General features: G+C 38.9%; 3 protein-coding genes and 1 long non-coding RNA gene across 4 annotated transcripts; 3 read left to right on the top strand and 1 right to left on the bottom strand.

Annotated features, from left to right (window-relative positions):
• Nucleotides 1-2675: 2675 nt before the first annotated feature.
• Nucleotides 2676-6877, top strand: LOC127507995 (uncharacterized). Its single transcript, XM_051885421.1, has 4 exons — nucleotides 2676-3272; nucleotides 3371-3424; nucleotides 3704-3907; nucleotides 4235-6877. Exon 4 carries the CDS (start codon nucleotides 5846-5848, stop codon nucleotides 6875-6877), a length of 1032 nt encoding a protein of 343 aa, XP_051741381.1. The 5' UTR covers nucleotides 2676-3272; nucleotides 3371-3424; nucleotides 3704-3907; nucleotides 4235-5845.
• Nucleotides 6878-29819: 22942 nt separating this feature from the next.
• LOC127508974 (uncharacterized) lies at nucleotides 29820-49569 on the bottom strand. Its single transcript, XR_007929053.1, has 5 exons — nucleotides 49427-49569; nucleotides 49295-49345; nucleotides 47696-47847; nucleotides 45607-46182; nucleotides 29820-31128 (listed from the first exon to the last, which is right to left on the bottom strand). It is a non-coding gene; the product is annotated as an uncharacterized LOC127508974 (long non-coding RNA).
• LOC127508887 (uncharacterized) lies at nucleotides 40034-45321 on the top strand. The gene has a single exon (XM_051887359.1). The coding sequence runs from the start codon at nucleotides 40603-40605 to the stop codon at nucleotides 41467-41469; it is 867 nt and encodes a 288-aa protein (XP_051743319.1). The 5' UTR covers nucleotides 40034-40602; the 3' UTR covers nucleotides 41470-45321.
• A 19353-nt stretch (nucleotides 49570-68922) lies between the features above and the next one.
• On the top strand, nucleotides 68923-71458 carry LOC127508897 (gastrula zinc finger protein XlCGF8.2DB-like). Its single transcript, XM_051887387.1, has 2 exons — nucleotides 68923-69327; nucleotides 69475-71458. Exon 2 carries the CDS (start codon nucleotides 69956-69958, stop codon nucleotides 70724-70726), a length of 771 nt encoding a protein of 256 aa, XP_051743347.1. The 5' UTR covers nucleotides 68923-69327; nucleotides 69475-69955; the 3' UTR covers nucleotides 70727-71458.
• The last annotated feature ends 631 nt before the right edge of the window (nucleotides 71459-72089 follow it).

Below are 72089 nucleotides of genomic sequence, written 5' to 3'. Positions count from 1 at the left end.
CACTATACTTTATATTATATTATATTATATTATATTAATATACAGTGACCTGTTTAAGTAACTCCACTATCTGTTACTGTTAAAACTAAACATTAACCATATAAAGAAAACATATCGAACAAAACAATGAAAAGATCAAAGATGCAAACCAAACTATAACAAAAGAAAGACTAAACGCCCCAAGAAAGTGATGAGAGCGGATGATGCGATCTCAAAAGAAACCACAGCGAGGGGAAATGCAGAGCGAGAGACCAGCCCAGCGAGAGAGACTCCATTGTCGCCATCCACGCCATTTATCCCGGAAACTCGGTGACATCATGCTGCATCCGCCAATCAAGGACCTCAATGCCACCTATGGGTCTTTAAAATAAACAACTATACACAGCCACGTAACACCATAATAAGCCATATATTGCCGAAAGGCGCATGTTCTGTCAGGAGCAATTTGAATTATTTTAATTTCTTGAAGCGTTACGATGTGACATTTAAGTCCACTGAAGACAAGTTGATGAACCCATGTGCAGTTTATTTGTCATCCAAAAGTGAGCCAACAAATAAAGTAACTACTTGACTTGAACATAAGCAGACTTGACAATGACACTCACCAACAGCAGGGTTACATTAATCCAATACACGACAAAGTAACATGGAAAACAAGAGTCTTTAAATACATGAACTTAGGGAACACATGACTAAGACAACCAATGGGCAAGTGACACAAGGAACAAAGGAACCAACGAACAAACAGAACTCAGAAACACATGACCTTAAACAACCAATCAGCACATGACACACTGACTAAGGGAGCACATAAGGGAAGCATGACACAAACAAGCAACATGAATAAAACTACAAAATAAAAGACATGAATCATGAACATGAAACAAAACTATACATTCATGACGTGACTTGACTCTGGCATAACATTTATGCTCTGGCGTGGATGCATGTGTGGCCCATACACACAGGATATCTGTGGCCACAATTGTAAGTGCTGCACACTCTAGAGACACTGGCGTGGCGGCCATCTCGTGAAGAGACTCAGGTGTGGCAGCCATCTTGGTTGAGGACTCAGGCATGGCATCCATCCTGTGAAGAGACTCAGGCATGAGAGAGAATATAGGGGGGCTACTATGTCAAAATGATTGATGATGACAGGTCAAGAGGTCAAATAAATCATATTTATCGTCCGGCGTATGAATATTCCTATGGGGTTGGATTTGCAGAATGATTGATATTAAAGTGTCACGTTGTATTTAAATAGTTGTTATTTGAACTCTCTCTAACCCAACTGATCTGTTGTCCACATGTGTGAAAAATCGATAATTTATAAATCAGGAAGATCACAATATGACAAACAATAATCATTATTATTAGTGCAGAGGTAGACAGTCACTCTCACTCACTCACACACACATACACAGAGAGACACAGCCAGCCATCCCACCCCCCATGCACAGTCTCAGATTTCACACCTCTGGTTGTAAGAAGAGAAACAGAGAGAGAGTAAAATCAATGATCTATAAAATGGTTTAAAAATAAAACTATGTGACTGTAAAACTACAGTCGAAATAAAACAGCGCAAAAGATTTTCCCTAAAAGAATGTATAAAACTCTCTTACATTTTTCTCATGGATGAAGGAGACAAAATGAGTTCCACTGAGTCAAGGAAATTGTTTAAAATAATAAAAAACATGCTTAAAGTTTAAAAAAGTCTCAAAACATGGTTCTCTTAGCTCTTCTCACAACTTGCTGAAACTGGTTCAGAGAAGAGGAATGAGGAAAACACGTGTGTATTTTAATAGTTACAAATATTTCAACCATGAACCTTTATATCTTAAATCATTATTGAGATCCAATCAATGTTTGATTATCTATGACACAAGTGATTATGCTTAAGTGTAACTCAAAGTATGCGTTTATTCAACGGTCTGATCTTTAATCTACATATAGCTTAGCTCTACATTTTAATGATACAAACATCTAGTTTACATAAATGAGAACGGGTATTATATATTTAATTCTCTATTAAAATAAACTAGTTTAAACAGTTTAATCAACCGTCAATGCGTTTGATCAGATATCACACACATAAAGAAAATCTCAGAGAGAGAGAGAACATTCGTGGTTATTTACCTTAGAATATCCGATTTCCACGGCATACCTTTCTGCACTGTTTTTAAAAAATAAATTATCCACGCAAAAACAAGATTGTCACTGCTTTACTCCGGTCGTAAATAAAAAACCGGGGTTTTGTCAATATACTGTTTTCAGTAGGAAAAAACACGTTTTCACGCGAGCAAAAGGATAAAATTACCCCCTGGGGAGAAATTTCACAAATGAAACTGTGTTTTTTTGACAAGCGTATATGATCAGCGGAGCAGAAGTTGTTCTCTGTCACACAAGAGCGGAACTCGGAGGACATCTAGCGGTCACTGATTAAAATTGTATCATGTGAAAAAATGAAAATTAATGAACAAAAAAAAAAGATTAAAACGGATAACAAATGTGTAATAAAAACAAATATATTAATAAAACAAGTATTTTTAAACATTGTTTAACTGTAAAATATCTTTTCACTCACAATCAATTTCACAATTATGACTGAATCATATAATGTGATATTTCTTCTCTTTAAACGGTTGAAATTAAGAAATAATATATGAATAAGAAAATATTTTTATTTAAAAAGATTATATTCATCTATTTTAAATCGTATACTCTATTGAATAATCAAAAATAATATTCATAATCTAAAAATAATGTAAATAAATGTTCATACTTTTATATTTTATTCCCTTCTCGGTTCAAAACATATTTTTATCACATGGAATGTTTTTTCCCTTAAAACGTGTGATTATTTCAATGAAATTTCTAATAAATATAAGTAGAAATTCGAGAATCATCAGAGGGCAGGGTGAAAAAGTCCAGGAGATAAAAACACCATGAGAGGGTCGTTTCATCACAAAGTTTTTTTCGACTCTTCGAAACTTCATCTCATCTTAAGCTGATTTTTCCTGTCTCGCCATGGCCCAGAAACAAAGTAAGTTAAACTCTATCTTTTAAAAATACTTGTCTAGATAAAATGTTTTGCTTTCTATTTTGAATGTCTTGTTGTAAACAATGTTTTATAGATTTTTAAGTATAAGATTGTTATATTAACTAATTGAGCATATTATTATTTTTTAGAAAGTATTTTTCACCTAACAAGCTTTCCGTTTTAGTCACAAACGCTTTGGAATTGATTGCGTTTCAAGAATTAGATCGAATCAGTAAGTCTTCTCAGTCAATGTTTTTTCAAAAATTGAATGACTATTTTTCGTATTAAATATTTATGATTTTTGTATGTCTGTGTTTTTTCATAAAATAGGCGCTGAACAACTCAGAATCCAGAATTCGGATGCTGTCTCCGATCCTATTCAAGGTGATTTTTACCTTTTAAAAAAATCTCGGTTTAACTGGGGCGCGAACCCACAATTTCTGGAATCGAAAACGAGCGTGCTAATAACAGCGCTATCGATCATGTTTGAAAAGACGTCTATATCTTTTCATTTGAGTTTTTTTCTCAGATTACTGATTACTACATGTGTCTTGCGTGTTTTCACAGATATACTGTTAATGTGACAGGAAAACGTGGAATAAACTAACGAAAAAAAAACTTTTTTTTTTTTTGTTTTTGTTTTGTTTTTTGTTTTTTGTTTAGACATCCAACAGTTTTTGACTCAGCCGGGTTTTGTCGATTTAACCCAATCATCCGAATTGACTGGAGAAGAATCTTCAATTGAACAGCTTGCAACGCCAGAGACCACCACCAGTGATCGCTATGATGATTCTGAACTTCCGTCAGGACAACGTGTGATTCCGGTCGATGGTAGTAGACAGAGAAATAACAGAGAGTCGGTTGAAGGTATGTCTTATTTTTTATTCACTATCTGGATATTTTTGATAGATTTAGTTAAATGATTTGTCTTAATTTAACAAATTATTTTAGTTTCTAAATTTAAATGTTATTTTAGTTTCGTTATTTCGTTATTTTAGTTATTTAGTTTAAATGTTTTTCATAATGTGATATTTTATCTTAATTTATTTTTATCATAATTTAATTTTTAAAATTGTTATTTCTTATTAGTATATTTTACCTTAGTTATTTTAGATTATAATTAAAATGTTTTCAGTTTTAAATGATCTCAATTTCACTTCAGTATGCTTATATTATTCTTTATATATTTTACAGACACCAACTTAAACGATGTAACCAGATGGACATCTACACAGCTGAACGCTTGGGAGCAATTGTCTTGGAGCAGTGATTGTGAAGTGCCCACGAGAGGTCGTCAGACACCGTTTGCTTTTCAGGAAGAAGCAATAGATTCTGTGAATAATGGTCAAGGTTGTATTGAAAACTTATTTGTGGATATGATAAATCGTCTTAGTAGACAACGTGAAGAAATTCTCACCAAATTGCATCAACAGCATAATGAGATTTGCAACAGACTAGCCATTTACGACACTTACTTCGATGAGATTCGCGATCGTCTGAATAGACAAGATGACAGAATTCGCGAGCTGATAGACAGCTGTGCCCGCTCTTCCCGCGGAATGTTTGAAAATTTTGCAATCATTCACGATGTGTTACGTGAACACTTACGAGAGCGTCGTTTGATTGTGGATCTCCTCGGTGCTATACATCACCAATTATTTCGTAGATAGATATCATCCTGTTTAGCTTTGCTACATCTCTTACATAGCATGTTTTCATTATATTTTTAAAAAATGTATCCATGATTTTCACACTATGATTTAAAAACATGTATCACTGTTTAATCACTGTTTTCAGCACTGATTTTTAAAACATTTATCCAATAACTTGTATCTTTTCAGTCTGTTTTTAAAAATTGTATCTTTTCAAAATTGTATTCAACATAATTCAATCTTGTCTTTTCACACTGTTCTAAAACATTTATCCACAAATAACTTGTATCTTTTTACATCATATTAAAAACATGTATCCATGAGTAATCTTTTCAATCTGTTTTTTAAAATTGTATCTTTTCAAAAATTGTATTCAACATATTTCAATTCTTGTCTTTTCACACTGTTTTAAAACATTTATCAACAAATAACTTGTATCTTTTTACACCATATTAAAAACATGTATCCATGAGTAATCTTTTCATTTTGTTTTTAAAATTGTCTTTTCAAAAATTGTATTCAACATATTTCAATCTTGTATTGTTTTCACACTATGTTTTACTATATCATTATCTTTTTAAATGTAGTGTATGTTTTGAACAAAGTTATTATGTGATTTGTTCTAGACTCTGTACAACACAACCTGTTTTAATAATTGTCACAAACATGCTACTATGTGATTTCCTTCTGTACGACATAACCTGTTTTCACACTATATCATTTTTAAGTGTACTGTATGTTTTGAACAAAGATATTATGTGAATTGTTCTAGACTCTGTACAACACAACCTGATTTAATAATTGTCACAAACATGCTACTATGTGATTTGCTTCTGTACGACGCGATCTGTTTTCACACTATATCTTTTTAAGTGTACTGTATGTTTTGAACAAAGTTATTATGTGATTTGTTTCTGTATCTGTACTACACAACCTGTTTTAATGTTTCATTTCATGTCATTTTCACTGTTTTACATTGTATGTTAATGATTTAGTCACTGTTTTACACTGATTTGTATGCTGATGTTTTAGCCTCTGTTTTACATTGATTTGTTTTTTACAAATCAATAGGTTGTACCTATTCCATTTTGTTTTATGCTGTGCTATATATTAATTTGTAATTGTTCGCCTCTGTAAAGGTTAGGAAAAAAAAATGGAAGTAGAAGAAAAATGTTCAGACGGTGGCTATGGGTGTCAAACTCTCACATACCTGTTACTGAGCGCGATCGAAAATAATGAAGCGGGCATACAAAATATTTCTCTTTCCGATAGATTACAACATCTAAAAAATACGTATCCAAATTCTGCAGATTTGACAAATATGTTTACGTTGCATCAAATTTCTAATTTGGATCAGTTGGAAATAACAGTAGATCAAAGCCTAAATCATAATCTGTGCAATCGTTTACAGGAAATAATAAACAGTCACAATGCGCAGGTAATACAATACGGTAGTGGTTTACGTAATACATCCGATCAGACTTCCAATGTTGCACCTACCTCTTCAGAAAATGATGATTTCACACAACCATCGACTAGTCACGCAACGCTTGATACAAATAATGCAGACCGATCCAACGACGCAGGATCATCTTCAGGTACTTCACTACCGAGTCGTGCCGATATCGCAGCATTGTTAGATCGGGGTGGAACTGTAAACGGATATCGTGTTTTGCCTAGACCCAGATTCAATAGTGTGGAACTGCAAAGATCCATGAATCTGAGGGAGATTAACTCTACCGATTTGGCCGCATATCACATTTTCTTTCACGACACCATGGCTGAAGTAGTATCCTTAGCCCGGCATATCGGTGGGGATGGTAGTGTTATCAACTTGACCTTGAAAGGTCCAAATTTAAAATCGGATGTTACAGGTGTTTTAACACCCAGTAATAATTATGACGTTAACATCTTCATCGATCAAATCAGTAGGATTTTACAAAGTGATGATCAGCTTATGTCGGACGACCAGATTGAAATTCAAGCTAACATAGCCATGAATAGACAAGGCGGCGGCACTCGCCGTAAACTTGTAGATTTGTCTCTCAATGAGGTGATTAAAAGAAAAAAGATGAGTTTATTTTGTCCGATGAATGTTTCGAACAAATTATGCTTCTCTATCTGTCTTGCACGTTTTTTGAATTCTCAGTTACCGGAGAGAGCGAATTGGAATCGTGTGCACTGAGCATCCACAACAACGCTGGTTTCTCAATCAATGACCCGATTGCTCTTCATCACATAGGTACGTTTGAAAAACTGTTAGACATCAAAATTGTTGTTTTTTACAGGACAAGCAGTGGTGGGTTAGAAACATACAAAAACCATGATGAACCTCACCCTAGAACCGTCTTCCTATATTTACACGACGAACACTTTTACATGATTCTTAATCTGACTGCTTTCATCGGTAGTGATTATGTATGCGAATTTTGTTACAAAGGGTACAATCACCCTAGAAATCATCATTGCAAGTATGTCTGCAATGTGTGTTTCAATGCGAATTGTTACAAATACCCAAAAAGAACCGTACACTGCACCGACTGTCTGAGGTATTGTAATTCTACCTACTGTTATGACATGCACAAGAAAGCTCCGCCGGGTGAAGAAAAGCCCCCCTGCGACAAAATAAAATATTGCAACTTGTGCAATAGGCGATATGAGGTTACAGGTACCACCGCAAAACATAAATGTCCTGACATTCGATGTACTCATTGTAGAGAAGATCTGTCGGGTCAAGGGAAACATCGTTGTTTTATTCAACCTGTATCGCACAAGGAACCTAGCACAAAATATATTTTCTATGATTTTGAAACTCGTTATGATGGTGCAAAGCACACTGCGAATTTCATTTGCGCGATCACTTTTAAAGGGACACGATTTGTGGCCGAAGGTTCCGACTGTATAGCTCGACTAATCAGTCGTTTCAGACAACCCCGATACAAAGGGTACACCTTCATAGCTCATTGCGCTTCCAGATTTGACTCATTTCTGATTTTGGAGTATTTTTGCAAAGCAGGGCTCGATGTAGATATCATAATGCAAGGATGTAAATTGATCTTCATGTACGACGATGCTTTTGACCAGCGATACATCGATAGCTACAGTTTCATACCGATGGCCCTTGCTAAGATGCCTGCGGCGCTCAATTTGACCACGACTGAAAAAGGTTATTTTCCCCACCTTTTCAATAGGGTCGAAAATGAGAATTATGTCGGAAATTATCCAGACAAAACATACTACGGGTATGAAAACCTCTCCGATAAAGATCAGGTTAAGTTCGATGCGTGGTACACCACGGTCTCGGATAAACTTTTCAACTTCAAGAAGGAGTTGTACGAGTACGGTGTCAACGATGTGGTCTTGTTACGCGAAGCCTGTATGAAATACAGAGACTCATTTATAAACTGCACTAAACTTGATCCGTTCACGTACGTCACGTTACCGAGCTGTTGTATGGGGATTTTTAAAACGCAATATCTCAAAAGAGATACATTGGCTCTGACGCATAATAATGCGTACATCCAAAAGAGTAAGACCTACTCAAGTGTGTCGATCCAATGGCTCGAGTATGTCAAAAAGACTCGAAACGTGGACATTCATCATGCCCTGAACCATGGTGAAGTGTCGATTGGTAACTACTATTTAGATGGTTACTTTGAAGAGTCCGGATCAAGGTACGGTCTAGAATTTAACGGTTGCGTGCATCATGGCCACGAATGCCGCTTTGAACCCCATGATACACATCCCTTGTCACACGTCCCCTATGGCGATCTCAGAATTCAATTTGATGACAAAATTGAAATCCTGCAGAACGCATACGGTTTGAAAATGGAGGTTGTTTGGGAGTGCGAATGGGAAAAAATGAAAAAACTGACCCCTCTGTGATAGAATTTATGAGTACTTATTCGGCGCCAGAGAGACTGAAACCTAGAGAAGCACTCTTTGGTGGTCGTACCAACGCTTATAAACTCTACCACAAAACGGGGGGTGATGAAAAAATAAGCTACCTGGATTTTACAAGCTTATATCCTTTTTGTCAGTCTAGGAAGAGCTATCCGATCGGTCACCCCGAAATTATTTTCCATGACTTTGAACCGATCGAAAATTATTACGGTCTTATTAAAGCTACCGTGTATCCTCCTCGCAAATTACTACACCCGGTTCTCCCTTTCAGATGCTCTGGAAAACTTATGTTTCCGTTATGCGGAACATGTGCTCAGTCTGAAAACCAAACAACAAGCTGTAACCACACTGATGAAGAGAGGTCACTCACAGGTTGTTGGGTCAGTATTGAGCTTTTAAAAGCCATCGAGAAGGGTTACGTGGTACATAAGATCTATGAAGTTTGACATTTTCCGCAACAATCGGATACATTGTTCTGCGATTATGTAAAGACTTTTTTACGTTTGAAACAGCAGGCCTCCGGTTACCCGTCAAACGTTGTCACGGATAGTGACAAAGCGACTTACATTCAGGAATATTTTGAAAAAGAGGGGATTCGTCTTGACCCCGAAAAGATCAGCCACAACCCGGCTCAGAGGTCAATAAACAAGTTAATCTTGAACAGTCTTTGGGGTCGGTTCTCGATGAGAGAGAATCTTCCCCAGACTTATCTGGTGAGAGACCCTGAAGAGTTTACCAAAGTTGTTTTTGGTAAAACCGAGGGTCTGAAATTTTTCACATTCGTCTCAGACGATGTTGCACTTGTCCAGTATAATACCGCAGAAGGTGATGAGCGCGAGACTCGTGACATTAATGTGTTTGTTGGTGCATTTACAACAGCACACGCCCGTCTGGAATTGTACGAACTCATGGATAAACTCGGCGATCGCTTGTTATACTCTGACACAGACAGCGTTATTTTTGTATCAAGGGAGGGGGACTGGGTACCGCCTCTGGGTGATCATTTGGGGGAGCTGACGAATGAAATAGATGACGATGATTATATCACAGAGTTTTGTTCTAGCGGACCAAAATCTTATGGTTATCGCACGGCCAAAGGAAAAGTGGTCATGAAGGCAAAGGGTATAACGCTGAACGCTAAAAATTCGCAAGTTATACGATTAGATTCTCTGATCGACTTGGTTGATGGGTATGTGACATCATGTGACACTACACAATGCATCCTGGCCCACACTGAAAACATTGTGAGGAATAAAAGGACTCTCACATTGCACAACAAATCAGTCGTTAAAAGGTTTAAGGTGGTGTATAATAAACGCAGACTTTTGTCTGATTTCACGACTCTACCTTATGGCTACTGATTCGATGTTGCACAGAGGGTCGCGGGATGCCTCTGATTTCGATTTCAGACTTCAACATCCATTCTCAGCAGTGATAAGCGGACCTTCTAATTCTGGAAAGAGCTATTTTGTAAAAAGTCTGCTAGAAAATGGGCTAAATATGATTTCTAAAAAAATTGAAAACATTGTTTTTTTGTATGATTGTTGGCAACCTCTGTATGATGAATTACTTAAATTGTATGACATTAAATTTGTGGAAGGAATACCCGAGAGTCTGAATAGTGATGATTTACTACCTGTGAACAGAACTAATCTTCTAATTATCGATGATATGATGCAAGAAGCAAGCGGTAACAAAGAAGTCGAACGGGTCTTCACAAAATACGTTCATCATCGTAATCCTAGCGTAATTTATATCGTCCAAAATTTATTTGTGCAAGGTAAATCCAGCAGAACCATTAGTTTAAACACCAATTACTTGATTCTGTTTAAAAACCCTCGGGATGCCAATCAAGTCTCGGTGCTAGGTCGACAAATGTATCCTGGAAATGCAAAATACTTTATGGAGTGTTATCAAGACGCTACAAGCCGACCTTTTGGATATTTAATGATAGACTATAAAGCAAAAACTCCTGAACAATACCGCCTCAGAACCGGTTTGCTTTCCGACCGCCAAGTGGTTTACCTCCCGAAAAAAAGAAGAACGTGATCAGATTGTCATGTCTGCCAGACTTTGTAAACATCTACCATTGTTAAAACTGATACATAAAGCTACACCTAAACAACGACGACTTATTTTACAATCAGCGTCCGACGAACTCATTTTAACATTGTGCGAAGTGGCCCTTAACATTCTCTATGGTACGATTCCTATCAACAGACAGCAGTACCAAAAACTTAAAAGAAGAAAAAAGGAAATTTCATTTGTCACCAATAAAAAAATTGGCATATCTGCCAAGAAGCGAGTCTTCAATCAGACTGGAGGATTTCTTTTACCGCTCCTTAGCGTCGCAGTACCCTTTATTTCCAGCTTAATATCTTCTAGAAGGGGTTGAGGATGGAGTATGCAGAGAAAATGTATTTAGTACCCCAGCATCAGCTGGAAAAGCTGAAAAATGAAAATGTTCGCGAGAATATTCAACAGGTCGTAGAGAACGATCTGGATGCATCCATAAGAAATATCTTACTCAGGTCTGATTTGAATCAGTACGAAAAAGCCAAACTCTACACAAACATCCTGAGCAGGTTTTTGACAATCGTTAAACAAGGTGATCGGGAGAGTAACGTTTTAACGCTATCGCTACCATATTCTGAACACGATCATAAAGACGAACAACCACCAACTATACCTGAAGACAACGACAGTGTGGATGACGTTGTGAGTGAAGTTCTGAAGAATGTACCGTCAAGAAGTGTGAAAAACAGCAGATACATATTAGACAAAATGTCTAAAGCTAAAGGACTCAGTGCATGGAACGAGTCAGGGGAGTTTGTGTTCAGGGGAAAAGCTATACCTGGTTCACACATGCTCGACTTGTTAAAGAATGTTACAGCATCACAAAAGGTTCGGGATGACAGAAGACCGCTAGGATGGTCAGAGTTTCTACAGTCATTTGCAGAGTTAAACATTCCGTTTTCTACAGTACCTAATTATCATGTTAGACAGATGATTAATTCTTTAAAAAGTAAACCTGGTATGACTACACCTGAACATGATCGTTCTTCTAAAAAAGCAAAAAGAAAAAAAGTACGTCGGTCAGTTGTTTCAGAAGATACTGTGTTTAAATCACCGACTATCGATCAAAGGGTATGGTTAGAATTTTAACATGTTTTGTTTGTTAATATTTATTCATGAAATGATGTGTATATGTATTGAATAAATTTGAAATAAAAACACAATGAAAAAAGATTTTTTTTTTAGCTGAAGAAAGTCTTTATTTATAATCAAAATACAATGTAGATTGATTACTCAATTATGGTTCATATAAGTATTACACGTTTGCACACACTGAATACATGAAAAATTTTCAATACAAACATTCGGTTTTAATCTTTTCACAAAGCACGATACCATTTTATCATTTTTAATATTATCGTCGCTATACAGTTTCATCACATCGTTATAGTCATGACCCCTGGTCAAATGATACAGAAAAAAAACACAGTGCTGTCCGCAAGTGTCCGATTCAAAATCCTGGACACATCTGTCAGAATATATAGTGTCAACAGCGTTGGTTAGCAGAAAGTTTTTGATGGTGGCTGGAAAGCGGTCGCTGTCGGGGGGATTGCCAAAACTGTCGAAAAAATACCCGGTACCATCAGTTTGTAAATAAACATTGCACGAAATTTTGTCTATGATGGCCGTGAGCTGTACAGTGTTCATTTCAATAGTAATCGACCAGAACCTGTCTGCGGTTAGAGACTTCAATGATACTGTCAAAAACAGCATACACAATTAAGTTAATAGTATGCGGTAACGGCTGTCTGAAGCGGGCCTCAAGTCTGATGTTACCGGACTTGATGAGTGATATGTGCTGACCGCAGTCTTCGTCAGGTGTGAGATTAAAGGCATAAAGGGTGTATCCATTCAGAAAATCATTTCTGTCAATAGAGAGCGGTTGATTTTTAAGATGTCTTCCTGACGCCATCGCCAGCTGATAAAATTCTCGTACCGCTGACCCTGATTCAAAATTTGGTTGTAGTGGCTTGGTGGGGAATTGCTGACCGTCGACGTAGACTGCAAGGAACTCCAAATTGTAATGTTTGAATGCAAATGGGTTTTTATCGTAGGTACCTGTGAATGCGTCATTATCGACCATACCCAGGATGATAGATTTTGGTAGTGTTCCTAAAAACAAATTTTCTTGATTTGAAACACGAGACCCAGCCGGTATGGAGAAATTTTTTAAGCAAACTCGATCTATCGGATACTTGGCTGTACTCGAGAGTAATGCCTGGGCATGTCCCAGTCTCACAGGCGGTGATACAGTGACTTTCTTGACGAATAGGCTCGCTGACTGAATATTTAATTTGTACGCCACATCACCGTCCCTCATCAGACAGAATTCGTCTTTGGCTCTGATCATATCCAGATCATCGTATTTTAATGTCCACACCATTTTAATGTCCACACCATTCAACATTAATTTTTCCTGAAAGAAGATATCGCTGTGTATAGGTGCCAGCAGTTCCACCACTCGGCTGTTCGCTGTGTAAGAAGCCCTCTTTGTCAAACCCTGGTTATTACCAGCAGGGTCGGTTGCATCCATATGACCGGCTGTGTCTTTGTAAAACAGCCCTGCAGAGAAAAGCGATTCCAGCGCATCTTTACTGTAGTTGATGAGACTCTCGATGATACATCGATAAGCGTATGTGCTCGAACTCTGAGATATCAATCGATCACCGAGACTCACATCAACTTGTGAAAATATAGTAGCCCCAGGGTAATTTATCAGTCCGACCTTTGCATCATTTGCTAAATCTGCACCATTAGGTCTCGTGATTTTAAGACGTAGATACAACAATGTGTTATTTAGATCGACATAATCTTCTCCAGTTCCAGCTATAAAAAACTCCAAAGGTGAAGAATCAGATATAGCCGATAAAGGGGGTACTTCTAAATAGCCGTTTTTCTCAATAACTGTTTGCGTCAGAGGAACCGTAAATAAATCCAACTCAGACTTGATACATTCTGCTGACATGCGGTGAAGTAATGCCATGTTAGAATATGGTTCTCTTAATTGATACGTTTCGCTTCACAGTCTTCTTATGCTTTCTGTGCACGACTGAGTGCTTCTTAGGTCTACGCTTTGTTTTCTTTATTGAATGACCACGCCTCCTTATACCCGGTGGTTTAGACATTCTCTTACGGGTCATGACCATTAGACCAGAGCCGTCTTGAGGTTTGGTGTTATCATTATATGATCTTGACAACGCGTTTGAGACGACATCGGTTACTATATTTTTAGCAGCCGATTTTAGGTGGGGTTTAGCAATACTGAACCCCCTTTTCAACAAAGGTATGGCCATCCTAAACAATCCTCTGAAAAGTCCTCCTAGCCCTGCCCCATACATAACACCCCCGCCTGCGTATCCGGGTAGCCCCGCTCCAGCCTGATTTTGGTAATAGTTAACATATTCCGTAGCATCCACCCCGCGTGGGTTATAATATGACATTTTTGTTCTTTTTAAAAAATAGATTGCTTGACCGGTTTAAAGTGAAGTTTTACGATGACTTTCCCGTAAGAAAATGGTATTTCACGGTTTTGGTCGTCCTTCAGTTCTATGGTAATGTCTGTGATGAACTCCTTGTTGATCGATGCGTAATGGGGTTTGTCGTATCTAACACTGACAATATCGTTGTTTTCACCCGTTATATGTACGCATCTCAAAAGGGGGACATACGAATCACCGACCGATTGATATTGGATAATATCAGTGTATACGTACATCGTATAGAAACCAGCTCTGATATCGGTTTGATGAGGAGCGTATGTAATTTGACTCGTTGTAAAATCAGCATCTTGATGGTAGGCAGAACGTCCGAAAGGATCATCCGGTTTCATTCCTAAAATAGTGGCGAGTTTCCCAAAGAAGGATAATGCGATGTTAGGTCTCGCAAGCAGATACACTTTGTTTTTTAAAGCATCGTGAGTCAATACAGCCGATGGTGTGAGAGCATTATTTATTGTACGGGTCAGCTCACGAAGGTTATTGTAGTATCCGCCATCTATTTGTATCTTCCTTGATACAGTAAACCCTGATAACTCTTTAAACAGCTTTTCACCGGGTTTGTTTGCGTGTGCCTGTGATGGTGTGGGAGCGGTGTGTAGGATGAAAAGTCCATCATTGTCACTAAAGGAGTACCAACTTCTAGGATATTCAATTTCAACGAGAGCGACTTCCCATTTACCTTTCAAGTTGATAGGGCTCGCTAACCTTGTTTTGTAACTAGATATACGGTTTTCAGGATAAACTGACAAAGAAGCGTTGCATGGTAGCGTAACGTAGAAACCATTGTCGTCCATGGTAACCCCACTTTTACTAAAATGATCTTATCGTGTGTGGGTTGCTGTGTTTTAAGGCGTTTGCAAGTCCACCAGAGCTTTTTTGTCTATATAGCTATTAAATTTTGAAGGCCATCCTAACCATTTCACTAAAACAAGCGTGGATCTCCCCTGTTTTTTCTCCCCTAAAATCTTTTCCACCTTAAACGCTTTGTTTTCACTCACGATTATTTTTTGTAACTCTTTTTCATAAAAAACTCCGTCGATGACCTCCCCGTCATAATCAGACAGTCTGTATACGGGTGGTTGACGCGGGATACATGAGGCAATAGTGAAAAATTCTTCTGTGTAGTTCTGTTCATATCCTTTGGCAAATGGACCTCTCACTTTAGAAATTCGAACAACGTCTCCGACTTTATATTTAAATACAGCTTTTTCATTCTTCTTTATATCTCCGTACAGATTTTGAAACACCAGAGCCTCATTTTCTTTGTTGACGTCCACCGGTCTCATCCTAATACTTCGGTGATAACTGGTGTTGTATCCCTGCATAATATCTTGTAAAACATCTATATATCGCCGAGAATTTGTAGCTGTTAAAAATCTCCACATTCGACTTTTTAGCGTTCTATTAAACCGTTCCACAACGCTGGCTTTCAAATCAGTAGCAGTTGAGAAATGATTAATGTCATGCTTTTTTATTACATTTTGAAAATGTTTGTTGAAAAATTCCTTTCCCTGATCCGTCTGCAGTTTCTGCGGTACGCGTCCCTCTTCGAGTATAGAGTTAAACGCTTTAGTAACCTCAAGTCCACTTTTATTTTTTAGCACACGAGCCCAGGCGTACTTGCTAAAAACATCGATACATGTTAACATATATTTATTATCATCATTTTCCTTGGAATATGCTGACATGTCAACGAGATCCGCTTGGAACTGGGTATCCACTCCGTACACTACAACTCTATTGCGTATGTATTTTATAGGAGCGGTTCTGTGTAATGTGTAAGCATCCTCCCCGGCCAACCAATCTGAAACCTGCTTATCGCTTAGACGCACTCCGCATTCTTTTAAGACGGCATCTTTTAATCGTTTTTTACCTCCTAAAGAACCGGGGTTGGACGGCGTGTAATAAACTTTTTTCATAAGCTCCGACATGTTGTTGTTTCAACCTATGCAAAGAATAAGACATACAACTGGAGTGAATCAATCATTTATTAAAATTCAATGTAATGACGTTACAGATGATAAAAGAAAAATATTTAAAACAAGATATATGATGACCGTATGATCTAAATATGAATAAATTGAAATGGGGTACATAATGATCGTATGATCTAAATAATAAGTAAATAAAAGAATAAAATGAAATGTAATTACATAAGGACTGCATGCTCTAAATAAGAATACATTGAAATGGGGATACACACTAAGTAAAGCGTTATAATGATATTAGATGTAATCTACCCAGAAAGATAGATAATGAATACATTGAAATGGGAGTACACACTAAGTAAGTCTAGCCAGAAAAGTCTAGCCAGAAAAGAAAATCTCGGCATGTCTTCAAATCACGGTCTAGGGCGTAGTTGACCGTTGTTTCAATAATATCAGAGATGGTGAAACCATCAACATCACGTTTTCTAACCAATTCCACACAAACATCTGTTACATATGTATAGATACAGAGGATGTCGGCGTGGCGAAAGTCTTCGCTACATTGAGTCATCACATCCAGAACATTTCGTATCATCTCACAATGTGGTTGGGTCCCTTTAACACATATGTTTGTCAAATCTTCCCATGAATCTGCCAGTCCTCTTATATGACACATGTATTTCTTGAGATTTGATTCACGGATAGTATCTTCCTCACAATTATCATCATCATCATCATCATCATCATCCGAATCAGGTGCATCTTGGATCATCTTTTCCAGTAATGCAGTCATTTGTCTTTTGTAATGACCTTTAAACAGAAATTCTATGATGCTCCTTTGGCTACATACAGCACCCATGGTGGTGGCGGAGTCTGGCTCACTCTCCATTCACAAGTGAGAAACCTTGCCAGAGATCGACGGTGTCATGCACCACTTTCTCACAGGATTTGTCCAGAAGTTTGTCTCTGATTTCTTGTAGCTTTGCAGCTATGAATGGTTCGTCTTTTAATTCGTGCAGAATAGCTCCGGCTGCTCCTTGAATTCGCTGAGGATGAGACTTTAAGCCAGACCGGTGAAGGGCGTAGGCTATGATGGTTCGTAGATCAGGTTTAAACAGCTTGCGGGTCAGCTCGTCAAAGTGGGTGTCGAAAAAGTATGTGGGTGGTTCAAACAGGCATGAATGTTGCAGTTGGCTGGGATGATTTATCGCACAGCCTTCACAGTCCTCCTTTAGCTTTTCATCGATGAGATGTTGCAGGAGTACAGCAATCAGTGCTTTAATGATTTTGAATCCGAGGTCGGTGAAGCATCCGTCTGGGAAATCAACCCCCTTGTCGGTTGAGGTAGAGGGAGTGTCAGACAGACCAGATAGGAAACTCAGGTTGTGATATCCAAGTTCTTTGCAGAATTTATCTAACCATTTTTTACTGACAGCAGATGTCCCGGGTTCGTCTGACAGAATATTATCAGTAGCGTTGTCATCTGGCGGGTCAGGATCGTGGTTGAAAGAGAGACCGTAGCTGCCGTGAACCAGCTCTGAAGCATCATCTCGAGACATGGTTTATAAAGATGTTGTGTGTGGTGGGACTGGCTTACAGCACTTCTTATGGCTGTAGTGAATGGGCGGGGACGGAAAAGAGTATGTGCTGCTGCGTGCGCATCTCTCAGGGTGGAACAGCTGCACTTTAACTTTATTGTACCCATCACGCATGTCACACCATTTGAACATTTTGTTTATGATTGAAAAAAGACAACTCAGCAGATCCCGATCACACCACTTGAACAAAAATTGCATTTCGTACATGTCGAAATGATCATTTTGTTTGATGACTCCTGAGAGATCGCTGAGCTTCGTCTTGTCTTTACAGCAGAATATGTAAATGCACTCATCCGGATTCTTATTGGAGTGATCACCGACCACTCGGTACCGAAGATTCTGTGTTACTCCGTCCCACTCTGCGATGTACAAAGGCCTTTCTCCATAGTCATCCAGATCTTTCCACACACGTGTGTAGAATAAAGTCCAGTCCTTATCAGGAAATACCAGACAGGGGTCTCTTCCTGGTATAAATTCACCGGCGCTGTCTGCGGTGTAGAGTGTGACAACTCGAGACGGTTTATGAAATATGTAACCGAATACACGCTTACTATTCATCGTAAATTCGTCTCTCACATACTCCTTATTCTCGTGGAGAAAATTTGTCAAATAGACATGCCAGCGCTCTTTTCTCGGAGCCAGAGTCAGACTTTTCATCATCTCTTCATCCCATTCCGTCTCGGGTGTTTTAGGTGAGTATAAACTAGCCATGTTTCACAGCTCTTTTTCTGTTTCCTCAGAACACCACGCTCACTATTTATACAAACATGAAATGGAATGTGGATGCTGTCACATCTGCTACACACGTTACCCACCCAAGACTTCAAATACCGCCTGTCAAGTTTATAAACGACCCATCTACAATTTATTCACCCAGAAGAGAACCAAACCCACACAGGACAACATCGTTATTCAAATATACGCTGTCAGTTATATCGCCTGAGGATATCTCCAGTGTCAAAGGTCAAGGGTGATAGAACGGTCAACGTGAAGGGGTGGGGTAACATCATGGGTGGCCCCCGTGGGGGTGTAGGTCAAAAGGTCATCATCAATCATTTTGACATAGTAGCCCCCCTATATTCTCTCTGGCATGGCAGGCATAACGTGAACAGGCTCAGACTTGGCAGGCATGATGTGAATAGCCTTTGGCTGGGCAGGCATAACATAAACAGTCTCTGGCTGGGCAGGCATGACGTGAGCAGTCTCTAGCCTAGCAGGCATGACATTAAGAAACTCTGGCTTGGCAGACATCTCGGCTGAAGACTCTGTTATGGCGGCCATCTTGACAGAAGACACAGGTGTAGCAGCCATCTTGTCCAAAGACACAGGCACAGCGGTGTAAGGACCACCCATCAGCCCAACGACGGATTCTAATGGCCTGGGCGAAGGTATACTGCGTGTATGTCTTTTCAGTGTCCCTGTGAAGTTCACTTAATTTTTTAGAATTTAGTTTCAATTTTACTTTAGCTGCTTGTTTAATCTGACTCCAATTTCAAATGACTATTACTCTTATATAGTGTTTTCAATTAGAAATTAATCATGGGTTATGTATTAATTTAGATCTTTGATTATTCTGATTACCTGATATTTTAAATTATTCGTTCATTATGGACTCGGTATCGCACAGGAAGTTACATCAGCTGACTATGCACTTCTCACAATCACAAACATGCCAGTTGCTTCTTAGACAGAGGATGGAGGATAAATATCTACTTTTAAGTCGGTTGCGCTCTGTTTACTCGTAACAAAAAGCATAGTTTTGTATATTTACGGAAACTGCTACTTTAAAAGGCGCCAATAGTCTGAAATCGAAAAGGTTTTAAATGATGTGCCCCATGCTCCATTCATTGAGCCTTCCCGTATGATCTATTCTGGACACTGATTTGCGGTAATACCAACCTGCGATAATCTAGAAATAATGATTTAAGAATAATGCAGAATAAATCAAGAATAATATCTTGTAGAGACACCACCCAAAAGGATAACAGAAATCTCCTGAGTTTTCAATCATTCTCATTATTCAAATGACTGCTGTGAAACTGAGACCATTTCACCAATCGCACTGAGACATTTAAAATGATACCAAACATGAAAGGGAAAAAACAATAGATACATAAGATACATCATACATAAAATATGCATTCTTGGAGAACTTTTAGTTACTTGAACTAAAGGGAAAGGAAGGAAGAGGAGTGGTTGCTGATTGAGGAGACTTTGGGCAAGGCGGTGTCCTATTTCTTTGAGATCTTCTCTCCAGATGAGTTTTATTGCTTTATTGCAGGGTGCCTGATCTCAGCTTTTGTCTTAGCAGTAAAGTCAAGTCTTACAGCGGACATGACAGGACGAAACACTGGAATGGCAGCCATGTTGTGAACAGACTATAGAGTGGCAGCCATCTTGACTGAGGTCTCTGGTATGGCAGCCATGTTGTGAACCTGCTCTGGAGTGGCAGCCATGTTGTGAACAGTCTCTGATGTGGCGGCCATGTTGTGAACATGCCCTGGCATGGCAGGCATGGCGTGAACAGGCCCTGGCGTGGCAGCCTTGATGTGAACAGGTACTGACCTGGCAGGCATGGCGTGGCAGGCATGGTGTGAACAGGCCAGTCATCAGAAGTACAGCACTGTCTGCAATCGGATCAGTCCAATTCACAAATGAATCGTTTGGTGCGATTTGCGGATCGATTTAACAGGTTAATTGAAAAGAATCAGTTTGTTCATGAAATCTTAGGCTTTGGAATGTAGTGAAGTAAAAGTAACTCAAAATAAAACTACCCCAGTAAAGTACAGATACCTGAAAAATGTTAGAAGATACTTCGTTACTGTCCACCACTGGCCACCCCAGACTGGTCTCTGGCCCCTGCCTGGCCACCCCTGTGAAAAGATCCCGGCTTTGCCACTACAATCGACACAGAAAAAAAACATGTTTTGCATGCTGGAACCAGCATGAGATAAGAACACTATGTTGCTGTCTGGGGAGGAACCTGGGCTGCATTCCACTTCACTTTTAGACACACACTCACAAATTTCCCTAAGGGGGAATCCCCGCCACCATTTTGAAGTGTGTTCCACTTCGTGAAGATTACATGGACAGACCTTCAACCCCTAGACTAAGAAAGAAAAATGAAGGGAAAAAAAACTACAAAGAAGAGTTTCTTTATCTTCTACCTATACAAGAATCTTTGAATCATTTTAGTTTGTAAATACAGGGCATGTTCATTTTTTCTCATCAATTGCCATATCTTGAATAGGCCAAATCCATTCAAAACTATAAGGTGATTTAAAGTGGCCCCATTATGGAATTTGAAAGGTTCCTACTTTCGTTTTGGGAGTCCCCAACAACAGGTTTACATGCATGCAAGGTCAAAAAAAAAACACATTCATTGTCTTATAATATGCATTTATTTTTACTTATTTGCTCAATGACTCCCAAACGATTCGCTCAACGATTCATTTTTCCAATCCCCTCCTTTGTGTGACACTAATCTACAGTGATTTCATGATTTCAGCTGGTTAGCACGGAGTACTGTATACAGTGCTTGCATCACTTACATTGTATTATAATAATGATGGTGCTCCTCTCTGTTCTAAAATTAAAGACTCAGAGAGGAAATAAGTTGTTTTATGTTTATGTTAGCGAACTTAGCCCACAGCTCGGTGGTAAAAACCCAAACAGTCATGGTATATGCGTCAGCCCAACGCAGAAACGTATTGATCAAGCACTGCAGTTGTACACCAACATTTTGCCCTATTCTTTATCATAACTCCAAGTAATAACAACGACAAACATTTGACATTTCTAGACAATTGCGAGCGAACACATATTGCTGTTAGCTGGTTAGCTGGAAATCTACAAGATGTGAGGATCGTAAACTACACACACAACTAAATACGTATTGTGCATGCTACAGAGAACATTACAGCAACATTTGTTAATCATATTTACAGGTTGTGATTCGGAGGAGGAAGAAGCTGGTCCAAACAAACTGGGTACTGACCGTTTTACTTCTTAGTCACACAAAAAAAACCCTGGGTAACACTTTACATTAAGGTTCCATTTGTAAATGATTTATAAAGGCGTTTGTTAATGAGTAATATGTTATTTACAAATGCATTATAAATCATTAATAATGCAGTTATAACTGCTTGAATAAAAAGGGCGACTTTAATGCAACACCTGCCAAATAGTGAGCCGTTTTTAACTCACATGTCATAAATGCTTAATAAATGTATTTATTAACACTTATTTAACCCAAAACCAGATTCCTGGTTTATTTCATGATGCAGACTATTAGACTGAAGGGTGTTGTATTTGTGGTTTTAATATCTCATGACTGCCACTTTTCTTACTATATTGCTTACCAGAAGTTTCTGTCTTGCCCATGATACTCTCCAAAAAGGTCATGATGCCAATCCACAGCAGTGTATAAAAACTGATTTCTTGTTTTTTTAAGATGAAATTCCAACTTTATTTTGAAAATAACACATAAGATAATAACTATAACTTGATGAGATATTAATAATGAAAAATTTAATTCCAGTATTAGTTAATTGTGAACCTTAATGTAGAGTGGACACTTGTCAACCATTTATTAATGAGTTATAAACATTAATAATCTGTGAAAGTGAACCTAATGTAAAGTGAACACATGTGAACCATTTATTAATGAGTTTTAAACATTAATAACCTGCGAAAGTGAACCTTAAAGTGGAAACCTGTGAACCATTTATTAATAAGTTATAAACATTAATAACCTGTGAAAGTGAACCTTAATGTAAAGTGGAAACCTGTGAACCATTTATTCATGAGTTATAAACATTAATAACCTGTGAAAGTGAACCTAATGTAAAGTGAACACATGTGAACCATTTATTAATGAGTTTTAAAATTAATAACCTGTGAAAGTGAACCTTAATGTAAAGTGAATACATGTGAACCATTTATTCATGAGTTATAAACATTAATAACCTGTGAAAGTGAACCTAATGTAAAGTGAACACATGTGAACCATTTATTAATGAGTTTTAAAATTAATAACCTGTGAAAGTGAACCTTAATGTAAAGTGAATACATGTGAACCATTTATTCATGAGTTATAAACATTAATAACCTGTGAAAGTGCACCTTAAAGTCCCTGTAAAGCCATATTAAAGTATGTGTTCTGAGTCACATCACAGAAAAATGTGTTATTAACCACCCAGCCAAATTTAAAAGATTAAAAAAAAGTAAATGAAATAAGTTATCAAAATCATGAAAAAATAAGCAGTATTCTCTGCTCTCAAACACTGGGGGCGCTGAAACCACACCCACTCGTGAGAGCTGCTGTCTCAACTTGCTTGTCTAATGAGTCAAATACTGATGCATATAAACAAAAGAATCACGTTAGAGGGTTGCAAAATTTAGTAGAGTTAGTGTGGACTACCTACTAATAATAATATAAGCACACAAGGCAACTTACACTCATTGGTTGGCTCGTACTGCCGAATGTTGTTGACAGATGTTGGCGCCGCGAGACGGGAGGATGAAGGCCAGGACGGGAGAGACTCTGTCCAGCCCCATATCATCAGTTGTCGGTGGGATAGGAGGATGAAGGCCGAGGCAGGAGATAGTCTGTTCAGCCCCATTAACCAATAACAGCGGATTATCAGTGAATCCCAGTTGTCTCTGATGAAAGTTTGTAAAACTATCCGGGGTAAAATGATCACTGCAGAGACAAAATTAATCCACCCCTTCTTTATATCATCGTTTTTAGGAAATTTAAATAAGGAGACCTAGCTGTTTTGTATATTATCGCAACCAGGTAATATGCATTTGCGTGATGAAGGCATTACTAGCTAGCAAAATTTAGGCTTTATAACTAACGGGCGAGCCGCTGTAGCGCTCTAGTGCATCATCGACAGTTACATATATAGTGTTAGGGGCGGCGCCGTGCTCACGGGCTCCAGCGCGTCATCGATCCCCTGTTTTAGCTCCGCCCAAAAAATCCTGAACACAGAATTGGTGAAAAACTGTTTAACGCTCTAACTTCACAATTCAGTACTACATTCACACGTTCACAGTCTTTGTAATGTGTTTCAGCAATACATTTGTAACATTTATAATGTGTTTAGAAACAATTCTCAGAATTGACGTTACAGGGACTTTAATGTAAAGTGAACACACGTGAATCATGTATTTATTAATTATTAATGTACACACAGAAGATAGTATTTTTTTCTGATGAAATATTTTATTTTTGATGCATGTATCAGTAAACACAACTTGAAACTTGAAACAAAAAAAGTTTAAACTTTTCTTTTACAGCACAAAATTACAGAGCATGACTTCTCATGAAAAGTGGCTTATGCAAGTAAACTCAAATTAAAACATTCAGAGAAACAATCAAGTATTCCAAAAAAGATAATAAGCATCACACCTATAAGCCAAACATATTTGATACAAGCTGAATGAAGGCACCTAAATATGTATTATTTTATTTAACAGTTGTGTAAATCATTAAATCAATGACCGAATGCACCGTTACAGAACATTAGCATATTAATATGCGTTCAATAATTATTTACTACTTATAATAATAATAATAATAATACATTGCTTATTATACATTATTGTCTCATTTGGTTGTAAAGAGCAGTGAGGAAACAGGATTTATATGCAGCATTTTTTTTATTATGAAGATAACTGAACTCAAAAATGTAGGAGAACAAACTATAGTAAGCTATAGTTATAGAAAACTAGACATGACAATAATATATAATATATATTACAGGAGTTGGCGCTAGTGAGCATCCAATAAAGCCTTGCCACTATCATGAGAAGAAGTCACGCAGTTACCAGTACTGTTCCAACATGCTCTGAAGTGAAATTTTATGTTTAACGTTACTGATTTGATGGGTAAGCTAACTGAGGTGACATTGCAGACTATGTTTTTTCAAGTGTTTATATTATATGTGTAATCGCTGTGTTAGTTTGTAGTTATACAAATAACCGCTCCGGCTTCTGTCGTGCAGGTACTGTGTGGATGCCCAAATACTAAAGTTACAGTATCCTTTATCAAGATATCAAGAATAATTATGAATTTCTTATTAATATTCCAACAATAACATATGTCACCAGGAAAAAAAATATGATCTTCTGTGTGTGCTTTAATAAATACATGATTCACGTATGTGTTCACTTTACATTAAGATGCACTTTCACAAGTTATTAATGTCTATAACTCATGAATAAATGGTTCACATAATAATATGTGTAAATAATGCAGATCGTCGATTGCTCCTGTCTGCCTCGCTGCTCAGAGTGGTTTAAAGCTTTGTTTTAAATCTCTTACTTTCATTCATTGTTGATTATATTATCATTACCTTATATATAATATTGCCTACCACATTAATCTGACGTTGCTGGCTTTTAATCTTTGAACCTAAATCGCTATTACAACGCATTTGCATCTCGCGAGAGACTTGTCATCAGTCTCTTGCATGCTCCTATTTCCTTTCTCTACGTGTTCATCAAACAGCTGTGGTAAGTTGGATCAGTCTACAAACACGGTGAGTCATGTCATCCTTTCCCTCTATTGCAAGTTGTTCCGCTTGTCACATGTTCAGTATAGCTTTCTCTGTCAGTGACGAGGGCTTTACATGTCATAAATGTAGGGAAATAGTCAGGCTGACAGAGAAAATCTCAGAATTAGAAACATGCATCCAAACCTTAATCGAGGATAGTAAGAATGCAAGGGCTTCAGATACTGTTTTGGATGCGACTAATTTAGTGAACTCTGTACATTGTTCGGTTCCGGCTGTAGAGCCCGCGCAGCAGGGCACTTGGGTAACAATGAGATGGCCTAGCTGCGGAAAACACCACTCTTCCGTTCCAATAAGAACATCAAACAGGTTCTCCCCACTCAGTGACGCACCCACTGAGAATCCTGCTGAAAGTGCCCTAGTTATTGCCGATTCTATTATACAGAACGTGAAAATAGAGACACCAGCCACCATAGTCACATGTTTGCCGGGAGCCAGAGCACCTGACATCAAAGCAAATTTAAAAGTGCTGGCTAATGCTAATAGAATACAATATACACTCATAACAAAAGCACATGGAAATTAAACAGTTGTTAATCAGTCCTACTTATTCAAACCATTTTTATATGTTGCCAAAAATGATCCCATGTTTTTTTCATTTCTCCCTCACTATGCAGCCTCCCTGACATGCTCTCATATGAAGCAATTTCAATCATCCCATCAATCCAATCTTTCAAGTCTGGGGTTTTGGGGCATTTCCAGTTGCGTAAAATCATCCTGGCAGCTGTAATACAACCAATCTTAATTAGGGTAAATACATTTTTTGCTATGTTGGGTACCACTGATTTATCTCCAAGAAGGCATAGACGTGGTTCCACAGGTAAATTAGATCCCATCCACTCTTCCATTACTCCCAGAATTTTACACCAGAATGGATGAACTAAGGAACATTCCCAAATCATATGTAAATAAGTACCCTCTTCTTCCTTACATTTCCAGCATAGATTATTTCTAGCTATACCCATTCTGTAAAGCCTAGATGGTGTATCATAATATCTATGTACTACTTTGTAATGAATGAATTTCCCCCTAGCTTCCTTTATATTCTTACCCACATTAGAAATAATGTACAGCCAGTCGTTTTCATGGATATCTATCCCCAATTCCTTCTGCCATATAGTTTTCAGGTTATTACAGGTATCTGCAGTTACATTAAGCATTGATTTGTAACACATAGAAGCAGTCTGAGCTTCACGTGGCAACTGAAGATAGGTATAAACAGGGTTATCACTTGCATTAAATTTGTTCTTGACACATTGTCTAATCTGCAGATATTTCCAAAAATTTCCTTGGCCCCCAATATTATATTTTTTCACCAATTCAGAGTATGACATAAAAATCCCATTCTCATACAGATCACCAATTACAATTATGCCTTTAAGATGCCATTGTTTCCAAAACACCCCTGCTTTACCTATGCAAATGTCAGGATTCTTCCACAATGATGCATATGACTGTCTATAATGTGATGTCCTGCACACTTTATGAATTTTGCTCCAAACATGTCTTGAGTGTATTGTCACTGGATTTTAGTCCCATTTATCTGCAAAGCATTGTGAAAGAATGTTAATGGGATGAAATGGTGAGGCCAGTTTCTGTTCCATCTTGATCCAGTCCAACTCAGAATCTGTCTTGTCCCGATGTTTAGCCAGTTTGGCCATTTCAAAAGAGAGATTGTACATCCTCACATCGGGTAATCCAAGCCCCCCCTTATCCCTTGGGGAGGTCAACTTACTCATTTTAATCCTCGGTCTTTTTCCTTCCCATAAAAAGTCTTTGATAATTTCATATCTTTTAAAGATAGAGTCTGGAATGTTTACAGGTATCATCATGGATATATAATTGAACTGTGGAGCAATAACCATTTTGACAATATTTACTTTACCCCACAGAGAGAGTTTCAGCTGCTCCCATTTGTCCACATTATTTTTAATCTTTGACAGCAGTGGTTCATAATTTAACATCATTATATCCTCCAAGTTCTGCGTTAGTTTAACCCCAAGGTACTTCATACCTTTTGGGATCCATTTAAAGCCGAATTGGGTCACTGTATGGGAATGACATGTTCTAGATATTGGCATAGCCTCAGATTTCTCCCAATTTATTTTGTATCCTGATACATTTGAATATAACTGAATAATGCTCATTAATGGAGGTAGAGATTTGAGAGAATCATGAGATAACAACAAAATATCATCCGCATATAACATTAACTTGTGCTCTATCCCCTCCTCTACCCCCCTTACTCTCATAATGTTTGGGTCTGCCCTGATCATAATGGCCAGAGGCTCTAAAACTATTGTGAATAATAATGGGGACAATGGGCATCCCTGACAAGTACCTCTTGAAATTGTAAACAATGAGGAAGTCATGCCATTTGTCATCACTGCTGCTCTAGGATTTTTATATAATAAACTGACCCAGGACCTAAATATATGACCAAACCCGAAATTCGACAGGGCTGCGGCTAAAAAGCCCCACTCCACCCTGTCGAAAGCCTTTTCGGCATCTAAAGATATAGCCACGATAGGGGTGTTTTCTGAAGAATTTAGCCACATCAGATGAATTAGTCTTCTCGTATTATCGGCTGATGACCTTCCTTTAATGAAGCCCACTTGATCCTTATAAATTATACTTGGTAGAACCTTTTCTAACCGTGATGCTAAAATTTTTGCCAACACCTTACAGTCCACATTAATAAGACTTACTGGCCTAAAATTAGCCGGATCAGTTAGATCCCTATCTTTTTTAGGTATCAGTGTTATCAATGCTTCCATGAAAATACTAGGCAATTCTTCAGCTTCAAATGCCTCTATATAAACTTCTGTTAGAATTGGGGCCACTATGTCAACATACTTTCTATAATATTAAGCTGGAAACCCGTCTGCCCCTGGTGATTTACCAGATTTCATAGATGTTATTGCAGCTTTGACCTCCTCTTCTGTAATGGGAAGGTCTAGATACTCAGATTGCAATACATCTAATTTAGGTAATTCTATATTAGAAAAAAACCTAGTCCATAGCCTAAATAGTGCATATTCAGCTTTTTTATTATATATATATCATGCAATTGAAATTTGTATTTACAAATATCCTGATATAAATCATTAGAGTAGTGTCTAGCCAGCTCTTTCTCTAGTGTACAAATTGTTGCTTCCAAGTTCTTAACCAAGTCTCTTCCTTCCTTTTTCTTTCTAGCTGCCTGTGCAATCAGTTTCCCTCTAATGTATGCCTTTGAGGCCTCCCATACAGATGCCAACCTATCGGTGCATCCCACATTCAGTTTAAAGAAGGAGGTCAGATCATCAGCCAATAATGTGCTAAACTCTTCATCTTGTAATAATGCAGTATTTAATCCCTTGGTATAGAAGGTCCCTGATATTTACTCTCATCCAAAACCCCATCCATAACCTGATTAAAGTCCCCAGCCAAAATTATTAGCCCCTCTTTGTCACCAAGAATCTTGATTACTTTATTAATAAAACCCGGCTCTGACTTATTGGGGGCATATACATTGCATAATATCACTTTTCTCGTTTCTCATTATTAACTCCATTAATGAGGGTTTCTATACATATAATCCTCCCCACATCGTCTTTAGTTTCTGTTAACATTACAAAATTCAGCCTTTTGTTTATTAGGATCATTACCCCATTTTGTTTGCTCGTAAATGATGAATAAAATACATGTCCCACCCAGTCTTGTTTGAATTTGAGCGCTTCATTATCTGTTACGTGACTTTCCTGCACAAAAGCAACATCCACCTGTTTATGTTTGAGATATGACAGGACCTTTTTTCTTTTAATTGCACTTCCACATCCGTTAATATTCCATGTTATAAACCTGATGTGACTACCTATGTACAATACAAATTAATCGCACGTTATCGTGCGTGTAATCAAATTCGTTGAGTGACTGCCCTCTATTGGGGAGTGGCGTGTTAAACCATGATCTACATTAATTCAAATTTAACAAACGACAATTGAACATTTCAAACACCAAAACTACCTTCTGCAAAATTCTATTGCTCAACAAAAAGTAACAAACTGTAAAACCCCCTACCCAAAACTTAACAACAGAAAAAATAGAAACAAGAAACAACAAAAAAAGAATGGTCATACCAAACAACGAGGACCGTCTTAGTTCAAACACCTCGAGATTGCGGTGCGTGAAGTGCCGAATCAGCTATCCAGCCTTGCCTTGGCTGTCAACCCTGTTCCGACCCAGATAGCACACGTACGTCGCGGAGACGTCTGTGAAAGATCGTAGCATCTGGTAAACATCGCATTCGATCGACCGTTTTTAGTGGTTAATGAGCTGTCGTCCTTACCTCTATACGACGTCTATACGATGAATCTTCAATATTTGAAATCCGTCTTCCATTTTCCGTTTTTAGTGGATAATGAGCCGTCGTCCTTACCTCTATACGATGAATCTTCAACATTTGAAATTACGTGCTGCCACGCAGCGCCGGATCGGCAGATCAGCAGCTCGCTTGATTAAGTTGTCTGCATGGACGTGACAAAGCGGGGTCTATTCTTTAGTCACGTCGCACCGTTCGCATCCAGTGTTGACACGGAAATATAAAACTAATTATATCAAATACATACATTGATGGTTCATTGATCTGCATACAATTTGACAAGCATCGAATTCATATTGTGTTGCATTTTTCCCCAACGAGTAGCCTACATAACGTGTAAAAACAACAACAAAAGTACAGTTATGCCTATTTTGGAGATTCTGCATTGATAGGTTTCACTGATACATTTAGTTTTACATATTTCACTTACACTTAAATAGCTTTTTTGCTTTCGGCTCAGAATAATCAGAAAAGCACTCATATAAGCACTGCATTCATGGATTTAATTTTTAAAATGCTTTAAATGATTTGCAAAGGGTGACTTCATCATAATCTGGTTACAAATCAGTATATATAAATTAAAATACTAATAAAATACAAGCTCATATGAACATTTTCTGGAACCCATCATGCACAACAGTCTGTAGTTTGTTCATCTAACCCTTTGTTTGCTTGATCCCTCATTAGACAAAAAATACATGCAAAAAATTGCCAGCCAAGTTGAGGTAAAGCTCGTTTCAAACTAACTAATTCTACCTGCTTATTAGATGTGGTTCACATAATTTCGTTATGCAGAAAGCATAAATTAGACCCTTCTTAGCCTACCATGCTCTGTATAAGGGGTGATCCATGGCTTTGTGTCAGATGGTTCTTTGACTCATGCAATGAAATAGTGTAACACCTACCAATTTTCATATTCATATTTTGTTCCAAATAATGATGCTTACAAACTCCAATGAGCAAGCCAAAAGGTGACAATAGCAAAGAAGACCCTTGTTGATGTTTGAGGAGGAATGAGGAAGAAGCCTTTGGAGGAAACACGCTACACAAATGTTCATTTGATTCATAGTGCCTTACAGAATTAATGATACTAACTTCCCAGAGTTGATTATGTCCCAAAGTTGATTGAACATTAAAACAATCTTTCAATAAAAAAAAAAAAAAAAAAAGAAAAAAAAAAAAGAGAAAAAAAAAAAAGACACTTTAATGTAGGAACTGCTGAAAGCATCAAGGTAAAATATTCTCACAAATAAGGGAAACTGTTTCACGGGGGGTGAACTTTATTCACAACATAACACACAACAGCCTCTACATAACACCAGTCTCAAATAAAGATTATAATGAGCTCTAATAGAACATTCCATAACATTTGCAATGGACAAGGTGCAGACACTGGTTATGGACTGCACTTAATGAATCTTGGGTGCCAGATGTGGGAATGAAGCTGGGCTAGCGATAGATCTGTGCATCTAGGTTGAACCATCTCCAAAGCTGTTTGGTGGAGAAAAGAAATGGAAAAGATGTTAGAGCATTTTATAAGAAATAATGTACAAGTTTACTGTGGGTTAAAATACTTATTTCTCACAAACAATATTGGGCAGTGAACACAATGTACAAAGCAGCAACATGCACACAGTCCTGTGAACAACCTCAGTACTAGATACCACACAACAGCTGTGCCAATGAATTCAGATTGATGAACATGATTCTCAATATTTATATTTTTTGCTCATTTACCAGCATTGCTGTGAAAGCTGAGTAACGAATAAAACTGAACAATGCTCTGACTACCATACAATCAATTTTTATATACATAAGAGCAGGAGATATTATATGATTGATAGATCTAAAACATGCTCTCATAATCAAAACAATCGCACACATGGAAGAAAACGGACAGTGATCACAATACTGTGGAGACACAGGTCGAAAAAAAAAAAAAGTCTCAGGTTACGTATGTAACCATGGTTCCCTGAGAGGGAACGAGACGCTGCGTCAAGCGCTTTGGGAAAGCCCTTTGCGTGAATGCGTCGTGAAGCACGTGAAATCTGTCAAATGGCGTGATGGAACGTCATAGGTGGGTGACGTCATGACCAGGAAACTATAAAGCACACCCAAACCAAACAGAGTTAGCTTCTGAAAGTCGAAGTAAGTCGATACAGGCATGCAGGGAGTATGGCAACGGGACACAGCGTCTCGTTCCCTCTCAGGGAACCATGGTTACATACGTAACCGGAGACGTTCCCTTTCCCTGATATTTACTCTCATCCAAAACCTCAAGCGCTTTGGGAACGAGATACCCACACCGCCATAAGACTGAGTGCCTGTCTGTGTGAAACTGTTCAGCGCACACTAAGACACCAGCACTCTTGACCCCGGGGTAGAGGCCACATCTAGGTTATAAAACCTAACAAAAGTGTGCAGCGAGGACCACCCCGCCGCATCACAAACTTCTTGGAGGGAAACTCCAGACAACAGGGCCAATGAGGCCGCCATACTCCGCGTAGAGTGAGCACGGACCTTAAGTGGAGAAGGAAGACCGGCAGACTCATACGCAAGTGAGATAGCCTCAACTACCCACTTGCTCAAGGTTTGCTTAGATGCGGGGTGCCCCTTACGTGGGGCCCCGAAACAGACGAACAACTGATCCGTCTTACGCCACAGGGCAGCTCTGTGGACGTAAGCATCCAAAGCCCGAACAGGGCACAGCAAATTAAGTTTTTCCTGGTCTGGATCCAGAAATGGAGGAGGGCAAAAGGCCTGCAACATAATAGGGCCTGCCACATTAGTGGGGACCTTAGGGACATAACCTTCCCGAGGAAAGAGGAAGGCTTTGACCATGCCTGGCGCGAAGTCCAAGCAAGAGGGAGAGACCGAAAGGGCTTGTAGGTCACCAATTCTCTTTAACAAAGAGATAGCGAGGAGGAAAAGAGTCTTTAGTGAGGAATTTAACATGAACCTCTTCGATAGGCTCGAAAGGAGCAGTAGACAGGCCCTCCAACACTATGGCCAAGTCCCAAGTGGGAACTCTCTGACGTGCCGCAGGCCTCAGCCTCAGAGTACCACGGAGGAAGCGAGTAACCACCATGGGTGTCTGCCAAGAGAAGCACCCTCTAAAGGAACATGGTAAGCCGCAACGGCCGCCACGTAGACCTTTAGCGTCGAAGGAGATAAACCAGAAGAAAACTTTTCTTGAAAAAACTCCAGAACTGTACCGACTGGGCAGTTAACAGGATCAAAGTTACGTTCTCTACACCAAGAAGAGAAAACATTCCATTTCAAGGAATACAGCCTCCTCGTGGAGGGAGCCCTGGAATGGAGCATAGTCTCCACTACCTCAGTACGGAGACCGGAATCTATGAGCTGTGCCCCCTCAGAGGCCATGCCCACAACTTCCACAACTCCGGGCGGGGGTGAAGGATTGAGCCCCCCGCCTGCGAGAGTAGGTCCCTCCTGATCGGAATCTCCAGGGGAGAGCCATCGAGGAGGGACATAAGGTCCGAGAACCATACTCGGCCCGGCCAAAACGGGGCTACTAGGAGCAACTGGACCCCATCCTGGCGCACTCTCTCCAAAACTCCCGGAAGCAGAGCAATCGGGGGAAAGGCGTAGCGTCCAACCCCAGGGGGGCTGGATGTGAGAGGGAGAAATATAGAGGACATTGGGTCGTTTCCAGAGACGCAAACAAGTCCACATCCGCTTTCCCGAAGCGCTCCCAAAGGAGCTCCACCACCTCGGGGTGGAGTCTCCACTCCCCGGGCCTCGGCCCCTGCCTCAACAGGATGTCTGCTTCCTGATTCAGACGCCCTGGGATGTAAACTGCCCTGACTGACAGCAACTTCCCTTGGGCCCACAGAAGGATCTGGTGTGCCAACTTGCATAAGGGGCGCGACCGCAGACCCCCCTGATGGTTTATATAAGAGACCACCGCTGTGTTGTCCGTGCGGACCAACACATGATGGCCCCTGAGATCTGGGAGGAAGTGTTTGAGTGCCAGGAACACAGCCATCATCTCCAACTGGTTTATGTGCCAGGAAAGATAATGACCCCTCCACAGACCCTGAGCTGAGCGACCACTCATGATCGCCCCCTAACCGGTGAGGGACGCATCCGTTGTTAGCGTTAAGCGACGACAAGCCACCACTGCAAAGGTCTCATGTACAGCAGGCCAAAAGGTATCACGTTGGACGCAGCTGCCATCAGACCTAACAGTCTCTGAAACTGTTTCACAGTGAGTGACTGACCTAGCTTCAGCTTGTTTACGGCTGTGAGAATGGCCTCTATGCGAGCTGGCGACAGATGGGCTTGCATTGACACTGAATCCCAAACTACGCCTAGAAAAGAGGTTCTCTGAGCTGGAAAAAGCACACTCTTCTTTGCGTTTAGCCGTAACCCCAGACGCTTCATATGGGCGAGAACAGCATCTCGATGCTGAACCACCAACTCTTCTGACTGTGCTAGAATCAATCAGTCATCTATGTAATTCACCACGCATTTTGTGAAGGTGCGGGGAGATAAAGCTAGGCCAAAGGGAAGAACCCGATATTGGTACGCTTCGCCCCCGAAGCAAACCTCAGGAACTTCCTGTGTTGAGGAAGGATGGATATATGAAAGTATGCGTCTTTCAGATCTATCGTGACAAACCAATCCTCGAACTTGATTTGTAACACAATCTGTTTCAGAGTTAGCATTCTGAACTTGAGCTTCTTGACAGGGCGATTTAATAGGCACAGATCTAGAATGGGACGCATCCCTCCATCCTTCTTTGGAACTATGAAGTACCGGCTGTAAAACCCCGACTCCCTGCTGGGAGAAGGAACCCTTTCTATGGCTTCTTTTCGCAAGAGAGTCTGTACTTCCTGTTCCATAACCAGAGCCTGCTCGGGGCTCACCTCGGTGAACAATACCCCGTTGAACCTGGGCGGTCGCAACCCGAACTGAATTCTGTACCCAAATTCTACTGTGCGCAGGACCCATTGAGATACGTTTGACAGAAGTTTCCACGCTGCCAATGAATCTACTAAGGGAATCAGTCTCTTGAGACTGACCTCTGGTGTTAGATGGGTGACCAGCCCATTGCCCTGAAGCGGCGACCCGGCAGGGAGCAACCAAACTGGCCACTTTTGGTCCCTCCTTGGAGGGAGCGAACATCCCAGCGCCACTACGTTGCCGGGTGGACACTGAGATATGCGTTCGCTGGGAGCTGCTGCGCCCTGAAGCACGCGAGGTGACAGGGTTGGCAGAACAGGGGGCCGGTCACCGTGTACTGAGGTGGACCCGCCTCGGAGGGGACTGCCCTCAGAAGCCTGACACCACTGGCGTCAGGACTTTTTTCCCGAAGCCCTCCGCTGGATAATAACGGTCCTAAGATCCGCCTTTCCTTTGGACGGCTTCGGTTGTGAGCGCTGCCCCGACCCCCAGTCTTTCTGCGGGGGGGCGCGGGAAGCAACACTCACTTTTTGTTGTGCCCTGTGAGAGGAGCCCGTACTCGGCTGGGACTGATCCTTATGACTAGCAGTCCCAGAGACCGGAGATCGGCGGGGAAGAAACTTAGAGAAAGCCACCGCCTGTTTCTTAGCGGAGCATCAAGAAGGAAAGATCTATCTCGGTCTTTCATGTCAGCAAGGTTGAGCCAAAGGTGTCTCTCCGTGGCCACCAGGGCTGCCATAGACCGCCCAATAGATCTGGCGGTCTCCTTGGTGGCACGGAGAGACAGATCTGTAGCTTTCCTCAGCTCAGAGAATGCCTCGCGACTGACTTCCCCACCCTCATCAAGGTCTTTAAGCAGGTCAGCTTGATAGGCTTGAAGGACGGCCATAGTGTGTAAACATGTCGCCGCCTGACCTGCTGCCGAGTACGCCTTACCCACTAAAGCAGAAGATGTACGTAGGGGCTTAGTGGGTAACTTCGGGGCTTTGAGGGAGGCTGCCGACTCGGGGGAGAGATAGCTCGCGAGCGTCTCTTCCACCCGAGGCATCTCCCCATAACCATGCCTTTTTAGTCCTAAGATGTTACTATAGTTGGACGTTTGAGTACTATAGACCCGGAAGGACGCGGGTCTGTTCCACGGCCTGGACACCTCGGTGTGGAGGTCGGGGAAAAAAAGGCAAGCCCCGGCGTGGAGGTTGTGCGCGAGAAGGGAGAAAGCGCTCGTCTAATAAACCAGCCTGACGGGCTTCCTGTTTCTCGGTCGGCCAGCTTATGTTCAATCTGGCCACCACTCTAGTAACAACCTCCACGAGCTCCTCATATGCTTGTGAGTGTGGTGGCGACTCTTCACACTGATCGATGCTGACAACGTTTAGTTCCTCAGAACTAGAGCACTGCAGCATTGGCGCTTCACCAGGGGCAGAAGAAACCGCAGAGCGTGCTTCTAGCTCCTGAAATGAAGCGCTGGATCCTGCAGGTAAAGGCAGAGAAAGGGCGGGGCCCGTTTCTAACCCCTCTGCAAGATCCATTTGCGAGCCCCACAACGCAAGCCTTCGCTGTGCCTCTGCAGCAGCGGGACGCGAGCCAAACCGCTTTCCTCGAAAAGCGCACGGCGGGAGCGGAGTGTCTTCATAGACATCTGCTCGCAATGCACACAGCCAGCTCCCTCGAGAGCTGACTGGGCATGCTCCACTCCCAAGCAAACAACACAAAGCTCGTGTGCATCTCCCGCCGGAATGTAGCGAGGACAAGGAGACGCACACGGCCTGAATTGCTGCACTTGTGTCGCCATAATAGTGTCATAGATATGTGTGCTTGAATAACGTGAGAGACAAACAACAATAAATAAGACAGACAGTTTCACAGAGAGGGCTTACTGAAGACACAGAAGCTAACTCTGTTTGGTTTGGGTGTGCTTTATAGTTTCCTGGTCATGACGTCACCCGCCTATGACGTTCCGTCACGCCATTGGACAGATTTCACATGTGCTTCACGACGCATTCACACAGAGGCGTTCCCAAAGCGCTTGATGCAGCGCGAGTTCCCTTGAAAGGGAACCCTCACTTTTTCACTAGTTTAGGGTTGGGCGGTATGACAAAATATAAAATATGACAATATATATCATGGCGACAATGAAAATGTCTACTCAAAGATTTTGCTATATTGTTTATATCAGTGTTTCCCAACCTTTCTTTATTCACTTTTGATAAGTAAATAAATTCCACAGCACATCACTACATAAAAATATAACAAAACTGCACAAAAATTAATTGCTTCAAATGGCATATAAAAGTAGATGATATATTAAAAGTAGTACTCGCATTCAATGTGAAACTTGAGCTTTCAGGTAGGAACACAATAAGGTCAAAACATGGAAGCCCGTTTCCGCCACAATTGAGTAAAAAAATATAATTCTGTAAGTCATAATAATGAGAAACTTTCTCATAATTATGACTTAGTATCTCATTATATTGAGAAAGTTTCTCGTAATTATGACTTAGTTTCTCATAATAATGAGAAACTTCTACGCATGCACAAAGCAGCGGAGCAGTGACACGCTAGCGACATCCACTGGTCAAATGTGATAACTCCGCAACCATGGCACGTTCTGCAAAAGTGTAATCTATAATATCATTAAATAAATAACATTATTGATAAATTATCAGTAGCCATATGAGACGGGATATAGTCATTTATTCATTTGTATTTTTGTGTATGAAAAAGCAGAAACACAGAGTGGTGATCCATGGATTTCAAACAGATAGAGGAATGATAAGACCTTAACAGACACCTACATATCCAAGTCTGTTAAAGAACGCTTCACCTGGAAAGCTGTCTTTTGCATACATTCTAATGAGTCAAACATCTTAAAAGGTGTTTTCTGTAGGAATATCACTGGAATGAAGGTTTATGACTGGGCAAGTGCTTTAGGACCCGGTTTATATTAGAAAAGCTTTCCAGCGCCTTGTCTAGGCAAACCTGCACATCAAATAGCCTAGACTCATCCGCGAAATACGTGTTAACGTTAACACATAAACCCACACATTTTATGAAGACGTTGCACTTAAACTTAACGAATACATGTCATATTCCTTCGTTAATCTGATATTTTTGTAAGCCGTCGCGTTCATGCAACAGTTTTCACCGTTACCACGGAAACCACTTTGCGTTCCACCTTCTCGTGCGCATGGAAAAGTATTGAAGATATACTAATAATTTATAATAACTGATGTTATTTAATGATACTATAGATAGACTGCACTTTGCAGATTACTTTAACGAAAACAACTGTTTTGCATAACGTGCCATGTTTGCTGTTCTCGCATTTACGAGACTTTGACCAGCGGATGTCGCTAGCGTGCCACGCCCTTCTGCTCCGCTGCTCTGCGTATGCATAGAAGTTTCTCATTATTATGAGAAACTAAGTCATTATTACGAGAAAGTTTCTCATTATTATGAGAAACTAAGTTATAATTATGAGAAAGTTTCTCATTATTACGAGGAAGTTTCTCATTATTATGAGAAACTAAGTCATTATTACGATAAAGTTTCTCGTTATTATGAGAAACTAAGTCATTATTACGAGAAAGTTTCACATTATTATGAGAAACTAAGTCATAATTACGAGAAAGTTTCTCATTATTATGAGAAACTAAGTCATTATTACGAGAAAGTTTCTCATTATTATGAGATACTAAGTCATTATTACGAGAAACTTTCTCAATATAATGAGATACTAAGTCATAATTTTGAGAAAGTTTCTCATTATTATGACTTACAGAATGATGTTTTTTTTACTCAATTGTGGCGGAAACGGGCTTCCATATCATAGTATGATGTTGTTGGTGATAAAAACAAATTTACATATTGTCGCTGTCGGGCAGAAACCTTATATTTAATTAAACGCTGTTGTCGAAGTTGGTATTGTGGCTTTATATAGCTATGGTCAAACACTTGAACGTGTCATAATATTATCATTTTATGAAAGTCAAGCTCAAATGGAGTTACAAAGTTTTTGACCAGCGAATGAAAGTATTGTCTGTCACGGGAACAGCCGCATCTGAGACAGTAAGTGCATCCCATTATGTTTTCATCAACATACAGGATGTAAAGTTTATTGTAGCTTATGGATGCTCCGTTTCATTGTTGTTGAAATCTCATGATCAAAACCTCATGATATGATCAAGTGCTACACAAAGGATATTTAAAACCGTATGCTTCAACTAGATGGCAAAGACAAAGATAATTCTCGGCTCTTCAAATACAAAAAACACTAGCTTTAATGGACAGTTTTTCTTGAGTAGAGAAAATCCTGTACTTATGCAAACCTCAGTTCTTTATTTTACCCTTGCACTGCAAACAAGCAGAGATCTCAGACTCCAAACTTTAAGGGATGACCAATAGTATAAATTTTATTAGCTCATAACTGATACAATGACGAAATATAGAGATACATGTTTCGGCCCAACAGCGTGATGATATTATTTGTATATTCTCATTTATTTTTACTTTTTTTTTTTTTTTTTGGAATTTGATAATTTTCCACAGAACACTAGTGTGCCGTAGCACAGTGATTGGGAAACATTGGTTTTTATAGTGGTATGTAAATATATAATTCAGGTCCTGTACTTAAAGGAATAGTTCAAAATTCTGTCTCAATAGAGAGCTGTCATCTGCTCATGTGAATAGAAGTGGCCGTCCTGAGGAGAGCTCAAACGTGGGCTATCTTTCATAATTTCCATAGGTTTGTCCACCTTTTTCCTACGCCCCACAGCGCTTTGGAAGAACTATTGGTGTAACTTCCGTTAAACTGTAAACATTTTTTTTTCCCCCTGTGTAGTGATGCATGGTTTTACCAAGCGGCAACCTCCCCCAGTTTCTTGTGAAGCCAATACGGAAGTGACTTAAACTGCAATTCATCGACTGGCCGCTAGGGACAGGCTCCAAAAGAGAGCAGAAATTCATTGAGTCCCAAATTGTGGTTTTGGTCTATACTGCTAATTTTGCCCTTCATGACAACTCTGAGGGGGGTGAATTTTTTTATAACTCATCCGTTTAAATTATATGAAGCCTTAAAGTTCTGCATAATTAAGGGCGTAACAGTGCACACTCCGATGTCACTAGCCAAATCTCCAGTTTCACCGTCTACACGACAATGTCATAACCGGAGTTTCTAAAAATCTTCACCCTGGCTGGAGTTTCCAAAAAAAGTTTCAGTTACCGGATACTGCGTTTGCATGTGGACGAACGGCCAAACCGCATAGAAAAAGCTGCGGCTTTGAAAATACCCGTGTTCGTGTGGACAGGGCCTATGGCAGTTGAGACATTTTTGACACACCCACCAAACAAGAGAAAACGTATCTCAAACCTTGTTGCACATCGTTTCCAGGAAACATGTCGTTCAACTTGGAAACCGTAGCAAAACTTTACGCAGTGGTTTGAGCTTGAACGTGCCCCTGATCTCTGTTTGCGCGCTCTTTCGCAAAGCGCTGATGCAGAAGAACATAGTTCACCCAAAAATGAAAATTGTGTCATCATTTACTTACCCTTAAGTTGTTCCAAACCTCTATGAATTTCTTTCTTTTACTTAACACAAAAGAAGTTATTTTGAAGAATGTCGGTAACCAAGCAGTTGATAGGCCCCATGACTCCCATAGTATTTTGTTGTTGTTGCTGTTGTAAGTAAATGACAGAATTTTCATTTTTGGGTGAACTATCCCTTTAAAACCAAAAACACATACCCTGTCTGCCTCGCTGCTCAGATTGGTTTGCGTCTGTAACTCCGTATAGCTTTGTTTTGAATCTCTTACTTTTATTCATTGTTGCTTATTTTTTTATTACCTTATATGTAATATTGCCTACCACACTAATCTGACGTCGCTAGCTTGTAATATTTGAATCTAAATCGCTGTTACAACGCATTTGCATTTGCAGCGCTAGCTTGTTAACCTGCTAACAGTCGCTCGCGCGCTCCTTTTTCAACGCGTTCTTTAAACAGCTGTGGTAAGTCGGATCAGTCTACAAACACGGTGAGTCATGTCATCCTCTCCCAGCATTGCTACCTGTTCCATTTGCCACATGTTTACCATAGCTCTCTCTGTCAGCGACGAGGGATTTACATGTCATAAATGTAGGGAAATAGTCAGGCTGACAGAGAGAATCTCAGAATTAGAGACACGCATCCAAACTTTAATCGAGGATAGTAAGAATGCAAGGGCTTCAGATACTGTTTTGGATGCGACTAGCTTAGTGAACTCTGTACATTGTTCGGTTCCGGCTGTAGAGCCCGCGCAGCAGGGCACTTGGGTAACGGTGAGGCGGCCTAGCCGCGGAAAACACCACTCTTCCGTTCCAATAAGAACATCAAACAGGTTCTCCCCACTCAGTGATACACCCACTGAGAATCCTGTTGAAAGTGCCCTAGTTATTGGCGATTCTATTACACGGAACGTGAAAATAGAGACACCAGCCACCATAGTCACATGTTTGCCGGGAGCCAGAGCACCTGACATCAAAGCAAATTTAAAAGTGCTGGCTAATGCTAATCGTAAATACTCTAAGATTATTATTCACGTCGGCACTAATGATGTTCGACTTCGCCAGTCGGAGATCACTAAAATTAACATTAAAGAGGTGTGTGAACTTGCAAGTACAATGTCAGGAGAAGTAATTTGCTCTGGCCCCCTTCCTGTTCGTCGGAGTGATGAGATAGTTAGCAGATTATCATCACTCAATGGCTGGCTGTCTAAGTGGTGTCCGCAAAATAATATAGGTTTCATAGATAATTGGAAAAGTTTTTGGGGCAGACCTGACCTGTTAAAAAGAGATGGTATTCATCCCTCCCGGGATGGTGCTGCTCTTCTCTCTAGTAATATGGCACATAGTCTTAGAACTGAAACATGACAAACTGGGGCCCAGGTCAGAAAGCAGACAGACTGGCTAAACCGACCGTCTGCTAGCTGCCTCACGTTACAGAAGTCAGAAAATTCAGATAACTCTCAACACATAGAAACTCTTACACCTAGATATTTTCAAATAGAGACTGTGTCTGTACCCCGAATTAGTAAAAACAAAAAACTTCCAAACCCATTTAATGGTAAAAATTTAATTGATGTTCAACAAATAAAAAATAGAGATAATAATGCTAAACAAATGATAAAACTCGGGTTGTTAAATATTAGATCCCTTTCTTCAAAATCACTTATTGTTAATGATATTATCAAAGATAATAATCTAGATGTGCTGTGTTTGACAGAAACTTGGCTAAAACCGGACGATTACATTACTTTAAATGAGTCTAGTCCTCAAGGTTATGATTATCGACACAATGCCCGTCAGAAAGGCAAAGGGGGAGGTGTTGCTGTAATCTATAGTAATATTTACAGTATTAGTCAGAAGTCTTTCAAATATAATTCCTTCGAAACTATGGTACTTTACGTAACATTATGTAAGTTGACATTTGTGCTGGCTACTGTATACAGGCCACCAGGACACAATACAGACTTTATCAAAGAATTTGCTGACTTTCTATCAGAGTTAGTACTAGCTGCAGATAAAGTCCTTGTTGTTGGTGATTTTAATATTCATGTAGATAATAAAAAAGACGCATTAGGATTGGCATTTGCAGATATTCTAAACTCTATTGGTGTTAGACAACATGTGTCAGGACCCACTCATTGTCGTAATCATACTTTAGATCTAATATTGTCACATGGAATCGATATTGATGCTGTTGAAATTCTGCAGCAGAGTGACGACATCTCAGATCATTATCTAGTCTCGTGTATACTACATTTAGTCAAGGCGGCTAAACTGCCTCCATGCCATAAATATGGTAGAATCATGACTTCTACCACTAAAGATTGCTTTATAAATAATCTTCCTGATCATTTTCATCGCCTTAGCATACCAGACAGCTTAGAAGACCTCGATGTTGCAACAGAAACTATTGCCTCTGTCTTTTCCAGCACATTAGACTCAGTTGCTCCTTTGCGTTTAAAAAAGATTAAGGAAATTAATCCAATGCCATGGTACAATGACCACACTCGGGCCCTAAAGTTAGCAGCCAGAAAAATGGAGCGCAGCTGGAAGAAATCAAAACTAGAAGTATTTCGTATTTCGTGGAGAGAGAGAATGATTGAGTACAGAAAGGCCTTAAAATCTGCTAGATCTGCCTATTTTTCTAAACTCTTAGAAGAAAATAAACACAACCCTAGGTATTTATTTGATACAGTGGCTAAATTAACAAGAAATAAAGCTTCAACTTCTGATGTTTCCAAAGAGCACAGCAGTAATGACTTTATGAACTTCTTTACTTGCAAGATTGATAATATTAGAGAAAAAATAATAACCATGCAACCGTCTACTACAGTATCGTGTCAGATAGTGCATTGTAGTGTCCCTGAGGAAAAATTCAATTCATTTACTGCTTTAGGAGAGGAAGAATTGTCTAAACTTGTTAAATCATCAAAATCAACAACATGTATGTTAGACCCTATACCGACTAAGCTATTGAAAGAAATGCTTCCAGAGGTCATAGACCCTCTTCTCAATATCGTCAATTCATCTTTATCATTAGGATACGTACCAAAAACTTTTAAGCTGGCTATTATTAAACCTCTTATTAAAAAACCACAACTTGATCCTAGAGAATTAGTCAATTACAGGCCGATCTCAAATCTCACTTTTCTGTCAAAAATACTAGAAAAGGCAGTATCATCACAGCTATGTTCCTTTTTAGAAAGAAATGGTATCTGTGAGGATTTCCAGTCAGGATTTAGACCGTACCATAGTACTGAGACTGCTCTCATTAGAGTTACTAATGATTTGCTCTTATCATCAGATCGTGGTTGTATCTCTCTATTAGTGTTACTGGATCTTAGTGCAGCATTTGACACTATTGATCACAACAATTCTTTTAAATAGACTCGAAAATTATGTTGGCATTAGTGGAATTGCATTGTCATGGTTCAAATCATACTTATCTGACCGTTATCAGTTTGTAGTAGTAAACGAAGACATGTCATATCGATCACAAGTTCAATATGGAGTACCACAAGGCTCAGTACTAGGACCGTTACTGTTCACTCTGTACGTGCTACCCTTGGGAGATATCATTAGGAAGCATGGCGTTAGTTTTCACTGTTACGCTGATGATACTCAGCTCTATATTTCTTCGCGCCCTGACGAAACTTACCAATTCACAAAATTAACGGAATGCATAGCTGACATAAAAAATTGGATGACCAGTAATTTCCTACTACTAAATTCAGAAAAAACAGAGATTCTAATTTTTGGACCAAAAACTGCTTCACGTAATAACCTAGAATATTGTCTAACACTTGATGGCTGCTCTGTTAAGTCTTCGTCGTCAGTTAGGAACCTGGGTGTGCTTTTTGATACCAATCTTTCATTTGAAGGCCATGTTACTAGCATCTGTAAAACCGCATTCTTCCATCTTAAAAATATATCTAAACTACGACATATGCTCTCAATGAAAAATGCAGAACAGTTAGTTCATGCGTTCATGACCTCAAGGCTAGATTACTGTAACGCTCTACTGGGTGGTTGTTCTGCTCGCCTGATAAATAAACTACAGCTCGTACAAAATGCAGCAGCTAGAGTTCTTACTAGAACCAGGAAGTATGACCATATTAGCCCAGTTCTGTCAACACTGCATTGGCTTCCTGTTAAACATCGTATAGATTTTAAAATCTTGCTAATTACTTACAAAGCACTAAATGGTTTAGCTCCCCAGTACCTGAGCGAGCTCCTAATTCATTATAGTCCTTCACGTCTATTGCGATCTCAGAATTCAGGCCAGCTGATAATACCTAGAATATCAAAATCAACTGCAGGTGGTAGATCCTTCTCCTATTTGGCACCTAAACTCTGGAACAATCTTCCTAGCATTGTTCGGGAAGCAGACACACTCTGTCAGTTTAAATCTAGACTAAAAACGCATCTCTTTAACCTGGCATACACATAACACATTACCAATTTATATTTCCAAATCCGTTAAAGGATTATTAGGCTGCATAAATTAGGTCAGCCGGAACCGGGAACACTTCCTATAACACCTGATGTACTCGTTACATCAGAAGAAGAATGGCATCTACGCTAATATTAGTCTTTCTGTTTATCCCGAGGTTCACCGTAGTCAACCGGATCCGGGCCGTATCCAGGTGAGACCAAGGACCTGCACCTTGACACGACCACAACGCAGCCCTGAAGTATCAGCAGAGATTGAGTCAACTAGATCATCCCCTGTGAAGGCCTCATCGACACGACAGCCACGACACAGTTCCTCAACAACCGTCCATACCGGCGTGATGAATACGATCCTCAATTGGATGGAACTGAAATAAATACTTTTAATGTTGCGATCCTATTGGACTTATGATAGCAACCTGAATTGTAACAAAGCACTGTTGGCCAGAGGAGAACTGGCACCCCGACTAAGCCTGGTTTCTCCCAAGGTTTTTTTCTCCATTTTAACACCAATTTGCCACTTGTCTGCCACCTGATGTCACCTGATGGAGTTTGGGTTCCTTGCCGCTGTCGCCTCTGGCTTGCTTAGTTGGGGACACTTGACTTGACATTTGATATTCAACAGTGCTTTTGATCTGCCTGCATTGACACTATTCTTTAAGAGATGCTGTGCAGCCAAACAATGTACCAGTTATCAATGTAAAGCTGCTTTGACACAATCTACATTGTAAAAAGCGCTATATAAATAAAGGTGACTTGACTTGACTTGACTTGTTTTTATTCATTTTTGTTTAATATTTTTGTGACTTACTGAGTGATGTTTTAGCTTGATTTTAAATGATCTTCCTTGAGTAACTAAGATTTTGTCATAAAAATGCTATTCTAAAATGTCTACAATTAATCAGCCTCTCCTCGTCCATAAAGGGCCATCAGCACGGAAGAGCCTAGGTCGCTCCCAGAAAAGATTCCAATTATTTATTTACAAAGAGCAGCTTCTGTTCATTACACCAAGACATTAACCATTCATTTAAAGCAAATAATCTACTGAACCTTTCATGTCCACGTCAGTATGTCGGAAGCTTTCCGGACACGATGATCCTCATTGCAGACGATGTGCTGCATACGGTCGCGATCAGGCTCTTGAAGTCCTTCTTCAGAACCTGTCTGCCGCAGCCTGATGTCGTTCACCCCCGAGCACTACAGCTCCGATGCTCGTCACCATTCAGGATCGCGGATACCTGCGCAGCAACATCAAGAACACGAGCACCAGGAAAAGCAGTGACTGCGCACCTTACCTTTAGCTGAGATAGCATGGATGTGGCGGACAATTGAATCACAGATGATCACACCACATTCAGTTTGAACACTGGGAATGATAACTTGCTTTTCAAATATACACAAAAAATAAAATGTTGCTTTTTATCCAATGAATCTGAGAAATAATTAAATTATTAAAATAATCCCTGGTTGCAGCCCTAATAGAATAAAACATTCATGTATACCAATAGTCTGCTAAACAATTCATTACCTTGTCTACATGTGGGAAGAAGTTTGGTGGTGGAAGGTGGACACCCAAGATTTGGCCTGCACTTTCCACAGCTGGTACACCCCAGTGGTTGTGGTGAGCTAGCAGCAGAATGAAGGAGATCAGCTCAAAATCTGCTTTACAATATTATTGGTCATATTTGAGTTAATCCATCTCAAGTGGTCCAATGGTCCCCATTTGAATTTGCTTAGACCCTCTGGTGGTCACTGGCCCCTGATTGAGACTGACACACATAAGCTTTTTTAGGTTTGGGCGGTAGGATAATATATTGTGGTTACAATATAAAGTCTCTACCAACGAAGATTTTGCTATATCATTTATAGTGGTATGTAAATATATCCATGCCGCGCAAAGCTACTTAAAGTTATTGACATGTTAGAGCGATAAAAAAAAAACATGCATAAATGAGAATAAAGCGCAGGACATGTCTGATGTAAAGGGGAGAAAAAAAAAAAAAAAAAAAAAGAAAAAAAAATTGTAAGCCTAACAGTACTTTTGCTATCTGACACATTTGAAATGCTGCTGTCTGGTGTAGACATGGTGTAAGGAAAAACAAGGTGCAAAATATTTATATATGTACAAGGGGTGTAATGGTTGAAATTACTCATGTTTTGGTCTGTATCATGGTTGAGTCACCGTAGTCACCACTTTGGTACTCTTCGGTATGTGCTATGTTAAGAAAAAAGGGAAAAAAAAAAAAAAAAAAAAAAAAAAAAAAAGACTACTGTCAAATAAAAATAAAGAAAAGTACAAATAATCAAACTACAAGCAGTAGCACAAATAAATACAAAGCAAAAATATAAATTAAATAAAGCAGTGCTTTTCAGATTTTAAGGTCTTAACAGTAGTTTTCAGGTACAGAAATTGAATAATCAAACACTCGTATCGAACAAAGTTTACAAAGAGTGACTGTTTTGTCCATGTTTTTTCACCATTGCTGTTGTAACGTTATAAAGCCAGAATGTTCCCAGACAGGATATTTTTATGATTTCTATCAGTGGCTTGTCTCCTTCCACTGCCATGCTGAACCGCAACACACTAATGAACTGTGAGGAACAAAAGTTAGCAGAACTCAAAACATTGTTTTTTTTACCAAACCATATTACAGATAACATTCAGAATGATTTGAGATTAACCGCAGTGCGAATGTGTGCCGAACCGTGAGTGGAGAACGGTACGGTTTATTTTTGTTAAACGAGAACCGTTACACCCCTAATATGTACATGTACCTTGTAATGTGCTCTAAAGATCAGTTTGTGTTTCATGGAGCTCGGACCATACCGAGCTGAGATACGGAGGCTTCTAGAAATGTCTGTATAGCCACAATTTGTTGTGAGCCATGAGACAAGCACAGCCACCGTGGTTAAAATAAAATAAAAATCTAATGGTTTTGCAATACCAATACAAAGGTCATCACTCAAAAGAAAAAAAAAAAAAAAAAAAAAAAGAGAAAATTAAAAATGGCCAAGCAACCAACTTTACAATTTTTGGACCGCCTGACTGGTTTACTCTTGTACGGTGAAAATCTGTGGATAAAATACAGTCATCGTTTTTGCAGTTTAAAAAAAAAAAAAAAAAAACATTATATTGTACCTGAAAATGTAGTTTGTGGGAGAAGAGACAACTGGACCTGTAGCAAAATGATGGAACTCAGATGGCCAATCATGGTGGCCTCCGTACAAAGACCGGTTGCCGAAGAGTGTCAGGATGATGGAGGCACCACAGCCAAACATCAGGCCAGATTTCTGAATCAGGTAAGCAGAATAAACATTAAAACAGATGGTAAAGTCTCAAGTACATGACCTCCAATGGCTTTCATAAATGAAATTTAGGAACTTAATTTCTATCAGCATATTTTAACATTACCCAAAAAAAAAACCAAAAAAAAACAACAACCTTGTGCTACATTTGACAAACTTAGAATCAGAAATGCCTGGAAAATTAATAATAAGATAATATTTTACCTGATGTCAGAAAGTTGAACCTCCTTAAAAGAATCTACTTTAAGCCAGTCATTAAATATGAAAATCTCATGAAAAATTACTAAATTACATAACATACAAAATAAAAAACAGACGAGCAAGAAAATGCATGGGGTGAACACCCACCTAACATTCAAAGTATAATAAAAAAAATAAAATAAAAAACACAAAAATTACACATACAAAAAAAGCATACGAGTATGGTTCTCCAGTGGATGTGTGGAGAAGAAACATTTATTAAGCTTTATAAATACAGTAACATTACTAAACGCTCATTACGTGCCATTGGGGTTGTTCCTGCATCCAGCTCAGTGACACGTCGCGAGGCCATTCATAAATCACGTGACCACAAACCATTTGTATCAGATTACCGTTATTCATTCATATCAGATGACCGTTGTGATTTACTACAGTACACTCGACCTATTGACCCCTCAACATTTCTTTCGCAATTTACCTCAGTAATCTGTAAATACTAACATTTGTATATATAGCGTTCCTGTTTATTATTAATCACGTGTTCGTTTTTTACATATTTAAAGTTTTATTTGGTTAAGTCGGCTTTAAGTTGTATATTTTGTCAGCAAGTTGTTGGTAAGTATTAATTAGCCTTTTGACATCATAGCATATGTTGAAATTAATAACAATATAATAGATACAACTAAATACCATAATAATTACAAATACAATAATAACCGCCTCACCGAAAAACCGTTAGCGGTTCCGAATCTCCCCGAGAAAACAGCGGTGACTGACTGACAGCGTCCTGTTTACATGAGCGCCATTTAACCGACATGGTCCAACCACAGATCAGGGCGGGAAAATTTGAAGCGTTGCACTATTTCGATAACTATGATTGGTTTAGCCCACCAGCGCTGAGAAAAGTAACATAAGCTTTAGCAGCGGCCTGGATGACATAGGCTTGCACTGATTAAGTTTAATAAACACTAAACTAACGAAAAAAACAATATGAACATGCGATAATCATTATGTAGACAAGTTCAGAGGTGTGCAAACTCGGTCCTGCAGAGTTTAGCTTCAACTGGTCTCCACACCTGCCTGGAAGTTTCTATTATGCCTAGAAATATATTGATTAGCGGTTTCAGATTTAATTTGGGTTGGAACTAAACTTTCCAGAACAGTGGGCCTTCAGGAGCAGGATTGGTCACCCTTGCACTAACGTTAGGTCATGCATAGTTAAAATGGTTACCTTAATGCTGAAACTCCGGCTTCAGCGGATGTGCTGGCCCCGTTCCCCCGACTATAACAATGAAAACATTGTTATAAACATTGATAACATACTATACAATGCCATGAAACAGAATTTACTTATTTTACCTACCTGTAATGAAACCTGCGGAGTGTGCTGCATGGCGTACATGCGTGTCGTCTCTAATCAAGAAGTGAAGGAGAGACTGGCACGTGCTTCCCAGAAATTAAACCACACCCCACTCCATGACTTTTAAAATAACGGTTTTTTTTTTTTTTCAACTGTGAAGAAAAGAAAATAAACTTTTTTTGTTGTCATCTTTAACTTTGATTTAATTTTAATTGAACTTTCATGCAACACAAACACCTGCAGATTTTTATAACGGCACTCAATTCAAACTTATGTTTTACCAACTGGTCAAAAATGTCCCGTGGCCATGATTTACATGAGCCACAACTAGTAAATGAATAAAACTTCAAATATTAAATGTACCAAATGTGATTGTTCATATGCTCTGGTGATATGACAAATTACAGGAAAACAACTGGGCCCTGCACATTTTGTGCTTGGGCCCTAAAAAGACTAAAGACTAATTGATTTTGTATACATAACTATAAAAGCTTCATTAAATGCACTTATTAAAACAAAACAACAAAACGAAACAAAAAAAAATTTCCTTCAAAAGCTTGTTGCGCTAAAAAATTGTCTCGTGACATTAAAATTTGGCAGATCAAAATATATTTTTACATTCAAAGGAGTACTACAATGACATTTTGGCCAACCATTCTTCAGTTTAGTTCTCTTAACCCTCAACCAACATTCATCAACTAGTTAGAAGTAGAGATAAACCTGACAACCAAAATTTAGTCACAAAGTAACTAATTGAATTAAATGTATTAATAAACATCATCTAAAAAGTAGTGACCACACACAGGTTTAATAAGCTTTAGGTTCAATACATAAAATGACAAAACTGACAGTTAATGTTATATTGTTTCCCCCACTACAGAAAGTTCTCTACAGTCAACAGCACTCACTCAACGACAGTAGCCACAGTTCACACTGTCAAAAACAAGGTATGTGCTCATATGTACTCATTGACTTTAATGCATTAAGCCATTGGTTCTCAATTCTGATCTTGGGGACCCACAAAATTACACATTATGGATGTCTCTCTCATCTATCGTGCTGTTTAGAGCTTCTATTATACGAGTTGAATCATATGTACTAATGAACACATCCAAAATGTGCAATGCAAGGGGCTTCCAGGACTGGAGTTGAGAACCACTGCATTTAGCAGGTTAGTACAATGTACTTTGTTTTGTTAATGTCTCAGCACCATGGCTGGCAAAAAACAATCGTACTGGACATTGCGAAGAAAAGCCAAAGAGAAGGTGGACAAACAACTGCAGTCAATGCAAGCAGTATCATCACCATCCTGGAGGGAGGAGTATGGTAGCATGCAAAGTGACACAAGCAGCACCGCTGATGATGACGATGTCGAATTTATGGATTGTCTGTCCCAAATCGATGAGCCTGAATGCGTCACCATGGCACATGCGTCATACAGTAGTGAATCTAACACAGACTCAGACACAGAGTCTGAACTGCATCCAAGTTCCCTGGATGATGACTTGGCAACAGAACATAAAATAACACATGTGGCACTAAATTCATTACTCAATATCCTCCGTGAGCATGATTTGAATCAGCCAAAAGATGCCAGGACACTATTAGGAACAGTGCGTTCCAACAGATCTGAAATACAGAACAAGGCTGGTGGCCAGTACTATCATTTTGGCCTACTTCAATCTATTTCAGGGGTACTCTACAAGAACATGGACATTCTGAGAAACATGAGCAATTTGGAGCTCCAAGTGAACATTGATGGTCTGCCTCTCTATAAGAGTTCAGCAACTCAATTCTGGCCTATTCTCGGAACTGTTCAAAACTTGGTGCAGGAAGAACCGGTGACAATAGGTTTATTTTGTGGTGCTGGTAAACCTAGCTCACTGGATGAGTATCTCCAAGACTTCATCTGTGAAATAAAAGAATTAGGTAAGGGTTTTGAATTTGAGGGAGTTAAGTTAACACTAAAGATTACCTCGATGGTTTGTGACGCACCTGCACGTGCATTTCTAAAAAAGGTCAAAGGACACACAGGCTACCATGGATGCGAAAAGTGCATTCAGGATGGCGTTTACATGGAGAATAGAATGACCTTCCCCAGAAATGACATGCCTCTTAGAAATGATGAGAGTTTCCGAAATAACACCGATTCGGATCACCACCATGGCACCTCACCTCTGGAAGAAACCTCACTGGACATGATCTCTGGATTTCCCCTTGATTACATGCACCTTGTGTGCCTTGGAGTCATGAGGCGGCTTCTCCTCTTGTGGCTTCGGCTAGGTCCTCTCACGTGCAGGCTGTCAGGATTCCAAGTCTCTGTGCTGACAGAAAGGTTGGTTGGTGCCCAGAAAAATGTGCCCATGGAATTTGCACGCAAACCAAGGGCACTGAGGGAAATAGATCGATGGAAGGCGACTGAATTTAGACATTTTTTATTGTACACAGGCCCGGTTATGCTAAAAGATCTACTCACCACAGAGGTGTACAAAAACTTTCTGCTGTTTTTTGTCGGAATTTTCATCTTGAGCATTAACAGCCTAATTGGAGATCACATTGACTATGCCAATGATATTCTGCGACTATTTGTCACACACTTTGGACAGCTATACGGCCCCAAATTCCTGTCCTACAATGTTCACTGTCTTGTACATCTTGCAGAAGATGCAAAGCACCACGGCGTCCTCAACAACTTCAGCGCTTTCAAGTACGAGGACCACCTGCACAAGCTGAAGAGACTCCTGCGGAAACCTACATGTCCACTGAGTCAGATTGTAAGAAGGGTCTCTGAAATGCAAAGGTGCAGCAAAGAAAAAGAGAAAAACAACCCACAGCTGCTCAGAAAACTACATACAGCTGGCCCTCTACCCGAATCTTTTCATGGAGCTTCACAGTACAAAGAAATAAAAACATGCTCTTACACTCTGAAACTGGACCAGGCTAACAGTTTTGTTTACATTGGCGGTAAAGTTTCAAAGCTGCAAAATATAATTTCAGTGAGGGATGAAATTTATGTGGCCTACAGTACCTTCAACAATCATGAACTTTTTTTTGTCTATCCCCTTCCATCCTCGGCACTTGGTGTTCATCGAGTTGATGACCTCTCAAGAACAACCAATTTCTGCAAGCTGGAGAACATTGAGGGGAAAGCTTTCTTAGTTCCTTACGACCGTTATTTTATTTCTGTTCCTCTTTTACACACACAATAATTATTCTTTTTCCTTTTGAATATATGTGCCTTTTGTTTTGTTACATGTGTTTTGTGTATTTGAATCATGCATATGAACAACATTATGGGACTCTAGGTTGTTGCAGCTTAACAAACAAAAAACAACAACAACAACAACAACAACAACATGTACCTGATAGTGGAGTTTGTGGGAGAAGGGACAACTGGACCTGTAGCAAAGTCCTGGTACTCAGATGGCCAATCGTGGTGGCCTCCATTCAAAGACTTGGACCGGTTGCTGAAGAGTGTCAGGATGATGGAGGCACCACAGCCAGATAAAGGGTGGACCAAACATCAGGCCAGAATTCTGCACGAGTCAGGTAAGTTAAACTACACTGTAAATAAACATTATTAAAACATCACATAAAACGAGATCACTAATACATGACATCCCATGGCCTAAGTTAAGATACTTTGTTTCTTTTGACATCTTTTGACAATATTTCCAAAAAATGGAAAAAGGCATGCTACACTTCTGACATTTCCGAATCTGAAATTCCTGGAAAAAGAATTCACAAGTAAGATGTCAATGTTTTCTTTCAGTTGACAAACAGGGCAGTGTTATTACCCATCTAATCCTGCTTTGTAAAATAATGTAATACCCTGATTTTGCTCTCAGAAAGAAAATATACTCATCAGATGATGAGCCTCATGATACCCCCCACAAAAAGAAGAAAATTAATAGAGAAAAAGTTCCACCTGCACCAAAAGCTCCAGCACCCCCAAAACACTTCATGAGGGTGAGTAATTGAGGACATAATTTTCATTTTTGGGTGAACTAACCCTTTAACCAAACCAGGTAAAAGAGTGAAACTCAAAAAAAAAAAAAAAAAATTATATGAGTAGGGGTCATTTCATGAAAATGTCACATTATTTAGAGTGAAATGTAACCCAGACATGTTCTTGGTAACATCCACCAAGTCAGAGGCACACGTGACAATGAAAACATTGTCACAAAACATTGAAAACCTCACAGTAAATTTTTACTTACAGCTACTTCTGGCGTGAGACGGGAAAATCCAGTCTTGAGTCTTGTACCAAATCAATGTACATGTAAGTTATTTATCAACTTAAAAAAAAAAAAAAAAAAACTGTACAATGCATTATTTTATTAATCAAAACTACATGCCAAATTAAATGTTCTTCTGTACTGCAGCTGTAGAAAGGGCAATTCTAGAAACTCTAGAGAAAATGGACCTGAAGATAAACCACCTGACTTCACTGGTCCAGTCTCTAGTGGGAAACAGGCGATTTTTACCCCCAGTGCAAAATTATGAAGAGGATGGCATCTTTCCTCTTGCATCCACTGCGGATCTAGACCAGCTGGAGCAAAGTCTGTCAGACAGAGGGTTTCTGCAGAGCATGGTAAGAAATGGAATTGAAACACCTACAACTACTAATGAAATGTAGTGTGTATGTTTACACGCTACTTGCCAAAAGTTTGAAATGAAGATTTTGAAAACATTAACAGTTAAAGGAACACTCCACTTTTTTTGAAAACAGGCTCATTTTCCGACTCCCCTAGAGTTAAACAGTTGAGTTTTACCGTTTTCGAATCCATTTCATGATATTACGCAGCGCCTGTGAGCCCGTTTGCACAGGGAGTGTCCCTTGCAACCATGGAGACATCTGTGAGAGACGCTGCGTAATATCTTTGCGCCGGCTGCAGCCATGGTACGACAGCAAAGCTCCTTGATCATTACACCGGAATGAGAGTATAGTTCCTAGCCATATCGGCCTAGAAAATCACAACTTTTCATTTTCCATCGGTCTTAGTACACGATGTAACTACAGAAGAGTCAAGTTTTAAATAGGAAAAATACTGAAACTCTTTGGTCATTTTTGAGCAAGATGCTAACGGTCTAATCAGATTCAATGAACTATGCTAAGCTATGCTAAAAGTGGTACCGCCAGACCCGGAGATCGGCTGAATGGATTCGAAAACGGTGAAACTGAACTGTTTAACTCTAGGGGAGTTGGAAAATGAGTCTATTTTCAAAAAAAGTGGAGTGTTCCTTTAAATATTATTACTATTTTAAATAACTTTTCAATTTTAATATATTGTAAAATGTCATTTATTCTGATCAAAGCTCGTTTTCAGCATCATTACTCCAGTCTTCAGTGTCACATGACATTCTCATAAGCCATTTTTATGCTTGGATATTAGCAATTACTATTGGTGGTCAATTATTGATGATGGTTCTTATTATCTACATTAAAATAGTTTTTTCCACTTCATGTTTGAGGAAACAGTGATCCTTTTTTAGGATTCTTTGATGAACAAAGTTCAAATGAACAGCATTTATTTGAAATGTAAATCTTCTGAAATGTTATAAATGTGTTTGTCATTTTTGATCTTTGCTTATTAAAATTGTTACTCACCCTAAACTTCTGAAAGGAAGTTTATCACAGTTTCCACAAAACTATGAAGCAGCACAACTTTCAACATTAATAATAATCACAAATGTTTCTTGAGCAGAAAAATCAGCATATTAAAATGATTTCTGAAGGATCATGTGCTGCTGAAAATTCAAGAATTGATTTTCAAAATAGAAAACAGTTCATATAAATAGAATACAAAAATGTTTACTGTTGGACTAAATTTCGTATCAAATCAATGCAGTCGGTGAACATGAACAGACTTTCAAAAACATTACAAAAGATTAATTATTCCAAACTTTTGACAGGTACCAGTGTTTAGTACAGTACAGAAGAGGTCCATTTCTTTGCTAAAACGTATTTTAATGTACCTGTTGAAGGTGAACAGATTATCCATCAGCGGCGGGCCGACAATGAAGAAGAGAATCTGCTCCAAGGTCTTCAGCACTAATGTCGCCCGCCAACTGAACTGGTGTGGGAGAGGAGACCAGCGGGGGATCAGAAAGTCAAACATCGGGTCACTGTTAACCGGTAAGTTCAAATGTTGTACATGCATTAGATCCAATGGCAGGAAATTACAGCGTTAAGTTAAATAAGTACTTGGCTAACATGTTCACGAGTCAAACATAATCAAACATGTGGTAATACCAACAGCAAAGTGCCATTTTCAAAAATAATTAGCAAATATAATGGCTTGTTTACCGGACCTTGGGTTAACCGATCAGTTGAGTGTCGTTGCCCAACCACAGAAACGGGCACAACTCACTCGTTAGTAGCTAACTAACAGATTATCATGATCAACTCAATCAACATAAGGTCATTTCAAGGCTATTATATAACCGATCACAGACACCACACAATTAGTATTAAAATATATTTGTTTTATACTTACCTTAAGCACATTTTCCCTCACAACTCGTCAGGACACGTGTCAGTGGCTATCTTTGACAGATTTATTCGTTTTAAAAAATAAAGTGTTTTTGTTTATTTGTTTGTTTGTTTTTTACATGCAGCTTCAGCCATGAGGAATCCCGTCCTGCCGTCTCCAACGGAAGCAGAGGCGGAGAAATATAATAATATATAATAAAGATTTCCTTCGCTTGGCTCCAGGGAGGGTGTAATTGTTTGTTATTTAATTTAAATGTACGTTATTAAAGTGTATTGTTTTGTTTAAATATATGTTATGGCGTTATGTTAATGGATTTTTATAATTAATTAAAAGTTGTAATCAATATAATGAATTAGAAATAAGTTTTTTTGCCTAATAAATATTTTTAAAATCATCAACAAATGCGTGTTTTATTGTAGGTTCAGAACAGCGTGGTTATTTAATCATGTGAAAATGGCTGGATTTTATGTGAGTTAATTTTATTAATGGGAGGAATCATATCTTAAAACGATGTCTGGGCTACATCAGATGTTATCATACTGTTTTTTTGTTAGCTGGGTTTCATGCGTCCTTTGTTCTTGCATTCTTAAGTATAGTGGGTATGCACGTGACGTCACCGTCGACCGTTACGACTGCGGTTACGCCCGCTAAGTGGCAAAAGACTGAGCGGCAGCATTGGTTTTCAGCGTGAATGCCGTGAAAAACACACAAAACGGGAAAGAGCTTTGTGATTGACTGTACAAATAGCTTTGACACAAAACCTGAGGTATATATTTACAGACTGCCGAAAGCTACAGAAAAAAAGAAGCATGGATCACTGCAATTCACAGAAATGTTATGATAAGTTGTCCATAACACTTGGCCTACTTTGGCCTTTGAGGCTGGTAGCCATCGAACTTGGGCAGCCACATTTGTAAATGCTGCTGTGAAAATGCAGCCTTGTAAGTGCAACCTCTTACAAAAGGATCCAAAGTTTTGGCTGTAAATCACCATAAAATTCAACCACAAATGGAAAATAAATTCAAACATGTCTGTGCAATTCAGCTCTGCCTACTCTGTGCTGTACAGCTGGGTGGTCAGTCTAGTGACTTTTGGGGTCATCTTTTTTCCATCAAGCTCCATCAGGACCTTTTGCACAAATTCAAAGGTGAACTGCAGCCTTTTCGGATATTTTAGGTTAAGTGTGTATATGAGCCCAAAGACCATGGCAAAAGCAGTTGCAACCGAGGGCAACTGGTTCAGGACCTCTGTTCCATCGATGACAATTTTAATGTCTTTGGGTGGATGGAGAGGATCCTCTTTCCCAGTGATAAAGATCGCCATGGTTGCCTGCTCCAGTTCTTCAACCTCATTTTCCTGCATAAAAAAGAAAGACAATAAGTACGTTATAGTTTCAGAAATCTCCCGATTTCATGTTAGATCATAATGTGCCAAGCTCTTATACACTCTAAACTGAACTTGAATAGGTGTGTGACGAGTGAGAGCTGTGAGAGTGAAGCGAGGCCGGTGAGTAATTGATCAGCGCCAGCTGCGCGTCACACCGGTCTCGGATCTCTCACAGAGGAGTGACGGGAGAATAAAAGGAGGAGTGACGACAGTGAAGGACGAGAGAGGACCAGGCCTGGATTTTACGTTGTGTTTTAGTACGTTTTGTTATGTGTGTGCACGGCAGTCATCCGTGAGGAGCTACCGCTTTTACTTTGTTTGTTTATTTATTGATTAAAGTCTTTTAAATGTTCGCCGGTTCCCACCTCCTTCTTCCCATATCTATGAACTGTGTTACAAGGCGCAAATCAAACGAATCAAATGTTTATGACAAGGGGTGTGACAAAATTAAAAGTGATGAGATCTCTCGTCTGGTTAAAAGATGTCTCATGAGATTCACGCAATTCAAATTTTTTCACATGCTGTTACGTGACACATCAAATGATCTCACACAGTAAATAAAACAAATGTATAACTGATAACGAGCACTCGCAGAGTGAATTAACTCTGCCCAGCTGATGCAACACCAGCGTACGCTGTGATATAAAAACTGGAATGCTATAGCTCTGTTTGAGACTGTGAGCTGCAGTTATAACTGAATTAAAATATATTAAATTTATCATTGAGGTATAAAGGTGCCCCAATCACATTTAAAGAAGTTACTTCCCCAAAGACACAAAGAGGAGGCAAGACTAAATCATGGCTGCATGTGTGCTGCTGACCCGGCAAGAGTTGATTTACAAAAGTTGATCAATAGGAGAAACATATCAACTATTCAGCCATGGATCCCACTGATACACAACTTATTCATAGATACCTCATCTAAAACCTGCAAGGTCCTGGTGGTCTTCTCTTTCACAACTCCTCCCTTGCTCCTGATGACCTCCAACAGTTTGGTGGAGTGCTTGTCCAACTGCACCAAGAACTTTGTCTCCAAGGGAACTGTTGTAATTCGCAAGAACTCTGCATTGATCTAAAAAGTAGAGCACACAGAAATAAGTTTAATAATAATAATAATTATAATATTTATAATTAATTAATAATATAATATATTTATATTAATATAATTAATTATAATAATATAAATAATAAAAATATTAGAAGAAAAATACTTTAAAGTTGTCATTAATGGACCATAATTATTGCACAAATAGTATTTAGTACCAAAAGATCAATATTTTTTCAATAAATTTTATTTAACTAAAATATAGAACATTTATTTAATTGAAAAATAGATAGTATGGTCACATTTGACCACCAATGAGTATGAGTGTGACCAATTAGTAAGGAATACCTGAGGGTTAAATACAAGAAAAACATTAACATTAATGTCAACAATGTTGCATCTCCATCACTGTCCATAATAAAATGATAATGTAAATGTGGTTGACGTAATAATCAATGCACACTATGCTGTACTGTTTACCAAAAAATGCTGTAAATACCTGTATAGTGAAGCTGTTGTCTATTCAAATGTATTGACAGAGCTGGCTTGTTTAGAACTATTCAGACAGAGCTCCATGAACCACGTGACCGCGCGCGCCGCCGCGAGATGAAAGCATGTCGCAACTCTGTTTTTCAACATTAAGTGCGCCAAACCTGTATTTATTGTTTGAATTTAGTATTAAAACTTTTTTTAAAAAATGTAAAAGCTTATACTTCATATCAAAAACGGGTTTGGCAATTTGGCGTGAGATTTACTTGGGCAGAGTGATGCCGTGTAACAGAGCCTGAAAGCGCGTGTCTCACGCCAAATGCGTGAGAGTTGACAACCCTGACTGATATCTTCACTAGCTAGCTTTAAAACAGTGCCCGCTGAGCTCTTAAAAGACAGTAATCTCGACAAATAAACATTTTGTAGGCTCTTCGCGCCACTGTTAACTATTAAAAACACTCAGCAGAACAAATGCATTTGAATTAACATTACCTGTAACGTTAATTAACTTACACGTGGTAACTTTAGCTAACGTCAATGCCCCCACAAAATGCATTTAGAAATAATAGTTTGCATTTATTAGCCAGTTAACTAGCGACCTGTGATAGCATTACTCACCCATGACCAGAGGGCGGCTAAAGTAACTTAACGTTATAGTTTGAATGAAGAATGCTAACGTTTCTAGTGCTATCTTATAATTTACATGCTATCAAGCGTGAGCGCTGAAATTACGGCCAGAGTAAAGGCCAGTCAGGTATACTTGGGAAAAAAACGTTAACGATAAATTTTGTCTATCTTACCTGTATCAATGTTGCTCGTAGTTCTGTGTCGCAGCCTGGCGTCTGTTGAAGTGTACCGTCACGGCCGCCGCTCAACAGATCGTGTGTTGTGTTCTTCACAGACAGTTCAACTGTCGTTTTTTTTTTTTTTTTTTTGTATCAGAGAGCGGGAACTCCAACTCAACAATGCGCATGTGCAAATCATGCTTAATCTAATAAAAATGCTCTGATCAAATTAATAAATTCAGTTTAATGTCCCGCTGCCAATTTATATTGTATCAATGTAAAAAAAAAAAATGGATTCAACCATAAATATAAACTAAAATGTTTACTTTAAATGAAAAAAATAATAATTTTAAGCTATTTCAACGAGAAAATACGCATTAAACGAACAACAGCAATGTTAGACTTTTTTCAGTGTGGGTGTGTGGGTGTGTGTGTCAGGCAAAGGCGCAGGCAGTTGTGTCTGTGCGCTCTGGACGCTGTGGGGTCCTGATGGTTCTTCTCGTTGGCTTACAACCTTAACAACAAAATGAACACATTTAGTTGCGCTATGATTTGATATGTAATAAAATATATCTAAAATGTTTTTTTTTCTGCATTAATAAAAGCATCCACTCTTATTTATATATTTTAATTTGTACCTGTTAATGTCATCATTATTGGCGTGAACAGTAACTCAAATGTTAAAGTGGGAAAATTTGGACAGTTGTTATAAAAGTTGTGTATATGTAAATGCAAACGTCATGCTCGATCTACACGTGAGCTCATAATAGCTTCGTCTCCATCCATGACGCATTTGTTACACGACACGAGCTCAGTCAGCGCCTTATGTAGGCCCTACTCGGCATATGAAAAATACATTTTAATGTGACATCAAGTAAGGTAAGTCTTACGACATACATTGATTGTTTTTATGATCTTTGATGTTATTATGCTTATTGTCTGCAGCGTAAAGTGAAAGGAACATTTTGATAATTAAGCGCAACTTTTGGCACTCGATTACGCTTGCGCTTTTCATCCGGAACAAAATGGTTAAGCGGGTGACAAAATTGTTCCAAAAATAGTTCACTTGTCCCATTTCAGGACTGATTTTACTTTGAAGTTTGGCTTAAGATGAAAAACATGCAATGTCCTCTCAGTATGCCTAGCCTATTCCTGATTTCTATTATGCACGTGTGTGTCATGGTCTTGTGTCTGTCAGAGCAGAAACGAAAGCAGTCAGTCATACGTAAATTAAATGGGCATTATTTATTTAATAGAACACAGCAAAATGCCCATGACAAAAAAGTCATTCTGGTTAATAATAAGTGAAGCTGGTAATGCTGTTTGTAGAGTTGTTTAATTCTCTGCCAAGATCTTTTGTCTTCAGTTGATTTCATTGAAGGCAGTCAATTGTAGCTGTTTCTCTTTCCTTTAGTGCAGGGGTGTCCAATCCTGCTCCTGGAGAGCTACCATCCTGCAGATTTCAGCTCACATTATTCATACAGAATCTCTCCAGATCCTTCAGATTCCCAGCTCTATGTTGGTGCTTCTTCTCTTCAGTTTTCTATAGTGTTCAGCTCAGGGGACGGCCATTGCAGAAGCTTGGATTTGTGCTCAGTGACCTAATTTATTGTTTTGATTTTGATGTTTGTTTTTGGATTGCTGTCTGTTGGAAAATCCAACCATGGTCCATTATAGGATTTCTAGCAGAGGCAGTCAGGTTTTGATTTTTTTTTTATGTTGGGATTGGATAGAATCCATATCTGGAAAAAGATGTCCAGGATCTCTGGCAGAAGATTAGGCCCACAACATTAAAGATACAGCAGTGTATTTCATTTTACACATGCGTTACTTTATAATCCTTGTGTGCACCAAACCCATCTTGAGTGTTTGCTGCCAAAAAGCTCTTTTTTGTTTTTCATCTGACCATAGAACTATATAAAATATAGTGAACTGAAGAGAAGAAACACCAACATGGAGCTGGAATCTGAAGGATCTGGAGAGATTCTGCATGAAGGAATGGTCTCTGATCTCTTGTCAGGTGTTCTCCAAACTCATCAGGCATTACAGGAGAAGACTCAGAGCTGTTATCTTGGCAAAAGGACATTGCAAAAAGTATTTAATAAAAGGGGGCAAATAATCCTTTATCAAAAGGATAAACAATGCAGATTTATTTTTTACAGCCACCTTTGATCATATTTACCAAGGGGGCAAATAATTCTGACCAGCACTGTAGATAGGTAGATAGGTCTATTCTTAATAACTATAATTATACTAAAGTTTTTATAACATGCCTCTCCATTATTTTTTATCATTAATTTGAGATCTTGACAAAGACACATTATTAGTCATTAGTGGCAAGAAACTTACGAATGATAACATCATTGATAAGAAGCTGCCGAAATGGAAGTTTTCCCTTTCTCCCTTTGTAACTGTAGTGTCCCCATAACAAATTATCTCCAATTTTTTCAGCATCCTCCTAACTCCATCTCCCAAGCTGCTTCCACTCTGATGACACAGATAACGAATCTACAAACAATAACAATCAGTAATTAAACACAAGAATAACTTATTTTAAATTATTACCGGTTAACAATGACTACTAATGTTGCCTGCTTTATGGCACATACCATCTTCTTTCGAAAGGCAACATCTTTCAGCTTGTTGTCCTGGATTTGGTCTTGTTTCAGCATGACTCTCCTCTCCAAACTCTTATTCTGTTTTGAATAAGCGATCTCTAGGGTGAAAAATTACATATTGTGGTTTTAACAGATCCAGTATTAACATATCCCTGTGATCTCCCAGATGAAGGTTAGTTTTAAAGTAACCAACAGTTTCCTAATTTAGTTACTTGGTGTTTGGTAATGAAGGACCTACTTTCCTTCAGCAACACTGACTCAATGACAAACAATTCATTCATTAGAAGACAACTGATGGCAGCTGTATTCATAGCACTAATTAATCACTTAATATTTAGGGTATTAATCATAAATATGGGGGGAAACGAAACGTGGTCAAGAAACGTTTCTGCACGTTTCTTGACCACCTTCTTCCATATGGATCAATTTTCTGTTCTGATCTCAACAAGTCTGGGCAAACTACTAAGGCACCAATCAGAGGCTGCAATTTTATCATGTAGACTTCTTACAAAGTATTTTACAGTATTTTAAAAATACAAAAATACAAAACACTGAAGTATTTTGATACAAAATACAAAGCCATTTTCATCAGCCATATCAAATACAAATTACAAAATACTATTTTGTATTTGAAATACATGTATCAGAAATACTGCCCATCCCTGCAAGTGAGCCATCACAAATGATCAGAATTGGCCTTTCGACTGCTTTTTTCCCATAGAGCTTCATCATGCCCATTTGAAAAGCCTGCAAAAAGTATGTGACACAAGTTAGGTAGGTTGCAACTGGAAGAGGAGATGCGCCGTGGGAAGGATTACGCACAACTAATTCATACACATAGTATTGGTGGACTTGTGGAGCTTCCTTTTTGAATTATACTTCCAGTTGCATCCAGATAGACAATGTCCTCCTTGCACCTTTTGTAAAACACTGACAGCGTTTTCTTTGACCACAGCATTATGCCTTTTGGGTGCATCATGACCCCATTAATTAGCATTTGGAGACTTAGAAGTTCATTTGAATGAGGTCTTTTCAGTTGTCTTTGGCTCCATGCAATGGTTTTCAGAGCCTCTTTTGTTGGCGCTTCATCTCTGCACCCAGACTGCATCACCTTCTCTGGGAGTTTTACTATAGAATCCAAATAGACACTTATGGGTAATTTGGTTTCCAGAGTTTCTCCAGTGGATATACGTGAATCTGCACACACTGACTCCTTTTTAGCTCAGTAGTACTGTGGCACACATCTCCTCCTGTGAACTGCACAGCTGCCTTCAGGGTGAATTCATCTGTGACTTCCACAGTAACATTAATGGGGCAGTCTTCAAACCGGCAGTAACCCAAACATTTGAATAGAGGTGTGTTTTTTAGGGACTACGGGGTTTTGACACTGTGGCGTGTGAAACCAAAATTGCAGTATGGGTGAATTGACCTCATTGCCCGTTTGTCCACTGTAATCCTTGAAAACATCTTCCTTTCCGACGCTTCCTCAGGTCTTGCCATTCTTTTTTGTCAATAAAAAAGAAACACGGCTCCTGTGGCAAACTACATCCAAAGAATGGGTCTTCTGCCTCACTGCTCTCTGTAGAAATGTTAGTTGATTCAGCCAAGGCAGATTCCTTGTCTTTTCCTGTGACACAAAAATAATTCCAATGATATTTTTGGATTGAAATAGATATGCAGGCTTTTACTATTAAACTGATGAATTGTATTATTTATAAATCATATATATTTTTATGTTATATGTGTGATAGTATCACATTTCTCAAAGAGAGCACACCTTTTGTGGCAAAGGTTGCAGCAAATAATTTTGTTTTTTTATTATTATTATTATTCTGACTGTTATTTTCCCTTTGAATACTTTTGTGAATTGACATGTAATCTCAAAACATGCTTTTTCATATCAAACTGCTGCTTGTTTGGATGTGATAGGATATTGAAATGGCTAAAGAAGTGCATTTCTTTTAATATTCTGCCAGTATGCTTTCCCTATTACTGAAGCAGAAACTGAAGCTGTTTGGTAAAAATATACAAATTTCCCACCTTTTCACCTGAACATTCAGACTCCTTTTCTTCATGAGGTTTTCATCCTTTAAAGCTGCTGTCAAATGTTCACAGGAGCCCTGAAAATACACATCATCATCAACACAAAGTAAACCCTTAATAAAAATTTAACAAGGTAAATGATATCTTTTACTTCATAATATATATAGAATTACCTTATGATCAGGAAACGCTGATTTGCATTCAAGCTGCTGAGTCTCAGGCTTTACCAGATGACTTGTGATTGCGGCGTCACTGTCAGGCAACACATCCTGGAGGTGAGAGTGTAAAAACATTTTAAATAAACACAAGTGTAACCTACAAAGAGAATGTTATTTAAAGAAAAAAGTAAGAAGTTCAAAAGATGATGACCATTCATTGTCTTGCTCCAAAAGTGGAGACCAATTACTGTCTCCCACATCACTTTCTGTCACGTTTCTGCCCACTGCTGCTTCCTTCCACTCCCCACCAGAGGTCTCCGTTTCAACATTAAGACTTTTTCATTGCACACACGCAGTCACTTCACTCTGGACTACAGTTATTATACACATGTAACAAATTCTCATTACTCAATAACTTCTAAATTAAATAGTTGCAGTCACTGAAGCACACACAGAAACAGGAGCACATAAACTGATAGGGATTCACTGGTTACACGGATAGCATTCAGTGCTTTTAATACAATGCATTTTTCAATATATTACTTTGGATTTTTTTTTTATTCTTAACATGTCCCATACACTTGCATGCTTGTTTTTGTCTCTTCCTGCCGTGACGCCCCTGTTGGCCGTTCCTTGTTTTGTGTGTTGTGTCTGTATTGTTTGCAGGTGACGGGCTGATTGTGGCGTCATTGGGAGCACCGGCTTCTAGGTGTTCGTTGCTCCCTACAAAAACAGATCATTCCTGTTGGTGGCTGTTCTGCTCCAGATTTGGTGGCTGTTTTTAGCTCTTCGTCTCCATACATGGCTAAAGCCCAGATCATTTTAAGCATGAATGTAAAATAAAGCTCAGATATTTCGCAAGATGAATGTACTCATCTTCTCCTTATTTGTAGTGATCCTTTGTGGTCGCAACACTGCAGATAAGTTGTGTGAGCTGCCAAAGTCAAGATCGGGGCAAAAGGTGATCACTGCACCATGTAAAGATGTTTGCAGATTACACTTGTAATAGTTGTAGTGTTTCTGTGAAAATCCTAAAAGGTTATGTACATCAAGGGCTACAAAGAAATAAGGCACATTACCTCTATGCAGGTTGCAAGTCACGCTTCAGAAATTACAACACATTAAATTTGTCATGTTTACCGTCATCATCGGCAGTCATCTTCTGCGTCACAGTGCGAGTCTCTGCAGGGACCCTTCAATGTGAAGTTACCAACTGTCAGAGACAGTTGATCGATCTTTCAGATCTTTTGGGTAACCTCAAATTTCACATTTCAGAAAGAGAGCAGGTGCATTGCCCCTTCAAAAACTGTGATCGCTCATTTTCAGTGAAATCATCTTTCACGTCCCACCTATCTAGAAAGCACAAACACTCTACAGCTTCGCATGTCTTCACGGTCTTCCTTCAGTTTCTAGAGAGTCTCAGTTCTCTGTTGCTGAAAGCCACTCAGATGAAGGGGCAGATGATGATGGGGTGAGGAGGATATACTAGACCCTGCACAAATGAAGAGCTTATATATGAGAAATCTGTCCATGTTTTACATGAAGTTGCAGGCGAAGCACCTGATCCCTTCCTCCACAGTAGTTAATCGTAGAAGAGATTAATAAGTTAGTGGAGTGTGCCAGCAGTACACAAAGAATCAACTAAAAGTATCTCTTCAAACAAAAACTAAACTCTCTGAGACAGAAATTGAAGATGTTTTGAAAACCCTAGATGGCATGGATAACAGAGAAAACAGTACTTTCAGGAAAATTTTCCTGTGCATCCAAAATGCATTTTTTTGGGGATTGATGAACAGAAAGGAGTGACATGCCTAGTATATTCCCATAAAAGACACATTAACAGCTCTCCTGAAAGAATGTTGTACATCTAGGAATAAGAGTACACCTCATTTTTTTTTAATTTTTTTTTTTTTTTTACAATTTTACAATCTAGAGCACCTTTAAATTCATTTTCTTCTTCTCATACTGGCATTTCTTTCAATGTGTCTTTATCTGTCACGGTGAGAAGGTGCATCTGATTTCCCTTCCACAGGTGTGTAGTACTGGATCTTTTGGGCTTAGACCTGATAATCACGCTTTTGTGTGTGTTACAGCTGAAGCGTTCCTGCCTGTGTCAGCTCCAGTTATTCTTGCCACACAGACCGTCTGAGTCTAATATGGGATTTTATTTTCATTGCATCAACAGATAAATGGAGACCCTCTTTATAAAGAGGACCCGTGCTGGAGAGTTCCCTTCGCCCACCTCTGCACCAGTTTGGGACAGTGTGTGTCATCATACAAAACACACAACATTCATACAGTCTCTCTGCTTCTGTCACACACAGTACCAGCAAATGCCTCGACCTGAGGACAGTAAGCTGAGCGTCAGGAGTCCATGCCACGTGCTCAGATACCAGCAGAAAACAGAGATTTTTAGCCATACATGTTTTTATAATTCATTTTATTCTTTTTTTCACTTGAATTGTTTTTAAAATATGTCATTTTGGTGATCAAAGATGAGTTTTAAGGGATAAAATAATTGATTACAGGGGGATTTTAACCATACATTGTTTTATTGTTTTTATTAATTAATTAATATTACCCAGAGCTTTTTCTAATTACAATGTAACTACTTCACCTTAAAATAAATATTATATATAATATATTATCGGCCGACTAGCCTCTTCAGCTAGTTAGCACAGTAATGCAAGTAATTACTCACTTAAAACTTGCATATGGAATAATTAACTAGATTTCATTTACATCAATTTTGTTGGCAATTTTATTTATTGTATTTTCCATTGCTGCTGACACAGTAAGCACTTTCACACTTAGAGAGACAGACTGACTTTAAATAGCAACACAAAGGAGGATTTATGGAGTGTAAACACAATACTAACTTACACACTCTTCTCAAATCTCTGTCATGTCAGCTCATAATTCATAGACATTGGTAGAGCGCTAATGTGTTTTATTGTATGTTTTAACAAAGGCTACACTAGTGTTTTATTCAGTTATGTTTCTTTATTCTTCTGAAAACAGGCCATTGCTTCTGTATTCATTTTAATTGACTTTTTCCAAAGTCAATAAACACGTTCAGCCCAAGCAAAGGCTGGATATCCAGGCTTTATTCGTTTATTATCAAATACTGTGTTTCATATGCTGCATATCATATACCCAACACTTGATTAGTTAACTACTCCACTAAAACGCTCCCATGCGGTACTTTTCTTTCCTTCACTTTTTTTTTTAAATTCACATTTTATTAAATTTCTCTCAGATTTGTTTTGCCTTCATTGCTGCTTAACAAGTTAACCTGCAATTGCCTGTGCAAATTAGTGCAATATCTCATGTAGATTTTCTTCCTATGCGTTCTATAATGTCCACTAGGAGTTGCGCTCAACAAATGTTTTCCTTTATTGGTTTTCCCTGAAGAGAGATGCTGTTTTTGAAAACGAAAGTAAGCGTGATGCACATCCATTGCGTTTTACCGTGAAATGAGAGTTTGTGTCTTTATTAAAGGGACAAACCGATCGTTTCGTGTCTTAGGACATCAATGTGTCGTCACGAGCCGCAGGGTTTAATTTGGATTTGTCTATGCAAGTTTTATTCACTCTTATAGGCGAAGTTCCCATTGACACACATTATAAGACTGACAGACCGCAACGGTTGGAGTTAAAAATCATCATTTGTGTTCTACTGAAGAAACAAAGTCACCTATGTCTTGGATGCCCTGGGGGTAAGCAGATAAACATCACATTTTCATTTTTGGTTGAACTATCCCTTTAAAATCAAAACATTCATGATTTATGTCTCATCCGCCCGTGACCCACCTGCATTTAATTGACTGTTATTTTTTATTACCGCCCCGCGGATACCGTGATCCGCGCATCTGTAGTACACACCTGTGAAATATAGATATTTGGTGATCATTTATTTTTCTTCCTTTTTGATTTTGTCTAAACAACAAACCTGACAACCACATAAAAGCACAAAACAGAACCGACAGTCTCTTTTAAGAGCATCACAGAATTTGAATCGCTACATAGACAGCAACAAATGACCCCTGACATTGAAGACTTTATTGCTATTGATTTAATTACAAATATGTTAAAGATTACATTTTTAATTTGACTGAACCTTTTAGCAATAATTTTTGGTATTGAATGATTACATTTAATATTGATTGCTTCTTTTACTTATACTGATCCTCAAAAGATAACTTTTTACACATTTTATACACATGTTTAAACTAAAATTTGTCCACATTTTATATATTGGTAAAACACACTTAGTTTAAATGTGTTTCAATTCAGACACATGAATGAACTCTGCTTTATGAACTCAAACAACCTTTTTAACACATTTGTTTGTATCATATTTGTCACTGTTTTAATTTTAATACAAAGATTACCTGGTAAAATAGTTAGATTTCAATGCACTTCTGTGATTGTAGACAATGCAGCGTCTGAACAGGACTTTTATTTTGGAGTGACGACATGACGTCATAAGACTGCGCCGCGATCCTGCATCTGCTGAATAAAGGTTTGTTTTAAGAATTTTATGTTTATATCGACATAAACAGTTTTAGTAGTTTTACCAGCGATGTGAAATGAGTTTATTTACTATTTAATGTAATTGTAATTCTTTATCTAACTGTAATGAAGGATATTTGTGTGAGTAAAGCTCATCCACTGATGAGAAACAGTAAACCTGCGTCTCATTTCTCTCTCTATGGCTGCACCCGAGAATCTAGGTAGCTGTCTTGCTGCCTCACTGTCTTATAAGAGAATGACTTGTACGGCAGCGTTTGTGCATGAAGGCACCTCACTGAACTGATTTTGGACAGACTTCTGAGACAGTGTAACAGTTTAATGATCTACAGCAAAATAGCATGAGATTTGGTGAGAACTATACAAATAATTAATTACTACACTAGTGATTTCTCGATAGAAATGATATCAAAATTGAAATATGTTGGTCAAAATCGTATATTTATACACAAACTGAGCAGCAAACGCAACTTTCAGACGCCATCTTTATTTTTCTAGCTCAGCTTTCACAGAATGGAAAGCACAGGATTATGGGATATCAAAGGCAGCTAAGGATACATCTATGCTTCCTTCAAAAATCGATCTGAGGAAGGGATCTCATGAGGGAAGTGAAGCTAACATTGGATTCAGACGTGCCTTGATGCCTTTCTACCTTGAAATGTGTCCTCAATCAAATACTTTGAGAAATGATTCAGTGAATCACGACACGTGCTGCTCAAACAGTGAACATGATCGAGAACACTAACAAACTAATCATGTTTTCATCAAAGAGTAATAATTTAAATATAATCTATAATTCTTTAAATACCAAATGTAGATCATAAATGTCTAAATATGAAGTTTATTAATTTTAAGCGTTAGTGTTGTTGTCTAACCATGTCATTGAAGACCATTAACTCTGATAGCACTGAAAGAGGCGAGTCATGAACTTAATGAAAGGGAAGAAGAGAAAGAACATAACGATAAACATCATGATTTCATGATTGGAGAAAGATTGACACAGGCTAAAAAGTCTTCCTCACAAAAAAGAGTTCAAAAGACAGGAACTAAAAGTTATTTCACCTGCCAACAGTGTGGAAAGAGTTTTGACCAACATAGAAACCTTCAAGTCCACTTGAGAGTTCACACTAGAGAGAGTCCCTTCACTTGCCAGCAGTGTGGAAAGAGTTTCACACATGAAGAAAACCTTCAAGTCCACATGAGAATTCACACTGGAGAAAAGCCTTACACCTGCCAACAATGTGGAAAGAGTTTTACTGTGAATGGAAACCTTAAAGTCCACATGAGAATTCATACTGGAGAAAAGCCTCACACCTGCAAACAATGTGGAAAGAGTTTCAGTCAAAAAGGAATCCTTAAAGACCACATGAGAATTCACACTGGAGAAAAGCCTTACACCTGTCAAGAGTGTGGACAGAGTTTCACTGTAAAAGGAAACCTTATAGTCCACATGAGAAATCACACTGGAGAGAGTCCATTCGCCTGTAAACAGTGTGGAAAGAGTTTCAGTGGAAAAGGAAACCTTGAAATCCACATGAGAATTCACACTGGAGAGAAACCTTTCACCTGCCAGCAATGTGGACAGAGTTTCACGCATAAAGGAAACCTTGAAATCCACATGAGAATTCACACTGGAGAAAAGCCTTACACCTGCACTCTGTGCGGGAATGGCTTCACACGGGAACGAAACCTTAGGAAACACATGAATGTTCACACTGGAGAGATGCCATTTACATGTGATCAGTGTTGAAAGAGTTTCAGATTTAAAGGTGACCTTAAGGTCTACATGAGGATTCACTCGAAAGAGAACTGTTTTAGAAGTCGTCACTGTGGAAAGAGCAGAGGTGTAAAGAGTATCTGAAAACCATTCTTGAGTAAAAGTACAGATACCTGACAGCAAAAATTACTCCCATTACAACAGGGTATCCGTGGGGCATTAAAAAGCATTAAAAGTCATTAAATGGATTTTGCGAAAATTAAGGCCTTAAATGGCATTAAATTTCATTTCTACAGGCATTACATTTTTTATATATAGTTTTGAAGAAAAATAATACTACCAGTTTATTTTGAATAAAGCCTAAATAATTAATAACTTTGATTTGCTGTCGCAAAATGTACATTGGTGTGATACGCACACGGAACCAGTTTGGTAATTGCCTCCGGCCTGTGCAAAATTGGTGTAACGCCGTTTCGGACTGTGGCGGGCTGGGACCTGTAGACAGAAGGCTGCATCAGTTTTGCCAACATCAGTTTTGCCAGCCTTTTCAGGCCCCTTTTGCGACTTTTTTCTAAGAAGAAAGCGTGTTGTGACGAATATAGTGACTTGTTAACCTGATCTAGCTTCCGAGACCCCCTGGTACTACCGCACGAGCGCAAGATCTTGCTTTCCTGCCGCTGCCGCACCTCTCTGATTCAGCAGCTCATTCAGTTGAGGATGTGCGCTCTGTCAGAGAACAAATAAAATAGATACTATTGCTTCTAACCTGAGTGATCATTTTACGTGTACATATAGCCTAAATCACAGAAACTGTCTTTATCTTATGTGTATGGTGATTTTGTCAGACAACGTCTCAATTATAAATCAGGATTTTAGTGCTGGTTTAAAATGTCAGGGCTCGAACTTTACTTTCCTGACCAGACAGGGACCTGATTAAAAAAAAAAATAAATAAAAAAACAAAAAAAACCAGCAACTTGGGAATCACCAAAATGCGAGTATGACTGATTTTATTACATTTAGTGTAAGTGGCGATAGATAGTGGATAATAATAGGCTGTATAATGTACTGACGATAACAAGGTTGTGCTGTTAAGGCTCGCGCACCATCTCGAGGAGAAATGGAAACATGAGCGAAGCACACACAAAAAGAAACTGTGGTAGCTTTTTCCCTACGCACCTGACCTAAGTTAAACCGGGTGTCCCAGACACCATCAATCTATAAATTTATACTCTACTAAGCGTACTTCAATACCTGTTCGAGTCGGCCGACGTCTCGGCCTGTTTTGGGGCACTATCACCTGGTACTAAGCTCTTTAGTGCTCCTCACCTCCACTAAACACTATTACTATAGTATAGAAGTAAGATCTCTAGTGCTTAGTTAGTAAAAAAACCAAAC

The sequence above is a fragment of the Ctenopharyngodon idella genome, chromosome 3, assembly GCF_019924925.1.
Source record: "Ctenopharyngodon idella isolate HZGC_01 chromosome 3, HZGC01, whole genome shotgun sequence".
In the NCBI taxonomy this organism is placed as follows: Eukaryota; Metazoa; Chordata; class Actinopteri; order Cypriniformes; family Xenocyprididae; genus Ctenopharyngodon; species Ctenopharyngodon idella.
Note: the sequence above shows the minus strand (reverse complement) of the source record. Positions and strands in the feature narration are given on the sequence as shown.

Bases quoted from the DNA above. Each gene is read 5' to 3' on its own strand.
- LOC127508887 (XM_051887359.1), top strand. From the start codon at position 40,603: ATGTCATCCTCTCCCAGCATTGCTACCTGTTCCATTTGCCACATGTTT.
- LOC127508897 (XM_051887387.1), top strand. From the start codon at position 69,956: ATGATTGGAGAAAGATTGACACAGGCTAAAAAGTCTTCCTCACAAAAA.
- LOC127507995 (XM_051885421.1), top strand. From the start codon at position 5,846: ATGGAAGTAGAAGAAAAATGTTCAGACGGTGGCTATGGGTGTCAAACT.